This window comes from Telopea speciosissima, chromosome 3 (genome assembly GCF_018873765.1).
Source record: "Telopea speciosissima isolate NSW1024214 ecotype Mountain lineage chromosome 3, Tspe_v1, whole genome shotgun sequence".
NCBI classification, from domain to species: domain Eukaryota; kingdom Viridiplantae; phylum Streptophyta; class Magnoliopsida; order Proteales; family Proteaceae; genus Telopea; species Telopea speciosissima.
In genome coordinates this window covers 63,983,148-64,055,236 of record NC_057918.1, presented here as the reverse complement: position 1 = coordinate 64,055,236, position 72,089 = coordinate 63,983,148, and the positions used below count along the sequence as shown (strand labels likewise).

At 38.1% G+C, this 72,089-nt stretch overlaps 4 protein-coding genes across 12 annotated transcripts; 1 reads left to right on the top strand and 3 right to left on the bottom strand.

The window, feature by feature from the left end:
* Nucleotides 1-1,785: 1,785 nt before the first annotated feature.
* On the bottom strand, nucleotides 1,786-2,698 carry LOC122656580. 2 transcript variants are annotated; one of them, XM_043851167.1, is made up of 4 exons: nucleotides 2,600-2,698; nucleotides 2,169-2,472; nucleotides 1,989-2,058; nucleotides 1,786-1,877 (listed from the first exon to the last, which is right to left on the bottom strand). In XM_043851167.1, the coding sequence occupies exons 1-4, from the start codon at nucleotides 2,620-2,622 to the stop codon at nucleotides 1,816-1,818; spliced, it is 459 nt and encodes a 152-aa protein (XP_043707102.1). In that variant the 5' UTR covers nucleotides 2,623-2,698; the 3' UTR covers nucleotides 1,786-1,815. The 2 variants fall into 2 exon arrangements, with proteins under 2 accessions (XP_043707102.1, XP_043707101.1); XM_043851166.1 differs by lacking the exon at nucleotides 2,600-2,698 and having other exon boundaries at nucleotides 2,169-2,565.
* A 13,054-nt stretch (nucleotides 2,699-15,752) lies between these two features.
* LOC122656578 (putative pentatricopeptide repeat-containing protein At3g08820) lies at nucleotides 15,753-17,915 on the bottom strand. The gene has a single exon (XM_043851162.1). The coding sequence runs from the start codon at nucleotides 17,867-17,869 to the stop codon at nucleotides 15,806-15,808; it is 2,064 nt and encodes a 687-aa protein (XP_043707097.1). The 5' UTR covers nucleotides 17,870-17,915; the 3' UTR covers nucleotides 15,753-15,805.
* Nucleotides 17,916-21,025: 3,110 nt separating this feature from the next.
* On the bottom strand, nucleotides 21,026-61,712 carry LOC122656576 (protein SCAR2-like). Of its 7 annotated transcripts, XM_043851159.1 has the most exons (12): nucleotides 39,591-39,904; nucleotides 37,806-37,969; nucleotides 29,727-29,850; nucleotides 29,512-29,641; nucleotides 26,621-26,682; nucleotides 22,874-26,498; nucleotides 22,438-22,453; nucleotides 22,299-22,346; nucleotides 21,991-22,232; nucleotides 21,801-21,887; nucleotides 21,589-21,705; nucleotides 21,026-21,491 (listed from the first exon to the last, which is right to left on the bottom strand). In XM_043851159.1, exons 1-12 carry the CDS (start codon nucleotides 39,743-39,745, stop codon nucleotides 21,444-21,446), a joined length of 4,818 nt encoding a protein of 1,605 aa, XP_043707094.1. In that variant the 5' UTR covers nucleotides 39,746-39,904; the 3' UTR covers nucleotides 21,026-21,443. The 7 variants fall into 7 exon arrangements, with proteins under 7 accessions (XP_043707094.1, XP_043707091.1, XP_043707092.1 ...); XM_043851156.1 differs by lacking the exon at nucleotides 22,438-22,453 and adding an exon at nucleotides 61,693-61,712 and having other exon boundaries at nucleotides 21,991-22,316; nucleotides 22,807-26,498; nucleotides 39,591-39,752; XM_043851157.1 differs by lacking the exon at nucleotides 22,438-22,453 and having other exon boundaries at nucleotides 22,299-22,316; nucleotides 22,807-26,498; nucleotides 39,591-39,902.
* On the top strand, nucleotides 60,718-70,445 carry LOC122656579 (short-chain dehydrogenase reductase 2a-like). Of its 2 annotated transcripts, none has more exons than XM_043851165.1 (2): nucleotides 60,718-60,737; nucleotides 69,585-70,445. In XM_043851165.1, the coding sequence occupies exons 1-2, from the start codon at nucleotides 60,718-60,720 to the stop codon at nucleotides 70,417-70,419; spliced, it is 855 nt and encodes a 284-aa protein (XP_043707100.1). In that variant the 3' UTR covers nucleotides 70,420-70,445. The 2 variants fall into 2 exon arrangements, with proteins under 2 accessions (XP_043707100.1, XP_043707098.1); XM_043851163.1 differs by lacking the exon at nucleotides 60,718-60,737 and adding an exon at nucleotides 69,355-69,483.
* Nucleotides 70,446-72,089: the final 1,644 nt, after the last annotated feature.

Sequence of the window (72,089 nt, the reverse complement as noted above, 5' to 3'; positions counted from 1 at the left end):
TAGAAGCTGTCAAATAATGGTTAATTATTTACACAACACTAGTGGAGTCAAATGAAAAAAATGGGATCCATTACAAATATATTATAAAGTTTGAGATAGTTAACTATTTAAGAGCAATAACCATTCATCGTTTAGGCAGAACAAAATATAGTTGCATTAATAACTACTTCTTAGGATAAATAGTAGCACTACTAATAACTTCTAAGGATATATAGTTTCACAAATAATAACTTCCTAGGATACATGTTAGCAATTAAAATAATTTTCAGATTCATGTAAGTAATTATGAAAGGAAGAGACATTTGAAGATTGTTGTTTCCTCTTCTCTCTAAGGCAGTGAATGAGGAACTCTGTTAGGGTCTGCCAAAGCATGTAGGAATTTCCCCTTTTCTTTCCCCCACAGTTTCTTTGTCCATTCCACTCTCCCCTTCTCTCTCTTCCATCCACCAAAACACGACAGATTCTCTCTCTCTCATAAGAGGGGGCCTGCTGTATTTGAGTTGTTGGCAGATTTATCTTCTCCCCTGGAGATATGCATAAGCACTGGGTCAACTGGAACAGGAAGATTTTTTTCCAACAAAGAATAACCCAGATAAAGAATGGTAAGATGAAAAGAATTCTCTTCAGGATACGCATTCCCCGACACATGTTTCCTGCTTTTAAACAGATGCTGTCTAATATATCTTTCAGTTTATCCAAACACCCTAAGTATCAACAATGGCCCATTTTTAGCCTAAATAAATAATCACCAATTGTAATAAAATAAGGAAAGTTGAGTAAGATGAATCAGTAAAGTCCAACAAAGGCCAATAACAGCCAAAATGAAGAATTATGTAGCTCAATGCAAAACAAAAACCTGAAAGGATAAGAAAAGGCTGAAGATTGAAATTATTGTCATGGGCCCAGGTGAGAAGATACTTAATACTAATTCTTGAACATACAAGAGAACAGACTGATGAGTGGAAAAGCATTCATGCAACCGACCAAAATAGTTAGGTTAAGCTTAGGTGACAACTGTGATGATGAAAGAAATAAAATCACTGAAATCAGAAATTAAACTGGGGTTCCTTGAGCAGCAATTAAGTTTTTAAAAAGAAAAAAAAAAAAAAAAGGAATATATTTAACGGGAAAATGAATTTGAAAACCCCCATCTACCTCAAAGCAGCTTTGACTTCAGATAAACTAATTATATGGAAATACATATGGTTTTAAGTTCGTTTAATGCTATTAATTCCTCCTGAATTGTCATTTCCTACGAGGATTTCACCTAACAATTGCTGAAAATAAATTTTAAATCTTTGTTTTAATCTTCCCATTCTTCCATGAATTCCTGCATCATCACTCCTAATGGGTGATTTAACAATTGTGTACCTCATGCTTGCCATCCTTAGTCCCATTATTACAATTACCATATGTTTTAAATTCAGCCTCACTGCTTTATTAGCTTCTTTTTTCTTAATTGCTCTCGTTCCCAGTTCTTGCCAAGGTTATAAGATGATACCTCGTAAACCCTAATAGAAAATTAGTAGGTTTGAGAAGGAATCTGAGTAGCAATAAGACCCACAAACTCAAAAATAATAGTGTTTTACAGGCTCCTGAGATGAAGGGCAAAAGAGTTGGACCTTTTAAGGAATAGATTCCTGTGAGAAAACCATGTCAACTTATCAAGAATGAGGTGATATTAAAGCATAAACAGGTATTTCTGTCTCATTATTTTGTCCAAAAATGTAAAGCAGTTTAACGAATTTCAAAGCAATAACATTCTACTTACGTTTCTTTTTCTACTTTTTCAAACAAGAAGAAAAAAAAAGGATCTTATTTGGTATCCGTATCAGCCTTCAACTCATCCTCCGAATCTGAATCGCTTGCATTATAACCTGATGAAAACCAGTAAATAAATTTCTAACAGAACCATAAATGAATTGAGAGCAAAAAAGAGGAACAACCGAGCTCATACGCGCAAGAGAGAGAGAGAGAGCACAGCTCACCTGGGTGTTTATCGCTGACCTTCCAAACTGAAGATCGACTTCTTGAAGCTCTTGAAATCCAAGTTCTTCCCTGTAATCAATCAAGAAATAAAAGTTTCATTAAAAAAAAAAAATATCAAAATCAGAAAATTAGATGTAAACAGGAAAGCCCCAACAAAATCCCAAAGAATAAAAAGTTACCTTCTGGACATCTCTAGCAACTCCATAGCCACTGTAATACATCTGACCGACCAAGACCTGCATACCAGTATCCCCTGTCTTGGCTTCCTTGAGCGCGTCTTGAAACCATCTCTTCACGCAATCAGAGACCACTTCCTTCAGCGGCACACGAATCTGTCTCTCACTATTCTCCATTTTCAACTTTAATTGCTTCGATTCTACAGATTTAGCTGTTTCCGGTGAGAAGTTAATATTTTTCGATATGGGTTTTGCCTGTTTAGGATTTTTAAGCTTATCTGATGTAAGCCTCGCGAATTCTTGTAACCTCGCTGCAGAAGGGAGTGATTTTCCCATAAAACAAAGGATAGCAATATATGATCTACTCGCTTTGAAAGGAATAACCGAAGAAGGTTTATCCTTCCAAGTTCCAACAAATGAAGGAAGAGATTTACTTGGCATCCATTGTCGGTTCCATTAGGAGATTTGAAATCTGCCCAAATCCTAGGAGAGTTGTGAATCTGCCTTAGTAGGGTTTTAAAAGGAAGAACATTATACCGAACGGACACTCTTTAGAAAGAGAGAGTGGGGAAGAGAGACACTGAAAAAAGATAAACTCAAAAGTGGATTATGGGCGTGCGGCGGATGATGACGAAACTATCTCATTATGATTTTGGAATTGAGATTTTTTTTTTTTTTTTGGGTAAAGATTTTGGAATTTAGAAAGAATGATCCCTGGAAGAATCTTAGCTCGGGGTGATTCAAAATTTGTCACTGGGTCTTTGTTCGGAGGTAGGAGAGACTTGATCCTTTCTTATTTTTTAAAGTTTTTGTTTTTTTTTTTTTTTTTTGATAAAAATTTCAAAAATAAACTAAAAATAAAATAAAAGAATAGATTAGACACAGAAAAGGCTAGATGATTGCCCTATCAGCATGAAATGAAAACTCCCATCACTATTGGATGCATCAATGTATTCATTGCCTTTAACGAGTGCAGGGGTCACGTAGCCTAACAACGATCTCCCTACACTTACCAGTATATCCTTATCAAAAGGTATCATTGCGTTGAATATGTTTTTAAATACACATGTGAAATGATATGATTTTTCTTTATGACAAAAAAAAATATATATATATATATATAAAGAAAGAACACTATTCGACTGTATGGCATTTGCTAGTGCCTCTTGTATCTTATCTCCTTTTATAGGAGGCAACAAATATGTTTTTTTATAAGAAAAAGTAGAGGCATAGACACAGCGATGCATTATTATATGTTATGTAGTCTGGTAGCATTCTTTCTCCTAAAATTATATTTTATTAAAAAAGCAAAAAAGGAGGGTTATGCCTTCTTTTTCACCAACTTTCGTCACAACAAGATCTTCCCTTTGTTAATTGACTCTATTTGTTTCTCCATAAAATAGCTAAAATTGAAAATTTTACTACTTATTTTCAATTTTGTAAAATTTCTATGTAGGAAATTGGCAAAAAGCATGACTGTGTATGATACACAGCTCTTCACTCCATCCAATGGTTTAATCCATGACTGTGCATCATGCATAGTTGTGCATAAAACCTCTCCCTATAAAGAAATTTTACCAAAGAAATATACATTTTTCAGAAAAGACCTTGGCACATATTACTTCCCTTTTTTTATGAGAAAAAAAAAATAATAAACATAAGAAAACAACAAAGTGTCATTATCATTCTTTCTAAAGTCAGAGAGTTTATCTAATCTTACCCTAACTGCACATTTATGAACCTCTCCTCTAGAATTCTTTACAAAACATATAGATTCAAAATATTTCAGCAGTTGGGATATATCATACTAAAGATTAAACAAGTTCCATGGTCAACCCTTAACATTCCCATGCGTGAACCAGTCGATCATCTCTTTACAAGTCCATCCTGACTAATATTTGTGACCACCCATGTTCCTATGCTCCTTACAAACCTTGTAATACGCCTCGAAGCTTTGATTCTTACAAATTTCCTACAAAACCATTATTCATATTTGTTATAACAAAGTGAGACTGAAATAATAAAGGATAAATTACACGTTATCTCCTGGTTTTCAAACGAAACTCAGATCACCCCCTGGTTTTTTTAAAAACTCAAATCATCCCCTCTACAGTAACAGTGTTAGTATGCAGTTAGTTATTGGTGTGAAAGGACTATTTTACCCTTGTACTAAAACATCATAATTAAATTTACAATACTACCCTTCCTTCATCTTCAACATTGGTCAAGGGTAGTTTAGGGATTTAAATTTATTTAACTGACTGACATCATCACTTAACAACATAAAACTAACGGTAAGGACTAATTTGTCATATTGGGGTCTAAACCAAGGGGTGATTTGAGTATTTTCAAAAATCAGGAGGTGATCTGAGTTTCGTTTGAAAGTCAGGGGGTGACATGTAATTTACCCAATAATAAAATAGAAGCCTATCTTTTGTAGTTCTGCAAGGTGAGCCATAGCTGCCATCACAAATAACCAAATATGATACCCCGTCTAATATTCTACGGTATGAATCAAGCTCCTACACATCATCTAGTTGAGTCTGATTTGGCAATTGAAGTGAGACATGAGGAAGAAGCTGCAAATCATAAACCCCATTTGTATATATGTTGAGTTAAGGACAAAGGGTTTGGGTTATAATGGCGCTACAAAGCATTATTTTTACATATTGATTTGGATTATGTTGGTGAAACAAAGCATTATTTCGACATATCCATAGTTAATAGAAAGAAAGAACAAGTTGATGCCATGATAAATTTTGACCTTAGCCCTAGAGGTCCAACAGCCAAGATTCTCTTGGAAAAATCACATGAAAGAAAGACATGCTAATTGTATCAATTTCTTTTTTAACAATAGGGGTCAATACTAATAAAATTTACTAACTCACTCTTAACATTCATAACCATAGTTAGTAAATTCGGGTACGGCAATAATATGAGAATGGATACGTACGACAATTAATTGGCCCATATAATAATAATTCGTTTAAAAAATCTGGCGCAATAAAATGTGTACGACAATGATACAGTACTCATTTAATACGTATTTTAATATGGTTGCTCTATAAAAGTCTAGGGGTAGAAATACGAGTTTATCCTAATAAAAATCAAGGGGCAAACTGATTTTTTTGCAACTAAATTCTAATCTCTCATGCCTTCATGAATATTAAAAACCAATATGGCTTCCCAATTTGAATCATTTCTCATTCTTTTGGATCAAGAGGAGGAGCTTCAGATTAATAAAACTCCAACAGTAGTGGGAACCTAGTGCATTGGGTTTTTTTTATTTTTTGAATTGGAGATCAACAGGTATTTGATAGGGTAAGCAGGGGATTTTAGAGATCCAAAACCCTTGCCAGAGCTAAATAGGTTACATTCATTTCTGCAAGTCAAGAACCATTCCACTTCTTATTGACTATACTACATAACCAAACAATTGACTGCAAATTTATGCGACTTGGAAGAGCCAAGGTAGGTATTGGTGTCAGCTAGTAAATATCCTCCATTATTATGGATTAGGCACTAGGGTCAGAATCCAGAGGGTTTCTTGTTTTTTTCTTTTTTTTTTTCTTTTTAAGAATCCTTAAAGTTATAGCTAACACTTGAACAACCTATGCTCTCTCTCACAGATGCTCTCTCTCACGGTGAGTCTAGGTTTGGTTTGAAACTTCTAATCAGATTGCAGTAGTACCTGAGGTCAAGAGCATCGGATTATTTGTTATGTGCGGTGGTGGAAGTCCAAACCTTGTTGGACTCTCGGTATTCTCTAGTACAAATTTGGTACTAGATTGAGAAGGAAATGAAGTAGTTTGATTCACACACACACACAGAGACCTAGATTTGATGGAAATGGACTAGAACTAGAGTCTTCGAGGTTGATCAGAGAACCAGAGTGCTTTCCTTGACTATGAGAGTAGATGGTTTGCTAGAACTAGAGTCATCGGGTTTCAAGTTTGGGGGTTTTCTCACCGGCTTTTGGGCTTTTAGGTTTTAGTTTTTTATTTTATTTAATTAAAACTCATAAATCTTTATTAATACGTGATTAATATGATAATTAATATGCATATAATATGGTGTTTCTTCAAAGTCCCGTATAAAATTATACTTGATAAAATACAGTAACAATCGATTTATTGATTCATATGATCGGATACGCATATTAATACGACAATAAATACGCGAACTTACTAACTATGCTCATAACTCCAACTAAAACTTTCCCCAAAAACATATGAAATTTAGGGAGTATTTTTAAATGCCAAATAAAGTTCCAAAACTCCCTGTTTTCATATTTTTAAATGCCAAATTCAAGTTCCAAAACTCTCTATTTCCGTATTTTTAAATGCCAAATAAAGTTTCAAAACTCCCTATTTCCTAATCCTCCTAAAGACTTCGAGTTACACACCTCATTCCATCCCATCGAGCTCCATTTGTGCTTTGAACCATCTTCTCCCTTCCAAAATTTTGAATTAATGGAATCCAGTTTTGAACATACCTTATTTGGAATGCTAATAAAACAAGTCATCCAATAGGTGGGTAAGAATACTACTACCGACTGTTTTGTTTTTTTTTTTTTAAATCAGAAACTACTTTACTTAGATTATGTTATAATCATAAATACAATCATTTGTCTTCGTACAATGGGCTTTAATAGCTAAATTATGAGCAAAAAATACATCAGATCTATCTTTTTTGGAAATACAAAAAGTAAATACCTGCGTCAAAAAGACCTAAATATCCCACAAAATACTACCGACTTTATTGACACTGATCTACCAACCTACGACAATAGTAGTATCTTTCAACCACCTAACTTCTTTTCTACTCTCTACACAAGACTTTGACATATGTTAGTCTTATTCTTGGATTAAAACATTGGAGTCCCAAGATAAGTGACATTATTTTTAATTGGTTTTTTTTTTTTTTCATACTAATTCTACCATATTTCTAATCCTCTCACCCACGTGTCTCTACAAATGACCCCACTCTTTTTGAAATTAATTGTGAAAGCAGAGGCAGAAGCAATACAATACCAGATACATAACAAAAACTATCGATAACAGGATCTCAATAAACACATGTGATAATAAATCAATATCGGGTTTGATAGGTAACCTAGAATGCACAAGTGACTCATTCCTCCAAAAGAATGTAGCACGAGATCACGAACTTTGTACGATTGCATCACTCCAATGGCAAAAACCCTAACTTGAAAAAGAAGAAGATTTTCTTTTTTCTCTCAAGTTCTCTCTTTCTCTTCTCTAAGAGAATATTGTGCCAAAACAATAATAATGCAATTTAGGGTTTGTGTTAGACTTTTCTTAAATAGAAGAAATCTACTTAAGAAATTACAATCTAACGAACAAGATCGCGTCAAATGGTATGATCATAAAGAGTAGCCTATAAGTTATCCTTAATTGCACAAAAAAACATCTTTAAAAAAGACATAACTTGAAAACCCTTTGTAGTAAATATTTTTATTACACTTTTTCCCCACCACAACCAACATCCACGGTGGATTTGTAACCATGGTGCAAAAATCGTCGTCATGCGAATAGGTCCACCATAATTAATTAAAGGAGCGTCATAACCAGTGACTGGACCAAAAATAATTTGAAAACTCTTTTCAAATATATTTAATATAATATAAATATTTTTGCAAATTCTTTACGAAACAACTACCTAGGCCTAAGGTTTCAACCAGTTACAGTCCAACATCTCACTAACTTGGATGTTTTCCCTTAGCAGGCAATGGTAACCTTGTTGAGTGTCAACCTAATCATCATTCATACCATGTATGCCGAACGGCAGGTGTATAGTTAGTCTTGTCGGTAGACATCAACCATTGTCTCACCACAAGCACACATAATATAAACATAACCATTAGTGCCTCTTAGGTATAGAAAAAAGTAACTACCAGAAATTCCTATTGCCAAAAAACAATCGACGGTGAAAACATTAGGAGTTTCAAATAGATCAATGTTCAACACATCAAAGTGCCCCACATTTATATTTTCATCTAATCGCTATTGGGAAAAAAACATACAATACGGCAATCCTAGAACAAAGTGCCCAAGTTTATCCATGATTGTGACCAATAAGCAATACATTTGGACTATTGCACAAAGTATAAGTATTACCACAAGCACACAAAATAAGAAATGTCATTAATTAATTTAATCAAATTAAATTGGACTTTATGGATACATACATCAAATACAATAAATCCAATAATTTGTTGCCCTGATAGGTCTTGGAATAGATTTAAAATTGCATGCAAAGAAGAAATATCATTTTAGATTGCTCTACAAAAGATAAAAATATCGTCAGCAAAGAGATGGTGAGAGATCTCCGGGCAATACCTTCCTACTTTAATTATTCAAGATAAACCTTCAATCGCTATAATAAAAAGATAAAGACTTAATGAACATCCATGTCGAATGCCTCAAGACGGTTGGGAAACAAAAAAAAAAAAACCAAAAACTACTTCCAATAACTAAAATTCATTCAAATTGGCTCCTCGAATTAAATGATAAGAGACAGTAGAAGTTGAATCTGTAACACAGGAATCAGGAGATGCTTCTACAACTTCAGAACCAGAGGGACTATAACTTCCTTTTCCGCAACAAATTATACTCGCCATCTGATTCAATGGAATTTCCAATGGAGTGGGAGTCTGAAAACCAATATGGATGTTTCTGTTGTTCATCTTTTGTGTCAGAATCCATCCCAAGCCTCTTGATGTTGAAGAAGCCTTGATCATTATTTGGTCTACTATCAGTGTCCGTCTCCATTTCAGACTCCATGGTGGGAAGGGCATCCATGTAATTGTCCACCTCAGTAGTGATATCATCAGATTGGTATCCATCAACACTGGCTTCTTTTTGGCTTTCAACAGCAACCACTAATTCCTTTTGATCCTCCAATTTCTAAAGGCTGCAAGGAAGTTTTTCTACCTCAATATCACACATTGGTTCAAGCAACTTCTCTAAGATGCCTTCCTTGATAACATCCTCATGCAAGTCATACATGGATTGTTCTAATGTTGTTTCCTGTCTCTCGGCAGATGAATGTAGGCCTCTTTCTCTCTGCATTAATTTAGAAGCAGGAATAGCAGTACTGATTTCATGTATTTCAACACCATGTTCACATGTATTACTGGATTCCATATTCTGCTGTGGGAGAACTAAAGAATTTTCACAAGAAATTTTTCTCTCAGGTGAATTGGTCTCTACAAATCTCTCCATGTAGCTTTTCCCTGTAGTAGATTCCTAAGGAAATCCATTCAATTGTCTCTTCTTCAGTTTCACATGTTGCATAAGGGCATTATTGTCCGAATTACGCTCCTTTGAAAGCAACGATGCAATCTGCATTACTAGAATGTGATCTGAGTCATCAATTAACAATTCAAACTTCAAGGACCTTGCAATTTAACAACTTAACAAGAATATATAAATAATTCCATTGTTGGAAAGAAACTCATGCCTCACTTGGCATGTGATGTTGGGTAAACCTCTGTGTTCTCTCCATTCCTCCAGCGTGATCCTTTCTTCTGCAGGGAGAAATGAAAATGGAATCATTAAATTCTCATTAAAAATAAGACGGATAGTTAGCTAACATGTATGCAACATATTGTACAAATTTCATCAATAGTAAGACAACCATTCCCCCATTTTGGGTCATGCATTAATGATTGCAATAGATACACAAAAACAGAACTTTTAAATTGTGAATAAAGAGTGGATACAATGCACAATGTGCATTAACTATATCCACTAATGAGAAAAATCAAAAAATATGACAACATTGACAAGGAGAGACCATTTTGTCCCCAGATGCAGAGGGCCAATTTCCATAATAAAAGGGCGTACCTAGTGCACAAGGCTCCTGCCACTGTGGGGTCTGGGGAGGGTCATAATGTACACAGCCTTACCCCAGCTTTTGCAAAGAGGCTGTTTCCAGACTAGAATCCGTGACCACTTGATCACAATGGAGCAACCTTACCATTGCACCAAGGCCCACCTCTTAGATCAGGCTGTAACCTAAAATCATAGCAATGGGCAATCAACTATTTAATGACCCATTCAATAATATAACAGGGGGCCCAGAGAGGGGAAGAAAGCTAACTCCTCTAATGGCACATAAAGATGAAAGAGCCATGACATTTGGTTACTAGTAATCTCTTTTCGCATTGTGGTCTATAGCCCATGAAGTGATCTACTATGACTGGTGACAATTGGTGGCCTGGATAGCAGGCCCAGCCCAATTTTCACGGCAGGTCTGGGTATGGCTCAAGAAAGTCTGCAGGCCTTGGACCCAGCTGGGGCTGCCCTTTGAGCATTATCCCCTGTTCTAAGTCCAGGTTAATCCAACAAATTAGTGGGCATATCAAGCGTTCAGATCAAAACACAGATGGTGTGGTGAGGAATAGGTAGGATGAACCCTAGGTTCAGATTACACACCCATCTTACAAGATCCCAAGTAAACCCAAATCAGAAAAGTCAGCAAAAGTCAATCTTCTCCAATGAAGATCAAACTTCAGCGAACACTCACAAACAGTTAGAATAGGTGATCCGCAGAATACAGCAGAGATCTATGGGTTGGATTAATCACTACAAAGAATATTCAAATCTGAAACTTAAAATTGAAGAATAGGGAAGATTCAATTGCAGAAAATTCAAGACTCAGATCAGACTCCAATTCTGGTCGAAAGTCAGTCTTGGATGACTCCTCCAATCCCCAAATTATAAACTAGATCCAACAGTTAGATCTAAGATAGTAAATTAATCTTCAGGTCTGGACTCAAAATAGATTCAAGAGAAATCTTATAAAACCATATCAGTAGATCTGATCAGCACTAAACCCTGGTCGAAGGGTCTCTTTTACGGTGACCTTGAACACCCCAAAACCTGACCTAAGTCTGATGGTCAGATCTTACCCAGGTAAGGACTCGAATCTGACAGAAAATAGGCTAAAAACAGAGCATCCGCAAGGTATAACTGTGACTCCTCAGATATAGATCAACATTAACAATATCATTAGGCTAGCGAAGGGAGATTTAACTCAAATCAGTGAACCAAACACAGAACAGTAAGATCGATTGATAAGGAATTTAGAAACAGTAACTTACTTGCTGAAAACAGAGTATAAGAAAAAGATTGATAGCTAACGGCTTCCCACCAATAACTTGGACCGGAATCTTACTGTTTCGAAGGGTCTCACACCCTATACTGAATCTCACAGCAGTTCCATTGAAGAAGACAAGAAATCTCCATTAATCAAATCATGGGCAATTTATAGAAAAGCTAATAAACATTCCCAATCTGACTAGGAATGTAAATCCTACTTGCTAATAACAACATAACTCAAATAGGAAACATAATTCTAAAAGGAAAAAGCACATCCACAGGTGAGAGAGTTTAAAACTATTTAGACAACTTCAAATAAAAGACTAAATAATACTAAGCCCACGAGCTGGCTGGACTTAACCAAACTGATTCTTCTTCTTCTTCTTCTTGCAGGAGTAAGTAAGATACACCTTGCCTGCATCACGGTGTATATATACCATGATATTAGATAATTTAACAGTACTACCCAGGGTAAAAGAGCAAACCACTGATTAAAGCACTACACATCCTATACTAGTTTCACAATGAACTTTAACCATTGGGAACTTAAGAACGACCAACAGACCGGTCCCAAATTCCTCCATGAAACCTGAAGGGACAACTATAGAAAAAAAAAATTAACACATTGTAGAAGGTCTTTGAACCAATTTCCTGTCACTAAAGTGATGGTGAAAGGCAACCTGGAAAAAATCTCTGAAAAAGTACACAACAAAGTTGCAAGTAACTTTCTTCTTGGCAACTGACTAATAAGAACATTAATGAATGCTAAGGAATTGGAAAACAAGTTATGCTATAACATGAAAAAGATGTCTATAGCAATGATATCATTGTCAAGATTCAATTCTGAGGTTCCCCATATAGGACAAGAAAAGAAACAAGAGGATTACTTCATTATGAAAGAAAGAAGGGGAGAATAACTTATTCTGGAGGTCACGATGGGACGATAGGAACGAGTGCTCCTTCATGCCAGCATCAAGCGTCAAGTATTATCATTATATATTATAGTATACATCAACATCATCCATAGGATAGACACCCAACATCATTCAAAAGACCCTAACTGCTATACAGGTGTAACATATCCAATCCCAGACAGTCATCCAACGGTGTTCATATTTGAAATATAACTCTTTGGTGAGTCTATATTGTAAAACCAAATTCACAACATGCATTACAAAATCTTCTTCCAATTTGTCACAAAATTTTACACTTGTAACAAAAAAAAAACAAGGGCGGAAACACATATATAGCTCATTCAAACGTATCACAAACATAGCCTCTCCAGTTAATCCTTAGTCATGCCACACAGTAATTTGAAGAAATACCTTCATAGGACGAAAAGCATCTCAAAGGAACCCCCAAATTAGTTCTAAAAATACCTCCAGCGCCAGAATGAACCAGATTGCCAAGCAAACAACCATCAATATTGAGCTTGATACACCCAACAAATCTCTGAGATGACCTAAAGAGAAGGATTTGAAGAGGCAATCCACAATTTCTTAGAAATCAAAAGATCAACCACATATCTAATAAAAGCAGGGGCAATCAAAGAAAAATCTTGCAAATCCTTGATAATAGATTTAACAATCAGACTAGACCCTCTGCTCATTCCCTGAAATTGGCGTCGCTTTCTTTCCATCCATGGCTGATATGGAACAAAAATCCCAGCCGCCGTCTAGATATTCTTCAACGGGGAGACCGCCACTTTCCTTTTCCACCGAGAGAAGAGTTCTTGAATCGAATTGAAGCTAATCCATCTAAGATAAATAAATAAATATATATATTCAAGAACTCAGACAAACCTGAGAAGCAAACTGGCATCCCAAAAAAAATATAAGAAAAGATTCAGCATCAGAGCAGTAAAGATTACACCAAGAGACCATGGGAATCATCCTCCTTGCAACCTTCTCATCAGTTGGGAGGCATCCATGCGCCAACCTCCATCCAAAAACTGATATTCTAGGATGGAAAGCCTTATGCGATACTAAGGAGAACCAATCTACATTAGGATTTTTCACAGGCCATCCCTCCCAAGCTGATTTAACAGTAAATCTACCCGATTGAGTAAGAGACCACAAACGGCAGTCCTTTGAAGGAACCGAAGGGAGAGGAAAATCCATCATTTGATCATAGACAAAATGCATATCATCTGATTGCACAACTGGAAAACACCACTCTCCATCCACCAGAAAATTTGCCACCTTCGCAGATAACCTGTAAGACATAGATGGATCAATAGAAATTAGCTCTGAAATAGGAACATCACACAACCATCGGTCCTTCCAGAAATTGATCTTCATGGCATCGCCTACAATCCTCCTTTATTTCTCATATACAAAGTCCCAAACTTTTTTGATACCCGGAAGACTGCAGAAGAAAAGGTTGACCTCTTCGGAGACCCATCTGAAGAGAAACCTGCCTCTCATGAATGTTGCAAAGAAAAAAGTCTTCATTCTTAATAGACTACCACTAGCAGTAAATACCAAATTAATGTCTCTCACACGCCGAATCCGCAAACCATCTTCTTTCTTTGATTTACACACATCATTCCATTTAACCGTAATGGCCTTAAGTGAATCTAAGTCACCACTGCAAAAGAAATTCCTGATGCACCTTTCCATCACCGTGATTGTAGATGCCGGCCAAAGATATATATTGAGAAGTTATGAATAGGCGCACTGCACAACTGACTTCACCAACTCAATTCTACCAGCCATAGACAGCAACTTGCCTTTCCATCCAACTAGTTTGGATTTGAACTTATCAACCGAGGGCATAACAAACTCCATTTTCACCCTCCCTTTAAATTTCTCCACACCCAAATATCGAGTAGGAAACTTACATTCGGAGATGCTGAGAACCTCTTTAATTCGTCTTGATCTAGAAATAGAAATATTCCCTAAAAATATCTTGCTTTTCGCCAAACTAATTCTTTGCCCTGAATAATCTTGATACAAATCCAAAAATTCCTTCAACTTCCTCACACTTTAAATTAGCATTGACAAAAATAAAAATGTCATTTGCATATAATAGGTGAGATGGAGTAAGAACATTTATAGGACCAGACATGGCCCTAATCATCCCCTCAGACCGAAGGGCCTTAATCCCTCAATAGAGAACCTCTTCCTCAATAATAAACAAAAGAGGAGACAAAGGATCATCCTGTTGAAGGCCCAGTTCCACCCCAAAAAAAATCGACAGGCCCATCATTTATCAGAACTGAAATCCTGGTAGAAATCAAAATTTGACGCATACGATCAATCCACATCTCCGAAAATCCAAATTTATGTAATAGATCAGAAAGAAAAGACCTCTCCAAGGTATCATAAGCTTTTTGGATATCCAACTTCAAACCCATACTTCCACCATAAGATTTCATATGCATCATATTAGTGAGCTCCGACACCATACTAATTTTAGAAAAAAATAACCTTCCCTTTCTGGAAAGCACCCTGCTCCTCAGAAATCAACTTAGGAATAATAGACGATAAGCAATTTTTACTATGTGGTATGCTAGTTTAATTATCTAATGCCAACAAATTGCAGAAAGCTATATTCTGGAACAATCTGTAGTGATGTTCTATACGCAAAAAGCCATGATACATGATATCAATCAGCCATTTGTTCTACGAAAAAAATTCATATTTGTTGGCAATTCTTTCAAGATACATTTGAAATCAAGGAACAAAATTGGCTACTCTGGCAATCCTAAAAACACAAGATTCAGTATCCAAGGCAGCATGCAACTGATGACTGTGACAAATTGGTAATAAAAATATACAACTTTATGTGCGGAGGAATTTCTCCATACAGTATGGGCAAGAAACTGGAAAGAAATCCAGTGGTAATTTCTTTCGTTTGCATTTTCCTTCTCAACGCATTTTCATGACTTCAATTTTCAAGAGCTGGATCTGTTCAATATCTTCAAGCATTTTCTTCTATACCAGATTGCCCAATGAAAATTGGCAGTTTCTACATAATCAGAGCACCATGGACTCCTCTGGCCTAGCTTCTGTATGTTTTCAAATGAATAAACTGAAATCACTCTGGAGTTCTTGGATCCCACAATCAAACTGTATATTTAGCTGGTCTCAAGTAGCACAGTAGCCTAGACCCAATAAAACCAAACACACAATTCCTTCCCTTGAGCACCAGAAAAAAGTTGTTGGCTGATGATCCTCAAGAATGTCAGTGGCTTGCCAGCCTCTGAGGATCCTTATGATAATGGGTATGGTACTAGTCCAGAAATGCAACTGAGCAATATATCGAATCCACGCACAGCACTTCTTCAATACCACATTGACAAATTTGAATGTAGTAAGATGACCTTTTCTTGTCCGAAGAAAAGAAAAAGAAGTAAAAGAATGAGCTTGGATGAATATTTTTCCTTTTTCCTTCAGCCACTCTCTAAAGGGATATAGAAAAATAATTATAAGCACTTGAGAACATATGCCGATACTTAGTCAAACATATATATGTGTTCCCAATCTGGGGTTAAGTTTATAATTTGTCTCACCAGAAATCTTTACATGAGCATGAGCCATCTTTGAAAATATGGTATCGGTTAGTATCCCGGACAATTATCTCCCGATTTGTAATCTTCGAGATGATCTTTATTGCTGTATGACAATCTCCACAAACCCTAAGATTTTTTACAACTCGGATCACGTCTTTTGGCTCAGTGCAGATAAGACCAAATGCAACAGCCAACTTTTCACTGTGAAAACCAAGGGAGTGCTCCTTTTCTTCCTCTTCTATATCAAAGAGGACAAACTCTGTTGTGGGCATATAACCAGCTTCCTTTAACTGCTTAGACAACTCAACAAGCTTCATATAGATCTTATCAGACAACGGGTGGGACCTGTCTCCCACACGGAACTCATTGACTACCCCATTGAACTCTATCCAACTACACCCTGGTGTTTTTTGGATGCCCCTCTCATTCATGGTCAATCTAAGCTCAGCAGCATCACTCCATCTGCCACTTGTAGAGTAAATATTAGATAATAAAACATAATTCCCTGAGCTCCAAGGCTCCAATTCTATAAGCCGCTTCAATACATGCTCTGCCAAATGGGTATCTCGATGTATCCTACATCCACCAAGCAAGGCCCCCCAAACAACAGCATTAGCCTCAAATGGCATGTCTTTGATCAACTGATGAGCTTCCTGAAGTAAGCCTGCACGACCAAGAAGGTCAACAAGACATCCATAATGCTCAATTCTAGGAGTCAAGGAATAGATGCGACTCATACTATGAAAATACCAACGACCTTCATCCACTAGTCCAGCATGACTGCAGCCACAAAGAAGACCAATGAAAGTGTTTCCCTCAGGTCGGATTCCTGACTTCTCCATCTGGCCAAAAAGCGCAAATACAGCTTTGACATAGCCATTGAGGGCAAGCCCAGTGATTACAGCATTCCAGACCACAATGTCTCTTTCCTGCATTGCTTGAAAGACTTGCCAGGCTTGAGCAAGGCTACCACATTTGGCATACATGTCAATCAACGCAGTGCCCAAAACAGGGTTAAGGAGAAACTCCTTTTTATCAATCAAACAGCTCACTCTCTGCCCTAATTCCAGAGCTCCTAACCGAGCACAAGCTGAAAGAATCCCGACCATGGTGAAACAATCAGGCTTCACGTTTTCTCTCTGCATTTGGAAGAAGAGTTCCACAGCTTCTTTGGGAAGCCCATTCATTGCATACCCCTGAATCATGGCGCCCCAAGTGACTATATCCCTCTCAAGCATCGCATCAAACACACAGCGGGCTTTCTCCATGTTTCCACACTTGGCGTACATATCCACCATGGCAGTAGCAACAAAGACATTCATTGCAATGCCATCGTCCTCTATACATCTATGTACCCAATCTCCAGTCCTTATATCGCCTAATTGAGAACAGGCTGACAGAACCCGAACAAGGGTAAAACTATCAGGCCTCAAATTCATCTCCAACATCTTTCGAAATACTTGCAACGCCTCAGCAAAGCGGCCAACACCCATATAGCCAGAAATGATAGCAGTACAAGAAACAACATTTCTTTCAGTCATCTCATCAAACAGCTTCTGGGCCTCATCCAAGCAAGCACATTTAGCATACACACATAGCAAACTCGTTTTGACAAACACGTTGTTTTCAAAACCTCCTTTCAACACATTGGTGTGAATCTTTACACCGGAGTCAAGATCGCAGAGCCTCGCACTGGCCTTGAGCACAAAAGGTAAAGTGAAATTGTTGGGTAAAAGCCCCTCTTTTCGCATAAGACCATAGAATTCCATGGCTTCACCAAGACAATCGTTGGAAACGAAGCCTTGAATCATTGTATTCCATAAGAAGATATTGGGCTCCCTGGTTTGGTCGAATACAAGTCGGGCATGGTCTGGATTTCGAGATTCCATGCTCGCCCGCAAGACCAGGTTGAGAAGATAGCTGTGCTGATCGAGGCCAAAGCGAAGAAGGCGACCATGGACATGTTTGAGCTCTTTGAAGTCTCTGCATCCCTGTATAAGCCGGTTCTTGATCTCCAAGATCTTCGAAAGCGAGGGTGAAAACGGGTTGGTGAAGGTCATGCCCTTCTCACGCCAAAATTTCGACCGTTAACATGAGCAAATTCCGTATGAAGGTCAATGAAAGTTCGATTTGGTATTTTCCGCGAAGGTTTATTTTTGGCCTACTGGTATTTATCACCGAAACCACATCTTAACCCCTTCGTCTCTCTCCTTGGTTAAACCCATTCCAATTTCCAAGCCCCACTCACGAGTCACGAGTCACGACTCCCCTATACACCATTCCAGAAAACCCCTCCCACAAACTCCCCTCAAGTCAACCCTATTCCAAGCCTCACTCTCGACTCCACTCCACATCTTAACTCCCTTCGTCTTTCTCTACCCTCCTCCCTGCCCCATCCATTCCCAAATCCCTCACCGAGGTAAACCCCCCCCCCCCCTTTCCCTGTACTTTTACTATTTGTAAATGCACCCTTATTTTTCAAACTTTGTAATACTTTAGTCCAGTCCATTAGTCTGGACATTAGACGTTAGTTTTTTAAACTTGTTCTAAAAGATCGTACTATAAAAAATTACTAATTTTTCCCTCGTATAACTATTATTTAGTGAAGCATGATATCAGTTTAAATCCAGGTAGTTCACTTTTCCCCAACAACGATAGTCCTAATTGTTGGTGAGTGGGTCATGGGGTTCATTTCATCATTTAAAGACCGTGTATAGGCTTTGGTGCGAAGATGATGCCATTCGGCCACTACATTTCATATAAATTATTGTTTTGGGGGGCTACCCGCTTTGGACACAGTTTTAATTATGTTCCCAGTCAAATCTATTGTTGAAGTTCGCCTCATTGAATAGTACTCAAACATACATTTCAAACCAAATATAATCTACAAAAATCCGATGGTTGGATCTCCAGATATCATCCCCGGAAGTTGAGACAGTCGGCACATTTTGCTAAAATGTGTGTGCGCATTTTGCCAATGTGCGCCAGTTCATGGTGCAAAAGCACTCCACTGCATGTTAGCAATGGTGCAGTTTGCTAACATGCGCCAGTGCATGGCACTAAAATGCGTCGACGCATTTCCAAGGTTTTTTTTCACTATAAATACCCCCTCATTTGAAATTCAGAGTTCAGTATAACTTAGAAAATTCCCAAAAAAAAAAAAAAGAGAAAAAGAAATTTCGAAAGAGGGTCGAAAAAGTGGGAAAGAGATGAAAAGAGCCTTGGGCTCGAAATTTCGTCAAGATTTAAAGAGAGCATGGGAACTTTGCAAAATTAGATTGCACTCCTATTTGGGCCAAAAAGGTAATTTTCTCTCTCCTCTTATATGTGTATTTAATTTAATTTAATTAATTAATTTAAATTAGTTACATTTCATAAAATTACCCTTTTCAAAATTTTCCAAAAATACCCCTGTATGCCATTATAATTCTCAGATTTTCATAAATAGCATAGAATATTACATTTTCACGACTGTAATGACAATTTGTCTGAATAATTTGAAAATATTCAAACAAGGATACTCCCTGTTGTGCCTTACCACCTAGGAAGGCAAAGCATATCATCCTAAGTACTCTGTGTTTGATAGATTCCACTAGCCAATTTAGGACCTCAAATAGAATCTTTCTATGAGAGTACGATTGACACGCCCAATTAGTTGCATTGGACTCCCCTTAACCTAAATAGATGATTATGACCTTCAAAACTCCAAAATTCCTTCAAGATTCTGTCAATTAATTTGGGCCCTCAAAATAATATCTTTTTCTGTGGGAATCCGATTGACACTCAATCAGTTGGATTGGATTCTCCTTTACCTAAATAGGTGATTTTGACCTCCAACCCCCCCCCTAATTCCCATCTGATTCTATTAACCAATCTAAGCCCTCGAATTGGAATATAAATTTTTTTTTTCTGTGAGAGTCCGATTGATTCCCAATTAGTTTCATTTGACTCCGTTTTCCAAGAATAGATATTCAAGAGCCCAACATCAAGCTGTTAGAACTATGTTTCCTTAACGGTACATAGGAAACTTGATATTCAAGTTCGGTCCACCTTTATGCGTGCGTGCACACACACAGACAAAATATGTAGGAAAAAAGATCTCTATCCGGGAGTGTGGCCTACGCCAGCACTCTCATGAGTCTATCTCTCTCCTCCCCTATATGAAAAGACACCTCTGCCCCTTATTTTAAGGAAGAGAGAGATAGACACATGGGAGTGCTGACGTAGGCCACACTCCGGTACAAAAAACTGCTTCCCAAATATGTATTACACTCATCTGCAATTTTCTGAGCGGAGGCCGTGACAGAGGAGGTCACACCCCTTAAGTAAACTCCAATTCAAAGAACAATTGGACCGCGCCTTGCAGCAAGAGAACTACTCTGAGAGGAATCTTTAGCTTTAAGGACATGAACCCACAGAGCGTCAGGCACCAGCCTTGCTGCACAAGGAGAATCAGGTTAAGGGACTCAAAATCCATTAAAAAAAAACCCCCAAAATTTTACATCGACAAAGCCCAATCCCATTTAATCCAGAACACCCTTGAACTGAATTGTTTTTCATCTAGAACTGACAAATTAGCTTATTTAAATCATGACAAGTGCTATCACGAAGCACAAACATAGACATGACAAAAGAAGGGGCACTAGAGACCACTAACTAAATTAAAACTGCATTCCCGGCCGCAGAGAGGAGACTCCCTTTCCAGGCTTCCAGCCTAAAATGTTTAGATCAAACCTGAACGACAAAGTAAGAGAATAAACCTCTCTTGCTTCTACCAAACCTTCCCCCGTCCAAGTCTAAGAGAACTCAAAAATTGCAAGCTGCAAGTCCTTTCCTGGCAATCCGATCTATTCATGCTCAAGTTGACAAATACCTATGTTGCTTGACTGACTTGGCCGAAAAATCAGACCACTGAGCACCAATCCCGATAACGGATCACGCAACCTGCCCAATCTGATTCCGAGACTTGAAACCATGATCCACCGGGTTGGACCTTAAGATCTCATGGGTACCGCCATGCGGGACAGCTTAATGTAGAAGCCACATGAACTGCTGAACTGGTCCGTACCCTAGGATCAGATAAAATTTTATTTTTTTCGCACCCAAACAACAACTCAGTCTTATCCCATTTTTTTTATAGACAAAAATTAGACAAAACATATGCATCTTATATCAAGCATTTTGCTCTCACTTTCTCTCTCTCTCTCTCTCTCTCTCTCTCTCTCTCTACATATCTATATTTGTATAGAAAAATGATACATCACTTACACGATGAAACGCCCCACTCCAAAGTCATGCACGTATCCACCATTTGATCCCACAGGCCATTGGGATTCATTTTCTGTTTTCCTTCTCCCTTTCTTCCTGTGGGTAGAAATACAAAACATAATACATTTTTCAATAGAAAAAGAGCATTTTTCTTTTCTTCATCTCTTTCTTTTTTTGGGAGGTGGGGGTGGGATAGGGAAGAAAGAATATTATACAGGGATAGAAAGCAACATGGGATAGACAATGGAAGTAACTGAAATTTTCTCGCTTCTTTGACCATTTTAATTTGGAGGGACTAGCACCAGAAAGCAGATTGCTCTGCTCGAGGCCACAATGGTAGCCCTGAATAGCCTGAGTGCATGGCAATCAAGAATCACTCCAATTATCATCATCTTCGTCACTCCCAGCTGTTGCCTGTTTTTAATTTTTCAGAGCAAAAGTTTTAGAAGATTAGAAGAAAATTTAGGTAAATGAATGATGAAAAGATGGGATCTACTAATTGGAAGCCAACCTGGCGAATGGCATTTGCTTTCTCCAAAATAGCAGCAACCTTCAAGTTGGTTCTAGGACCCTGAATGCTGGGTCGTGTTGTGAGCATTGGTTTTCCCGCAGGTTTCAGGTTGAAGGACTGTCAATCAAATTGAAAGCTCAATAAAGGTGCATTGGAAAGGAGATTTTGTAGAAAAAGTACAACAGAAGAAAGCAAAGTTTCTCAACTCTAACCTTTGTTCTTATCTGTTCCAGCATTGAATCCCTTTCCTCCAACTTAGGTGCAATCTGAGGACGAGTCCGCTCTGTCGCCTTTCTCAACTGCAGAATGGTTAAAAGGTCAATATACGAAAGTTCTGATCCCAAGCAGACACTGCATTACATCAAAACTTAACGAGGGTGCAGTATGCAGAAACGTAGTTACCGTGCTTCTGTCATGAGAAGCAACAGCTTCAATTAGAGGATCTCTAGGCCGGGGTTGCTTCTTAGGAGGTTTTCCATTTGGAACCCCAACTTCTCTATTTTGGAATGACGTAGATGCATTTGAAGGCATTTCTCCTTCCAATGTTAATGAACTATCTGCAGGATCCCCATGCTTTATATTTGATGGTGCAATCGAGTTTAGAGGCTCCTCTTCTATAGTTGGTGGTGCAAACGAGTTCAGAGATTCCTCCTCTTTTATGATTGATGGTGCAATCGAGTTCAGAGGCTCCTTCTCTTCTACGGTTGGTGGTGCAAATGAGTTCAGAGATTCCTCCTCTTTTATGATTGGTGGTGCAATCGAGTTTAGAGATTCCTTCTCTTCTACTGTTGGTGATCTAAATGAGTTGGTGGTCAGAGATTCGACTCCTCTTTTATGATTGGTGGTGCAATGAGTTCAGAGGCTCCTTCTCTTCTACGGTTGGTGGTGCAAATGAGTCCAGAGATTCCTCCTCTTTTATGATTGTTGGTGCAATCGAGTTCAGAGGCTCCTTCTCTTCTACGGTTGGTGGTGCAAATGAGTCCAGAGATTCCTCCTCTTTTATGATTGTTGGTGCAATCGAGTTCAGAGGCTCCTTCTCTTCTATGGTTGGTGGTGCAAATGAGTCCAGAGATTCCTCCTCTTTTATGATTGTTGGTGCAATCGAGTTTAGAGGCTCCTCTTCTATGGTTGGTGGTGCAAATGAGTTTAGAGATTCCTCCTCTTCCACAATTGGTGGTGCAAACAAGTTCAGAGGCTCCTTCTCTTTTACGGTTGATGGTGCAAATGAGTTCAGATATTCCTCCTCTTTTATGATTGATGGTGCACTCAAGTTTAGAGGCTCCTCATCTTTTATAGTCCCATCATTCATATTTGATTCTGGCTCTGACAGATTTGGAAGATCACAAGATTCTCCCTGTGAAGTATCAGAAGGGGGTCTTACTTCTTCAGTAGTTGGTGAAGGGGCAAATGAATTCAAACTAGGCTTCGCTTTTTCTTCCCCTAAAGGAAGCGAATCATGTTCATGCTTCTCATCCTCAGTTGCAGGCAATGGCAAGAATGGGTTCGGATGTTGGATCTCTTGTACCTCTGAAGTTTGGGAACCCTCTATATTATTTGCATCAGCTACCACAGAAGGCAATTGTGATGAGAATGGGTTCAGGTCCAGGTGCAGTATGTCTTCCCATGACGCCTTGGAACCATGTTGACTCTTCCCTTCTCCTCTGGAATTCAGTGGTAAAAATGGGTTCAGAGGTTGTACAATTTCTCCTCCTAATGGTGTGAAACCTAGAGGTAAGAATGGGTTCAGACTTGGTTGCACCATTCCTCCCTCTGCTGTAAGCGAGCTATGTTGCAACTTTCCAACCCTCCATTGTAGAGGAGGTAGAGGTGGCAGTGGCGGTGCTTCCAGATTAGCTTGAGCAACATTCAGACCTTGTGATGGCTGTTGCTTCGATGATTGTTCATGGCCTGTTCCAGACATGTCAAAGCTAGGAAAGCTTGAAGCCAAGGGTACTATGGTTGGCTCACAAGTCAACATATTATGGCTGGTTGGTACTGATGGAAAATCTAGAGGTTGCTTGAGAGGGTCGATGCAACAAATCTCAGAAGCACCAACAGAAGAGCCATCTGGATCTGTCTGTTTAACAGGTTCTGTTTTCTCAAACCAAGAAATCTCATATGGAAAACTAGGGAAGCAATTCTGATCCCTGCCCTTCGGATATTCCGCTTGTCCATCCAAAGACTCCATAATGAGTTGACGAGATTCTACTACCAGGGCTTGTTCTGAAGGAATCCTTAGCTCTTGGTTGGATAATGAAGTACAAACGGGACCTTCTGCACTCTCGGAAGGCTGAATTTGGTGAGCAAATTGTAATTGTTTATCCATTTCCACTGAAGATTTAGGAACCTCAGTGATATCCATGAGATGCAAATGACCTTGGGGATGTTGAACTGGCAGTGAAACATGAACATCATATGGAAATTCAGAACTGGAAGGACTATGGGACTCCGAGTTATACACTTGAACATCCAAGTTCGTGGAAGTGGCTACCAGTTGATTTTTTTCTTTTTGAGCATCTTCCCCGATAAGAAACTTTGGATTGCAAGCCTCAGCTGTTTCCAGTTTACACTGTTCTGAACCTGCATCTCTAAGACATTCTTCATGCAACTTCATCTGAATCTTCGATGAAGAACCAATCCGGTTTGGACAATCAGCAGCATCAGCATCATCAGCCTCTGTGTGAGCTATATCAGTAGTCAAATTGTCCAACTTTGAATGAACTTCATTTTCTATATCACAAACATTTCCATTGCTAGCAGGACATTTATCTTCCAACTTTACATGATTTCTAGATGGGGAACCAACCAGGAGCTCACAAACAGCAGTATCTTCATCACCAGCCTCCGCATGCACTCTTACAGATTCCATATTATCCAACTGTGCATAAATCTCACTTAATAAACCGCCCCCGTCCCTGCTGCCCAGAGGGCATTCTTCTTGCTGTTTTATGTAATTCCATGAACCAATAAGCTTCCGATACATAACACTATCAGCATCAGCCTCTGCGTTAATAGTGTCACTCAAACTGTCCATTTGCAAACTATAATCAGTCACTGATGCAGTTTTTGGAGAGTCAGGTGTTAAATATAGAGAAGGAAATTCAGGAGATGAAGAAGCATCCTTTCCCACTGAACCACCGGAGTTCGATTGGACTACATCAAGTGTAGGCTCATCACTGACCCCACCATCAGGCGTATTAGATGATACTTCCAGATTATTGTACAATGTGTTCACTCCAGAACTCCCACTACCTACTTCTAAATCCATTTGAGGTGGAACCTCTTCTGTCATTTCTGAGAGGTGATTACCAGTCTTCTGAATATCTAATGCTGATGCCACATATTCTGGTTTTTCTCTGGTTTGGATTCCAGTATCTGTTTCCAAAGATCTATCAGACTTCAAATCATCCAGATCATCAGTGTTGGTAGAAGCTTGTAAACATTCAGGTAGCTTAGTACTTGAACAAACTTCGACATCCAGTCTTTCCAAGCAAGAAAGCTGCTCATCTGTGGCCAAAATAATTGAATGTGGTAAATCATTGTTTCTATTAATATTATCAGTAGGAGCAACTTCAGCACATTTGGTAGGAAAAACTGTGTCAAGGGTACCACCATCGTATTTTCTTGCGACCACAAGGCCTGAGATGTCGGATCGATGCAGCGAAGCATCAGAAGATACTTCACGGGTCAAACCATCCATTACTTCCACCAGTTGGCTTTTCCCAAATTCTTCAGCCAGAGTATCATCTTTCGTCTTGGAAGCAAAATCAGATAAATTAGTTGTGCAAGGTACATCACCGACCAGATTTTCAGTATCTTCTTCTGTATTAGAAGATGGATCTCTGTATCCAACAAAATCTGGCCCCTGTAACTGAAATTCATTCAAATTGGCTCCCCGAATTAAATGATAAGAGGCAGTAGAAGTTGAATCTGTAACACAGGAATCAGGAGATGCTTCTACAGCTTCAGAACCAGAACTTGGTATCTCTGATACTTCAATGCAAGAACCACTGGGGACAGCATACTCCAAAGATTCAGTTACCAAAGTATTATCATTTGCAGAGGGCTTTTCAGACGATGCATCCACAATTTCAGTTGGGCATGTTCCAGCAGATGTAACCACTTCAGCAACTACATCACGACCAGGAGGACCATATCTTCCTTTTTTGCACAAATTATACTCATCTGATTCAATGGAATTTCCAATGGAGTGGGAGTCTGAAAATTGATCTTGATGTTTCTGCTGTTCTTCTTTTGTGTCAGAATCCATCCCATGTCTCTTCATGTTGAAGAAGCCTTGATCATTATTTGGTCTAATATCAGTGTCCGTCTCCATTTCAGACTCCATGGTGGGAAGGGCATCCATGTAATTGTCCACCTCACTGGTGATATCATCAGATTGGTATCCATCAACACTGGTTTCTTTTTGGATTTCAACATCAACCACTAATTCCTTTTGATCCTCCAATTTATAAAGGCTGGAAGGAAGTTTTTCTACCTCAATATCACACATTGGTTCATGCAACTTCTCTAAAATGCCTTCCTTCATAACATCCTCATGCAAGTCATACATGGACTGTTCCAATGCTGTTTCCTGTCTCTCAGCAGATGAATGTAGGCCTCTTTTTCTCTGCATAAAGTTAGAAGCAGGACTAGCAGTACTGATTTCACATATTTCAAGACCAAGTTCACATGTATTGCTGGATTCCATATTCAGCGGTGGGAGAGCTAAAGAATTTTCACAAGAAATATTTTTCTCAGGTGAATTGGTCTCTACAAATCTCTCCATATAGCTTTTCCCTGTAGTTGAGTCAGAAAGAAATCCATTCAATTGTCTCTTCTTCAGTTTCACATGCTGCATAAGTGCATTATTATCCGAATTACGCTCCTTTGAAAGCAACTGATGCAATCTGCATTAGTAGAATGTGATCTGAGCCATCAATTAACAATTCAAACTTCAAGGACCTTGCAATTTAATAACTAACAAGAATATATAAATAATTCCATGATTGGAAAGAAACTCAGGCCTCACTTGGCATGTGATGTTGGGTAAACCTCTGTGTTCTCTCCATTCCTCCAGCGTGATCCTTTCTTCTGCAGGGAGAAATGAAAATGGAATCATTAAATTCTCATTAAAAATAAGACGGATAGTTAGCTAACATGTATGCAACATACTGTACAACCATTCCCCCATTTATCGGTCATGCATTAGTAATTAGAATAGATAAACAAAAACAGAACTTTTAAATTATGAATAAAGAATTGGATACAATGCACCATGTTCATTGACTGTATCCATTAATGAGAACTATCGAAAAATATGACAATTTTGACAAGGAAAGACCATTTTGTACCCAGATGCAGAGGGCCAATTTCCTTAATTTGACGCCATATATGTAGCCAAGTGATGGCCCACCTCTCAGATCAGGCTGTAGCCTAAAATCATAGCAATGGGCAATCAACTATTTAATGACTCATTCAATAATATAACAGGGGGGCAGAGAGGGGAAGAACGCTAACTCCTCTAATGGCACAGAAAGATGAAAGAGCCAAGACATATGGTTACTAGTAATCTCTTTTTGCATTGTGGTCTATAGCCCATGAAGGTGTCTACTACAACTGAGGACAATTGGTGGCCTGGACAGCAGACCCAGCCTAATTTTACAGCAGGTCTGGGTATGGCTCAAGAAAGTCTGCAGGCCTTGGGCCCTGCTGGGGCTGCCCTATGAACATTATCCCCTGTTCTAGGTCCAGGTTAATCCAACAAATTAGTGGGCATATCAAGCGTTCAGATCAAAACACAGATGGTGTGATGAGGAATAGGTAGGATGAGCCCTAGGTTCAGGTTACACACCCCTCTTGCAAGATCCCAAGTAAACCAAAATCAGAAAAGTCAGCAAAAGTCGACCTTCTGCGATGAAGATCAAACTTTAGCGAACACTCACAAACAGTTAGATTAGGAGATCCCCATAATACAGCAGAGATCTATGGGTTGGTTAATCACAATCAAAGAATATTCAAATCTGAAACTTAAAATTCAAGAATAAGAGAAATTCAATTGCAGAAAATTAGAGACTCAGATCAGACTCCAATTCTTGTCGAAGGTCAGTCTTGGATGACTCCTCCAATCCCCAAAATATAAACCAGATCCAATGGTTAGATCTAAGATAATAAATTAATCTTTGGTTCTGGACTCTAAACAGAGCAAATTCAGGAGAAATCTTATAAAATCATATCAGTAGATCTGATCAGCACTAAACCCTGGTCGAAGGTCTCTTTTAGGGTGACCTTGAACGCCCCAAAACCTGACCTAAGTCTGATGGTCAGATCTTACCCAGGTAAGGACTCGAATCTGAGAGAAAATAGGCTCAAAAACAGAGCATCCGCAAGGTATAACTGTGACTCCTCAGATATAGATCAACATCAACAGAATACTGGGAATATCAGTAGGCTAATGAAGGGAGATTTAACTCAATTCAGGGAACCAAACACACAACAGTAAGATCGATTGATAAGGAATTTAGAAACAGCAACTTACTTGCTGAAAACAGAGTATAAGAAAAAGATTGATAGCTTATGGCTTCCCACCAGTAACTTGGACCAGAATCTCACTATTTCCAAGGATCTCCCACCCTAGACAGAATTTCACAGCAGCTCCAGTGAAGAAGACAAGAAATCTCTATTAATCAAATCGTGGGGCAAGGCCCTCGCACGCTGTGTTTATATAGATTCCCAAACTGACTAGGAATGTAAATCCTACTTGATAATAGCAACAAAACTCAAATAGGAAACATAATTCTAAAAGGAAACTACACACACACAGGTGAGAGAGCTTAAAACTATTTAGACAACTTCAAATAAAAGACTAACTAATACTAAGCCCACTAACTGAGCTAGCTAGGACTTAACCAAACTGGTTCTTTTTCTTCTTCTTGCAGGAGTAAGTAAGATATTCCTTGCCTGCATCATGGTGTATACCATGATATTAGATAAATTTATTTTTTTTGCATGAATTATATTAGATAATTTAACAGTGCTACCCAAGTCACTTTTCATATTGACAACTGACTTATAGGTAGATTAGGGAACACTAATGAATTGGAAAACAAGTAATGCTGTAACATTAAAAAGGTATCTATAGCAATGACATCATCGTCAAGATTCACTTCTGAGGTTACCCACATAGAACAAGAAAAGAAACAAGAGGATTACTTCATTATGTAAAGACAGAAGGGGAGAATAACTTATTCCAGAGATCACGATGGGACGATAGGAATGAGTGCTCTTTCATGGCTGCGTCAAGTTATAGTATTATTATATATTATAGTATACATCAACATTTAGCTGAGAATCTCCTGACTTGCTGTGCTGTGCCTCTTCCCTATCAAGTTAATCTTTCTCTTTCTTTTTCTTATTTGTCCGTCTTTCATTTGTCATTTAAAATCTCATTTCCCATCTCTTCGTTTCCTTTTTTATAGACCTCAGTTCCCTTACTTTGTTTTGTTTGGATCCATGTAGCCGACCCCATTAAGTTGGGATAAGGCTGAGTTTGTTGTTGTTGTTGTATGGTATACATCAATAACATCCACAGGATAGAGACCCAACATCATTCAAAAGGCCCTAACTGCTATACATGTCTAACATATCCAATCCCAGACAGTCATCCAACATTGTTCATATTTGAAATATAGCTCTTTGGTGGGTCTATATTTTAAAAACAACTTCACTACATGCATTACAAAAGCTTCTTCCAATTCTGTCACAAAATTTTACACTTATAACAAATAAAGGGCAGAAACAAATATATAGCTCATTCAAACTTACCAGAAACATAACCTCTCCAGTTAATCCTTAATCATGCCACACACAATTAACCAATATGAATACTATTGACCAAAAAGTGATGTCTTTTCAGTGTCATACCTTGACTTTGCGAGCTTTCTTTTCCCTTTGAATATCTGCTCCCATTGTCTCAGAGGAGGTAAATTCTGCCTTAAAGAATGATGGATCAGAGTACCGCTTTAAACATGCTCCAGCACCAGCAACATCAAACCTATATGAACAGGGAAGGAATTATTAAAAAAAAATTGTATAAGTTTATATAAATGCCTGAACCAACACTAATCAAGTAAACTTACTTGTCCAGCAAGAACAACCGAGGTGGACCTCGACATTCTTCATAGGAGTCCATAACACATCGAGGCAAATCTTCCCGAGTGATCAGATTTTCATCCATTCTCAGATTAGGATGCCAGTCAACACCTGCAAGAAAGTTGTGCCCATGCAATGAAGATCCAGCCTTGAATTTTTCTCTTTCTCCAATCATGGAATATGATCTCATTAAAATACAACTAAAACTTATCCCTTTGAACAAAAAGGTCAACTGGTCTATGCAATGAAGAATTCCAACCATAGAATATACTATCACTAAAATACAAAACAAAGTGTATTTCTTTGGGTAACAAGGTCAACCAAGTACAACCATGCAATGTATAACCCACCATAGTTGTCATGGCAGAAATCCGAGCCCAGGCGGTGGCCATGCAACATGTTGCCTTTACACATAGACGGTCAAGTCGTGCCATATAAAGAGGGGGGTTTTGTTTAAAGCACTAAACTTATGTCCTATTAGTTTTAATTTTACAGGGAGACTTGGGTGTAAAATAATGTATTCTTTCCTTTTTACTTATAACTATGAGGGTCTTCTTCTTCTTCTTCTTTATGATGGCCGTGGAAGCCTGGAAGGTGGTGACAGTGGCTGCCATTGCAACCTTTCCGGCAGTAGTGCCAGCTGCTACAGCTGCTCCCCATTTTTCTTATTTTTCTGTTCTCTCAGGTTTTTTTTCCTTTTTTCCTTTTCCGTCATTCTATTCCCATTCCCTCCCCCTGTTCCTCATCTTTCCCTTTCTTTTCCCCCTATTTTCTTTCTAGGCTCCTTGAACAATATGGCGACCGGTCACAACCAGATAGCTTAAGAGTAGATGACAAGGGACTGGACTGACTTCGGCTCTTTTCGTTTCTGGGCAAAACCATGCAAAAGGAAAGATTTAAATTTTTTTTCTTTCTTATACCCATTTTTGTGTAAGATTTTCTTATTTCATCAATTTTACCTGGAAACAAATGGAGCCCTAGTTGAATGGGGAAAAAGCAACCCAAGCTGGTGAATCAATTTATGCTGGTTCCGAAGGAACACTATTGATAGAAAGTGGAAGAGTTCCTCTTTTCGTATGTCATTAAACAGTTCCACAGATAAAGCGGAATTAATGCCAGCAGAATTGAAGATTATAATAGATACTATGTTGAGACAACAAAAATTCTAATTCAAATCGACAAATATTTTTTTGCGCACAAAAAAAAAATGGATCATATTTTTATTTTGTTATACATGACAACTAAAGGCATTATTAAGGCTATTTCGATAATTACTAAACCTTAAAAATATATTATTTCATTCATATGTATGCACATTAACAGTTTTAGAAATGCATTGAACCTTGTAAAAATATCTTGTGGACAAAGAGAGGAGATTTCATTGCAATCAATATAGTGAATTGTTTGTTATTTTTGTTTTAGTGAATGAGTGTAGTAATACAAGAAGTTTGGGTTAACTGTTCACACCATTTTAGTTACCTTAAATGTTGAGTTGACATGGAAAACAAAAAATATTTTCTGGTGGTTTAAAAATTTTCTGGTTGTTTCTTAAAAAAATAAAAAGAGACAAATTAAAATTTTCTACACTCATTCACTAAAACAAAAATAACAAACAATTCACGATATTGATTGTCATGAAATCACCTCTTTGTCGACGAGATCCACACAAGAAGGATGGTTAGAGAAGAAAGGCTTCAAAACAGGCACATGGTATGAACAACTGAACCAGCTAACCAATTCGGTATTCTCCCAGTAGATTTGGTTCATATTGTTGTTTTTGAAAGGTAAAAAATAGACTAGGCTTCACAAGATCTTCCTACTATTGTTGAACTAGAGTCCACTGATTCTTTCCCATAATCAAATCTTTAGGTGCCATTGAACTCTTAATGTTCAATGCCTACTTGGATTGGCCACTCAATAGATTATAATATGTTAGAGTTCATGTAGTAAGGGTATTATGGGTACTTTGTTAAATTAGCTTGTTTTTTACCTCTCTAGGTATTCTAATGTTAGTATGGGGGTATTGGTGTAATTTTACATGTTCTTTCAAGTTAGTAAATATAGGGGAGAGAAATCAGAAATCAATTCTCCCCCAAAATCTCTATCCTTCTCGTTATTTTTCCTTCATTACTTTGAACTTGGTATCAGAGCCGGTTTGAGTCGCCCAGCATCTTGTCTCTCCATTGTGCCTCTTGGTTTGGAACCCTAGAAGAGTAGAGGTCTCCAACTGAGGCTGCATCATGTAAAAAGAGTGGTTTGAGGTGTTCTGTCATCAACTAAAAGACTTAATGGTGAAGAATTGAAGCTATGAAGACAGATTGAAGAACAAGCAGAAAAACATAGGGTATCGCCAGTTGAGACCCTCCTCTCTCATCAAACATTTGTTGGAGGTGGGACCTAGCCTATGGGAATCGCCCTAGGGCTTTCTTTCAAGCCTCCAAGGCCCCTACTGTGAAGGTGGTGCTATATGAGTTCAAAACTCGATTTTCTAAATCCCTGGTGTACTACCAGCTTCTGGTTTGCTGGTTGTTCTCTCCCTTGAAGGCTATATTTGAGGTAAACCATTGTCTCTTTCTGGTAGGTTATGCTACTTCGAGTTTGTGAGTTCTACTAGAATGGATTCATACATTGAAATGTGCATTCGATTGAAGTTTTCTCAAGTTTGTGATTTTTTGTTGGCTGGAATCGTTATTTGAGTGCTGGGAAGGATTGTTTGGGTAGAGTGTATACTCCCCATTTGGTTTATGTATCCAACCAGCTTCCCGAGTCTGCTTTCATATAATGTCAAAGGTCAGTGTGTGGGTCCCAATGTGTCACTGAGAGGGGGGTGAGTCAGTGATCCTCAAAAACTTGACCCTACTCGTTCGTTTCTCAACTCACTCGTGGGTAACTCAGGCATTCAACGAGCATTTCATCCTTCTCATACACAAATCATCCTGCAGCAGGTTATATAAAACGCAAATACAAAACCACACCACAAGACGAGAATATACATGGTTCGGCAATGTGCCTACGTCCACGGAGCAATACCCTTATTGGGCTTCGTATATTGCTCAATACTAATCACAATTCAGTAGTTACAAAGACCCAGGAGCCACTACCCCTACTCCCACCCTTACTACAACAAAGGCTAGAGCTACAACCCCAATTTACACAGCCACAACTATGAAGGTGCTACAACACCTCTCCGTCCAGCCCCTACATGACACCCAGATTAAAAGTAAGACTAAAACCTGAATAGGTCTAATCCTAGGCAGGATCAAATAGAAAACCCTCCAATAATTAAGAAATCATATGAGGGAACCAAGAGAACAATGGGAACTCAAATTATATGAGGGAACCAAGAGAACAATGTGAACTCAAATTATATGAGGGAACCAAGAGAACAATGTGAATTCAAATTATATGAGGGAACCAAGAGAACAATAGGAACAAATGAGGGAACAATTTTTTTGGTTGAAGTAACAAATAAAAGCTTGTAGCACTCTTGAGCTCGATTTGACTGAAACTAGGGTTTAGAATCAAGAACTGATGGAAGGGGATAGGGTAAGGTGGGGTTGGCTATCTAAGCCTGGGCATCTCACCCATCCTATCTCAGGATTTTCACAATGGCCAAAGCCAATATTTCATTAATCAAAAAACCGAGTTGTCTCGATAACTCGGCGAGATCTCGGCCGAGTTGGTGTATTTTTTATGTCAAATTTTGGCCCTTGGTTTCGATGGCCATATGACCTAATTAGGTCATGAAACTTCTAGGACAGCCTATTTTAGGCCCTATAAACATAGTGGAATCCTATACTGACATGACCAATTCCACAAAATCTTTAGTATTAGAACACCTTGTGTAAGATTTGGGCAAAAAATGAGGTTTTGAGGTGTTTTCCTTCAAAACTTACCGAAACCATAGAGAGCCACCAAGACTGGTCGAAATTTCGACCAGATCTCGTTGAGAAAATGTGTTTACATTAAGTGAGTTGGTACCTTTTTCGCCGAAACGAGATACTGGACCGAAATTTCGGCGACATGCCAAAATCTCAGCCAAAACCATGTACTATTTTGATATCACATGGGGTTTCAACTCGACCCTTGTTGAAATCGAGAATCACAAAGATCTCGTGAGACCTTAAACCATGGTAGACACACCCATGGAAAAACATCTCGGTCAAAATCTCAGTTTCGCCAACTACCGAGACGAGATGGCCAACGACTCCAAAAAATCCCTGGTTTCGACTCATCTCGACCTGTTTCGACCAGGTTTCGACCGAAACAGTCCATATTTCGCAAGTTTCAACTTGAACACCTATATAAAATCACTCATCCCCATTGAAACTTGAGGAAACCTAGCTCAAAACCAAGACAGACACTTATTTATGCTAATCATTTAAGCATTTACTTCAGATATTATTCATAAATAAGCAAATACCCCCTATTTGAATCCAATAAAAATAGTTAAAAAATCATCAAATTCCAAAAGGATAAAACGTAAACCCCCCCCCAGTTCAAAAACAAAAATTGGATTTTCGGTGCAATTTTCAACTTTTAAATGCTGGGGGTTTTCTCAAATCTAACAACAACAACAACAACTCAGCCTTATCCCAACTAAATGGGGTCAGCTACATGGATCCTTTCAAAACAAAGTAGGGAAAACTAAGGTCCTCACAAAGTAAAAGTAAAGTATAAAGAAAGAAGAAAAAAAATGAAGAAATGAGATAAGAAGAATGAAAAACAGAAAATGAAAACTGAAAGCAAGAGGAAAGAGGATAGCCCAAAGAAATCAGGAAAATCTCAGCTACATGGTGTCAACAATGTGGATCCTTGCCCTCCAATAGGTTCTATTTGAGGTCATACTTGGCACAAGACCCAAACTATGCATGTCGTTCTTCACAACCTCACCTAAGGTTATTTTAGGCCTACCCCAAGCTCTTTTAGCTCCTTCAACCGGAATCAGATCACTCCTTACTGGGGGGTCCCCAGGCCTCCGTTGCACATGGTCAAACCACCTCAGACGACACTCTAGGAGCCTGTCGCTGATCGGGGCAACTCCCACATCAGCTCTAATACGTTCGTTCCTCATTTTATCCTTCCCAGTTTTGCCGCACATTCATCTTAACATCCTCATCTCTGCAACACATAGCTTCGATAAATGACACTTCTTAACTGCCCAACATTCCGACCCATACATCATAGCAGATCGGACTACTTTCATGTAGAACTTTCCTTTAAGCTTTAAAGAAATGTGTCGGTCACACAGTACTCCGGTCGCACCTCTCCACTTCATCCATCCCACTTTAATTCTTTGTGAAACATCCACATCTATGTCACCTTTTTGTGTATAATAGACCCCAAATATCTTAAATGGATTTTTCTCAAATCTAAAAATTTCATAAATCTTAATATGGTAAAACATTACTAAAAACCAAAAGTGTTGTAAAATATTCATTTGTTTTTATATTTAAAAAAATATATTTTTTCATTTAGAACGATTTTGACAGCATTCACGCACACCAAATTAAGTTTGACTGATACATAACTCCTTCAATATAAATCAATTGAACTGGGGGTTGACTTTTTATCCTTTTGGAATTTTATTTTTTAACTATTTTTATTGAATTCAAATGCCTATTTATGAATAATATCTTAAGTAAATGAAAACTTTTACTTAAATAATATTCGGCATAAATAAGTGTCGCCCTTAACAACTATGATTCTTAGTACACTGTGTGTACACTAGTAAACTTGGGTCAATAACCACAAGTACCATTTTGAGTTTTTTTGTGTCAAAAAAGTTCATGTATTGTGTTTAGATTGTCAAACCTGGGCTGTATAGAAAAAACTAGAGCAAAAAACACATTTTTAGGCCTCGAAACCACCAACTTGAGTTGGCTAGGATAAAATCCCTGATTTTGACCAGGTTTCGACCAGTTTCGACCATATCTCAGTTTTTGGCTGGTCGAAATTAGTGTTGAAATCGAGTTTTAGAACCTTGGACACATCCCAATAGAACGGGGTAGCTGAGCAAAAAAATCTCCATATATTGGAAGTCGATAGGAGCCTACCACTTGGTATACATGTCCCTAAGACATTTTGGTCTGGTGTTCTCCTTACTATTGTCTTCTTAAATCGCATTTTTTCTAGTATCCATGGTTTCTGATCTCCTTTAGAAATCACGTCTCCCCATGTTTTTTCTTTCCCCTTCCTCCAAAAGTGTTTGGGTGTGTGTGCTATGTGCATATTAATAAGTCTACTCAGACTAAACTTTATCCTAAAGCTCTTAAATGGATTTCCCTTGGTTATATACCTCTTCTACGAAAGGCTATAAGTGCTATCTCCCATCCTCCAAGAAGCACCTTCTCTCAAAATGTCAACTTCTTTGAGTCTGTGCCATTTTTTACTCCCAATAATCCACCTCTTATTCTTAAGGGGGAGAGTAGTGGAAGAGAAGACGTAGCTGTTGTTGTGCACCCTTTTCAAACTATTCCTCTGTTTCTTTTTTACGTGGGCAAGCACAAGGGTGTGGATGTTGCTGATGTATTAGACCATTCAGGGGGAGCTGGTATTGAAGGGGAACCTAGCATTGAGAAGGTTGACAAGGAGAAGGAACTACGTGTATACACAAGAAGGGAAAGGAAGACATGCCAAAAATCATCATTTGATCCTTATCCTGAGCCTCACCTTTCCGAGTCAGTTAATACTCGCTCCCTTTCTTCTGAGTTATATCATCCCATTATTGTTCGGAAAGGAACATGAGCTTGTACTAATCCCATAGTCAATTTTGTTTCCTATGATGCAATCTCTCCTTCAGGTGTTACTTTCTCACCTGAGCCTCACCTTTCCGAGTCAATTAATACTCCCTCCCTTTCTTTTGAGTTAGATCATCCCAAGAATGTCACTGAGGCTATGTCTGACCCAAAGCGGAAGGAACCTATAAATGAGGAAATGATGACCTTGAGAAGAACTATACTTGGGAGCTTGTTGATCTTCCAAAGAGGAGGATTCCGGTTCGATGCATATGGGTCTACTCAATCATGTACCGATCAGATGGTACTATTAAGAGATATAAGGCCAGATTGGTGGCCAAAGAATAATAGTCAAGTGTACGGAATTAACTATCAGGAGACGTTTTCCCCTGTGGCTAAACATAATTCGATCATAGTCCTTTTATTATTAACAGCCAATTGAAAATGGCCATTGTACTAGCTAGATGTAAAGAATGAATCCTTCTATGGTTACATGGAAAAGGAAGTGTATATGCCAACCCCTACAGGCTTCAATTTTCCCTCAATTGATGGGAAAGTGGCTGCCTGGAGAAGCGAAAAAATAGTCTATTGTGGCAAGATCAAGTGCAAAGACAGAATTCAGAGTCATGGCTCAAAGAGCCTGCAAGCTTCCATGGTTGAAAATGTTAGTTCAAGAATTCGGTTTGTTATTGAGGGATCCATGTGGTTGTATTATGACAAGAAGGCTGCTATAAGTATGCTCACAATCCGGTGCAACACGACCATACAAAACACATTGAGGTTGATCGGCATTTCATTAGAGAAAAATTGACTCTGGCTGCATTTGCAATCCTTTGTGAAGACAAGAGACCAGTTGACTGATATCTTCACCAAAGGGATTACCTCTCTCCAGTTCAGTACCCTCTTGAGCAAACTGAGTGTTAGAATTCATGTAGTAAGGGTATTAATGTATTATGGGTAATTTATTAAATAAGCTTTTTTTTAACCTCTTTAGTTATTCTTACGTTAGTGTGGGGGTATTGCTGTAATGTTATATGTTCTTTCAAGTTAATAAACATAGGGGAGAGAAATCGGTTTTCTCCCCAAGTGTTTCTTGTGCATCTTCTTCTTCTTCCTCTCTCTCTTTCCCTCCTTTTTCTCTCTTGTTATTTTTCCTTCATTACTTTGAACTTAATCTCCTCCCCCCCCCCCCCCGGCAAAATAAAAGGGAAAAATTCTTTCTTTCTCTATTAAATCAATGAAGCCTTTTCTTTTTCTCCCTAATAAATCAATAAAACCGTATGTCAAACAATTATTGCAAAGAAAAGAATTCTTAAAAAGTATAATGACCTGCATTGAGAAGGAATAGTGAATGACTGGTTTGAGTGAGAAATGCCTTCTCAATTGATGGAACTTCTGCCTCGAGTTGTTGGACACGGAGCATCAGACCATGGCCTCTGGCAGCAGTAGCCATCACTTCTTCATGCAAGTCGTGGAATATCTGTGCAGCAAACCTGTTGCATCAGAAGACAGGAGAAATCAATCATAACAAGAAAAGTTCACTAGAGTCATCAGAAAATCCAAATGGGCACAGAAAAAGGTTAAATTTACCTATTGCCAAATACTCAAGTCAGGACACAGGTTTTGAAGAAGCCTTACTCCTTGTCTACTTTGCAGGAAAGACTCAGATAGAAGATCAGAACCCCACCCCCCCTCCCAAATTGGTTCTTCACAACACAATATAATCCTATATTGGTTAGAGTGAGTTCTCTGAGGATCTAACCAAAGTCCTGGATTTAGCATCCGTAGTAGACACTGCCCATTTCTTGACATTAACATACATAGGGATGGGTGCATGGATTAGTAGGTTAGGGATACTGAGTATTAAAGATCTAAACGTCATCTTACCTAAAAATAGCCCAACTGGATGATCATTGCCATCCAACCTACCACATCCTACTTCAAGCCAAATGCATTAATCTGATTGAGACAACTTTCGACTGTAATATCTCCCAGAGTGGAAACTCAAAAATCCAAATTTTCTAGTACACAACAGAATCAGGTAGAATGAATTATATCAGATGGATTTTTCCTACACTTTTCACACTTGAAGTCATGTCAATAGAAATGTAAGAAATTGACACACATTTTGGACCGTTCAGATATTCATGAAATGTTATAAAGATGTAAGAAAAATATCAGTCCATGAAGAATGCATACTCCACATCTTATTACTCTAGAAGCAACTAGCACAAATACTGTTCCTCTCCCTCAAGTGAATCCAAAAAATATTCAAAGCATAAAGAGCATGGATAGCAAATGAAATTAAAATAAGACGATAAATTCAAAATTACAAATCCCCCTAAAATTTAAGAAAATTCAATATGAGGACCGAGGGGCAATGGGGAGGCAAAACCAAAATTTTCCTCTCTGCTCACTCTCTTTGATTTCCAGTGAAGGTTCCCTCCCCACCTCCCCCTCAAAAAAAAAATCATTGATTTGTGCGATAAGTATTAAAGGGAAAAATGAAATAAAAACTAAAATCAACAACAGAAACACCCCCTCATTCTTCACACATAAAAATGGTGGAAATAACAAATTTCATCAACACCTCAATTCAAAAGGGATATTCAAATAAGACCAGAAAAACTAATTCAATTTAACAATTAACACAAAATTCCAATCCCTCAGAACTGAGACTATAAAGTAAAATAGCAGATTAGATTATAGTTAGTAAGCGATTTTTTAAACCAACTGTCCAATCACAGAAAGATCCAATTCGAACCTAGACTTTTACCAACTGTCCTTGAAACACCAACATACAAGCTGCCGAAAGACAGACTGAATAAGGACCACTCAAGCTAACCATCTTTCTATTTTTCCTGGTTCTACAGATCTAAGATTCCAGACCAAAAAATTCCTACTTCTCGTAAGGACGATAGCCGGCAAACCAGAAATACATAGCTAAATTCTAGTTCTGATGCGCAATTCAATCAGTCAAGCAGAAAATCCGTCAGTGAAAAACCTCAACTCAATGCCAAATCTTTCAACGTTCTCTTCTAAGTAGTGAAAACCAAAATTACAGAACTAAAAACAATCGAACGAGAGAAGAAAATGACTGGAAGTAAGACTCACTCAGCAAGGTCTCCCAACTGACGCAACACACCAACGAGACCTGCCAGTGCGACACCTTCAAGTATAGCTTCGGGATCATCTTTATCGGCAGCTCTGTAAAGCTCCGGATCCGCTAAGTTATACTCATTCCTTATCTGGTACCTCGTCAACGGCATTTCGTTCCCAAAGATACAAAAACCCTAATTTTTCTAAGCTTCGGTCCTCCCTTGTCTGACTTCACCGCTACATTCTCGCCATTAAAGCTGCAGAAGAAAAATCTCTCTGCAGACAGAGAGAGAGAATTTTAATTGGATTCTGGGATTTTTAATGGAATGAATATACAAAGTGGTGAAGTCGAAGCAGGGGTGAAAGAAAGGATTAGAAGGAACTATTTATCCAAATAAAAATAAAAATAAAAATTGTGAATCAGTGCCTCGATTATGTCCCCTTCCGCCTTGGCTTTCCATTCACTTCACTGAGTCCAGTAAATACATACAGAAGTTAAAATACGCCTCTGGTGTATGTGCGCGTAGTATACACTGACTACTACTTCACTTAATATCGGCGCACTCGTTGCCTCCTATTTGGACGGTTACCAAAGGTGCACCACTTTAAGAACTCATCTTGTAGTGTTTGGACTTTGGACACGCACTAGAGTCTTACCTTCGGACATCCGGTGACCAGGGGTAAATCTGGCAATTTAAGAATCCAAAGTCAACAAAGGGAATCTAATCGGACCAGGATCCTCTGCAGTACCGGCAGGACGGAGGTGCACAACCGACAGCACAGCAGAAGCCAGGTGGCACACATTGCACACATGGCCTCTGTTGTGTCGTCGGATGTGCACCGCCACCCCGCCAGTACTACAGAGGATTTTAATTCAATCTAATCACTGAACTAATCAACTCAGTAAGGGTGTCAAATAAGAATTGGAACCGAAATCGAAACTGAAACCATATTGAATAAGCCAAATTAAATCAAACAAAATATAATTCGATTAGACTTGAGTATTAGATTTCAGAATTGATTCGGTTCTCAGTTTGGTTCTAGATCACAACAACACTCTTTGGAAATCAAACCAAAACCAAACTGAATAATTGAAATCGAACCAATTGACACCCTTAGAACTAAGTGGGTCTTTAGTATTAGTGCACAATAGTACAATACACCAATACCGATACAATATAGATCATGGTTTGAGGTATCAATATCAGATCGCCTGTATTAGGTGATACATACTGGTATTGCTAGTCACTGATTTTGATATTGTATCAGTGAAAATGGTATAGAAAAGGGGGTAAAACAAATTTATTTTTTTTTGTTAAAAAAACCCATTTTTTAAGGAAACACAAGCAATTAAAGTTGTCAAATATGGCTGATCCTTACCAATACCATATTGGTATCATATCGATTTTATAGGTGATCAATACCCGATTCAATACCATGCACTAAAACCATGATATAGATATGGTCGACACGATCAATAGCAGACAAATTTGACCCTGGTTTTCTTAAAAAATCAGGTTTTCTCACTATTGTACCCTATTATTTCACCAATACAATATCGGCATGATATCGTAAACAGTAACTAATGATATTGAAACGGATTGTTTGATACCGATACCTATAAACCATGAGTGGGTCCGCTACAACTTATGGACGGCTAGCAGCTCTCTCAACCATCACAATCTCATGCCATGTGCAGCATAAGGGAATGGGACCATTACATGCACATGTTAGGTGGATCCCACATGGGACCGAAAGGTAAGATTAGAGTCACCGAATCAGATTTACTCTCCTTGACTTCGGAGGAAAGGATGAATGGTAATATGGTTGTATCGCGATGAGGCCCACTTTTAGTTGAGCTACTCAAAAAGTCAAAATCATTTTCGTTCGAGACGCTCACAAGATTACCTAAACTTGGGTTTCAATTTATAAAATTAGGGAGAAAGTTCTGTGTTCGGGAATGTGGCATGTGTCTATTTCTTTCTCCTCAAAGTCCCCTTGTTTTGAGGAGGAGAGAGATAGACACATGGGAGTATTGATGTAGACCACATTTCTAAATAGAAAACTACTTCCCATAAAATTAGGGGGAGTGTTCTCTGCATGGGATGTAGGGACCACATCACGCGCAACAGCCAATGATAACCCGCGCCCAGGCACATTGGGAGGTGGGATTTTTGCCATTTATGGGGGGTACACTAGTCATTTCCAACCCCCAAGTGTATGGGCATGGCCCTACTGTTATTGGTGAAGCCTGATTTTTTGTCCAAAATGTGCGGTTGAGATCTTTGGAAGGCCATTTCGACTTCGAAACGATCTCGGATTGCCAAAAAATAGTGAGCGTCCCTGTCAGAGGCCGGGTGTTGTGTTGGGCTCGTCAAGATTTTTCGAAACGGTATATTATGGGATATACGTTATGTTTTGGTCCGACCCTGTCCACTTTGGTAATTTTTGGGTCCAAGGGTATTCTTATACTTCTTCAGGTTAGGGCTTCTTTATATAATGTTCTTATCTCTGAGAGGACTGTAAGAGAAGTTTTGTAACATTTCCAGAGAATAGTGAAATTCGCTCTATTGCTCGACCGTGGATGTAGCTTCCCATCTTGGGGGTGAGCCACGTAAATTTCTGGTGTTGTGTGTTGTTTGTTCTTCTCTGTTTTTGTTTTTCTTCTACAAATTACCATTTTGGGCGTTGTTTTCTTAACACCTACTTCCCGCACGGAGAATATTTCTCCATATATTACCAAAAGAATTTATTTTTTAATAAAATTAACAATCTAATATTTTTTAATGTAAGAAAACCAAATGATAAAATGATGTAGCATCATTCACAGGTGGAAGAGAACCAGCTTGGTAAAATTGGATAAGGGAAAGATTGAGAGATCAGAAATCCAGTTTGAAACATTTTGCAAGATCGAATAAGGCTTAGGTTTTTTTTTTTTTTTGGGTGAATAAATAATAAGGCTTAGGTTTTGATTGGCAATAAACAACCTAATTGCTGAGTAACCAAATAAAATACATAGATTGCAAGTACAAGAAAATACTAAGTAAATAAATAAACAGTTATAATCTTACTATACAAACAAATCAGACTCCAAAAAAATAGAGAAAGAAAATTGATAGAAATTCAGTTCTCAACCAAAGTGGCCCTACAACCAATATTCTTTTAGGTTCCGTTTGTTTAGGGGAAAATATGGAATGGGATTCGGCCGATTTTGGATCAGATTGAATCAGTCAATTTTGGCCGGATCGGATCGGTATCGATTGAGACCGATTCGATCCAACTGTACGGATAGGGGTAAAAATATAAAAATATAATTTTTTTTTATAAGAAAATAAGGACAAAAGTGTCATATTTACCTGAGTTTGAACGATCCCGATCCGATCCAATCCAGCCGATACCGAGATCACGAACCATGGTTGGGACCCACATAGTGTTGGGGTAGGCTACATGAAAAGAACCGGAGTGGGAAAGTGAAGTTTCCCTTTATTTCACCATTCATAAAGTTTTTTGGTTATTTTGGGATTTAGCTCAAAGGGGAAAGGAGAAAGAGAGAGACAGAGATCCATGGCGAAAGATCAATGGGAGACAATTGCGGCATTGCGCATCGGTTACTTCTTTGTAGAGATGTAGCGGATAGTCGAAAATCTATATTCGATTCGGGTTCGTATTCGTTTATGAGGATTCGTATTCAAAAATTCACTATCCGGAAACTATCCGAATTAAGTCCAAACTAATCAAATACAAATATGGTAATCCATGTTTTCGATCGATTATTATCCGATTCGTTTAGCTATCCAATGGTATTAAAATATTCGTATCCGTCTATCTGATTAAGTTGCCTTATTGAATTTTGTATTTTATTTATATTTATAACTTAGTAGCTAGTAAGTTAGAAAATATGATTGTTTTATATATCTTACTATTTGACTATGATAGATGTTATCATATATCTATTAGAAAAACATATAAAAACAAAACAAAAAGTAGAAATACATAAAAAAAAATGTAAATAAGACCAAAAAAAGGAATTAGGCAAGCCAAAAATTTAGATGGAAAGCCAAAAGTCTCGATGGAAAGCCACAAATAAAAATGTAAATAAGACAAAAAAAGGTAGGAAAGCCAAAAGTCTCGATGGAAACTTGGAAAGCCAAAAACCTCTTTGAAAACTGAAATATCGGATTCTCGGTCTCTCAACTCTCAACTCTCAAGACTCTCAAGTATAACCCTAAAGCTCAACGTTCTCTTTGCCTTCCATTCGCTGTGACTACAAATCTACAATCCCTCTCTCTCTGGTTTCATATACATATTGTTTCATGCCCTCCTGCGCACATCTTCGTTGTTACAAGAGACATCGTTACGCATGCGCAATCACCGTAGTAACTTGTCAAAGGTAAGTCTCTCTCTCTCTCTCTCTCTCTCTCTCTCTCTCTCTCTCTCTCTCTCTCTCTCGTTGTTTCATATGCATCGTTTTCTTCTTTATAGCATTACCCCTCGATGCCATTTCTACCATTCTAATTTCTAAAATCCATCTCTTGGATCGTCCTCTAAAGTCCCAGAACTCATTGTTCGGTTGTCGATCTCAAGTCAGCCAACAGATTTACGTGAGTTTCTATCTTTCGTTTCTTTTTTTTTTTTTTTTTAACTCGTATGAATCTGGTTGTTGTATGTTGGATTTGTTATTAGTCTTATCTACACATCACCTATTGCTTTATATTTGTTGGGTTGTTCCATATTCGGATCTGCAGGTTTGGTTGGGTTTTAGATAAGGCTTTTCTTTATTATATTCCTTGCATTTTATGTATTATGTGATACATGATTTCAAATCGGTTTGAAAAACAGAGTGTAATGAAGTCATTTCTAGGAAGAAATAAAGCTCAATAAATAGAAAACAGCAAACGGACAATCGGATGGTAATCGGATAAAAACATTCGGATATTTGGTATCCGTTGCTAAATGAATCGAACCGGATAATATTCGAAATCCGTTTAACAAGTCGAATTCGAATTTGGTATTGTGTTATTATATTCGACGGATATTCGGATCAAATTCGGATAGCGGAATTGTAAACGAACTCGAATTTGGATAGTACCCAATCCGATTCGAATTCGATCCGTTTACATCTTTACTTCTTTGATCCCCTATTTTGGTTTTTTGTTGTTTTCATTCTATAAATATTTCATTGCTCTTTTTTTTTAATTCCCTCTTTTTTTCAAGTTTGAAAATGGATGATTGGGATACCTAAACAAGTTTAATCCTAGTTGGCTTACCTAATCAAATGGTATTTTACAATGTTGTCCCTTACCCCACATGAATGAATGTTCCACCTCAAATCTCGTTCTAATTCCATGCCTAAGACCAAAACTCGAAGTTTTGCAAAGAATCGCCATCACCATTGCTGGTGGAGATCAAAGCGATGGAGGAACCATTTTCTTGTTCTCACCTTTTCATGCCATTCTTTTTATCCCTCCGACTCCTCTAAGTCCTTCTGCCTGGTATTGTTTGTTGTATTATTATTTTTAAAAGTACTTTTAGAGTCAAAGTGAGTCAAAATTTCAAAAAAGTGTCTTTTGTTCATTCCCTCTTTTTTATCTTCCCTCCATTTTTTTGTTTGAATTTGTTGTGTACTTTTGTGTGCAAGAGGCAATATAAAGGAATAATCCCACATTGGTTGTGGGAAAGTAACTTGAGTGGTATATATATATGGTTGGTTTCTTAAGATGTGAGCTTTTTGGAGGGGTAGTCGCCCTTCTCTCTAGTGTGTGGGGGGTCCTTGGAGTGCTATCAAGGTCGAGGTCGGGGTGTGAACAAAACCTTCTTTTTAAATAATAGAAGTTTTGCATACACGCCTGTTCGTATACAAATAGATACAGCCTCTACCTCACACCTCCCTTGTAAGAGTTGCTCCTTGTACGTAGGTCACCTGTATTCGTATGGGTATATCCCTTCATGAAAGGGTACTCCAGCACCATAAATACCATGTCTTGCATACCATTTAAAATACACACAACATATTTCGTTTTCTGTCTCTGCAACTGTTCGTTCCAGAGATTGTTTTATCTTATTTTAGTTTCTTATAAACAGAGTGATAGTATAGCCTTTGGAATCCTATTGTACTTGTATTAGGTATTGCAAACATATACGTTGAGGAGTTGTTTCATCTTGGAGGGCTAGGTGCAAGGTCAACCCAATTTGCAGAAGTGGGGCATCTAAAACCCTAAGGAGAGTATTTGTTAGATACGATTCAACTCACCCTGATCGTGCTTGTTCCTGTTAGTGTTGTTCGGAGTTCTCCTCTCTGGTTCGTGTCTCGGTGCTACTAACAAGTATTTTTCTATTACCGTATTACAGATTAGTCTTACAGTCTTTGCCTTGTATAACACTGCTGTGCACCCTTACACACAAACGCGATGGAAAATACCGCCTTACTCCCACTCGGGCAAGGCGCTCAGGTAGGGGTAAGACGGTACATTCCACCTTGCTTGTGTGTGGGGTGCACACGATAATAGGGACAGGTGGAAGTAGAGGACTCGAATTGATCCCTATACACCCTAACAAGTAGTTAATGGCCGCACAGAGTCGGTTAAGGATGTAAATGGATATTCGTAAATCCGTATTCGATCCGCTTTCGTATCCGTTTAGGAGAATCCGAATTCATCCGAAACTAATCAGATACGAATATGATAATCCCCCTATCCGACCGATTATTATCCGATTCGTTTAGCAATCCGATGGTAATAAAATATCCGAAATATAACTTTGTGTTTGTCTATCCTTTAAGTTACCTTATTGGATTTTGTTATCTTATTTTTATAAATTTATAAGTTAAAATAATGTGATTCTTTTTTTAGATTTGTTATTGGTTTATATATATTGTTTTATGCAATGTGATACATAGAATTACATATCTATTAAAAAATCAAAAGTAAAAAACGTAAGAAAATAAAAAACTAAGAAGAGTAGAAGAAAGAGTAGTTGCAGAACTCTCAAGTCTCAACCCTAACCCTCATTATAAAACCGATAAATATGTCAACGGATGGTCGAAAATCGTATTCGATCCGTGTTCATATTCATTTAGGAGAACCTATATTCAAAAAATTACTATCCGGAAATTATCTGAATCCATCCAAAAACTAAAAAAATATTATCTAAATCCGTTCGAATATAATCGGACACAAATATGATAATGCCACTATCCGTTAGATTTCGATCTGTTTACATCCCTAGGGTCAGTGTAGAGTATAATTATTTCAAGAAAGTGAGAGAACTACTATGGGACTAAAAGTGACTCCTTGGACCCAGTTAAACAAGGAGGCTCAGACATTTCTCGCTTTCTAGATCCAAAAGTCTAGAATAGATCGGAGATTACTAACACTTCGAATATCTACATGTAGTAGTGTGACGAGATTGGACATCAAACCATAAATTGGTAGTTTATTCCAATTGTAGATGCTAAAAAGTGATTGCTTCAATTAATACCTTTGGTTGCCTCAATGGTCAAGAGCTTATAGTGTTGTACCAAGGGAACCAAGGATGAAGTATTGGTACCACAAAAGCCATCAGCATAACCCCCAAAAAAAAAAAGTGATTGCTTCACAACTTCCCATTTGCTGAAAATGGATTCTTTTTCTATTATTGTCTTTTCTTTTAAAATAAAGAGCAAGTAAATTAATAAATGATGCAAGCTATAGGAAACTATGGTGGATCGGATCCGATTCCTCTACTTCCACCTGCCTAGTATTGCCGTGTGCTCTCATACACAAGTATGACAAAAAGGGTGCACATAGCAGTAGGGGCAGGTGGAAGTAGAGGAGTCGAATTGATGGTAGGTGAGCCATCTGATAGCATTTACTCATTAGAATTAGGAAGGAGAAGACAAATGGATCCGGATCCTCTATTTCCGCCTGTCCAATACTGTCATATGCCCCACACACAGCAAGGTGGAAAATACCGTCTTACCCCAGCTCGGACAAGGGTAAGGTGGTATTTTTGCCACCCTATTTTGTCTGCGACAAACACGACAGTACAGACAAGCAAAAATAGAGGATCTCGATAGAGAAATGGTGTAGTGGATACACCTTAATGTTAATGTGGGTTGATTCTCTTTTCTCTTAAAATAAGAAGAATAAAGGATTCCTCTAGATTCCAGCAAGTTCACCGGATTATGGCAGGTTGACCGGCATATGATGTTGCTCTATTGTCGGGTGATCAGGCTCGGAGAATAATAGTTGATTTTTTTTTTGGTAAGAGAGAATAATAGTTGATGATGGTAAGGACGAGCCATCATGTGACTTAAACATAAGTCGATTTCTTCTTATGGGTAAAATTCGAAATTTTGAAATATTTTAAACTCATATGATTGAAATTAGAACAACCGGCTAGCTTTAAACTTGTTTAAGTACCCCAAACATCCATTTTCAAACAAGAGGTCTAGGTGTAGGCTTCCTACAACCGAAGCCGCGGGCTATTTGCAGCCAAGTCCACTTTTCTTCTTCTCTTCTTTCATGGACTTTGATTTCCTGCAACCGATCCTTTGTTCTCTTCTTTCATGAATTTTGTTTTCTTCAGTGTGTGAGGCAAGTTAGAAATGAACACCTTCTCCTTATGCTTCTTGTGAAAACTGATGTTGAATTAAGGTCACGCTGGTTGTGGAAAACCTTGGATTCAACTTGCCTATAAACCATTCTCCATTTGAATTGAATTCCTCAATGACAATATTCTGTTGAGAGGAGAAATGGTGGCTGATCAGTTTCTGGAGATCGAATAGACGCAGAATGCAAAATTCCTGGATTTTCGGCAAAGTTCAACCAATTTTGTGGGACTTTGGCCACGTGGGTCGACAAGAAAAGTACTTGTGTTTTCTGGTGTCATCTCACAATCCAACCCCAAGTTACCAAACGTCCAAAAATGCGATAGGGGTGGGAAAGTCGGTCCAACAATTCCACCCTATCAAAACCCCGTTAAACAAAAAGGGCCTTAGTAAACTCACAAGAGGAGCAAATGCCAATTGGACTCAATGTGCTTATGACAAAAACGAGTAAACATTTTCAATATTTAAGCATCTAGCGAAAATATCCTTAACAAGAAAACTATTATGAAGAGCTTCCCACATGAAAATTTTATATTTGGGATGAATTTTAAGCTTTCAAAACAACTTCCACCAAAACATAGTCCTATTAAGTTCCGACGATAATGAAGATAATAAAATGATCTAATTTTGTTTAGACAAAAAATTAACAGTTATCTTGGTGGATAGCTTACTAGATTTCGAAAAAAGACAAAACAACATTCTTTAGAATCCATATTAGCAATTGTTGTAATTTAATATGCTTGAGCGATAAAATAATGAGATATAAGATTTAGTTTTATGTCGAATATGTATCCACTAATGAAAGAAATACACCAAGCTTCAATCAAATTTAACCAAACTTCAAGTATATGAACCAAATTTCAAGTGACTTGCCTTTAACGACCCAATCACCAATATTTTAAGTAGATGAATTTGTCTTCAAGTGAATGAACCAATCTCCAACGAAACAATCTTCAACAAAATAACTTTAGGTAAGGTAGAGTCGTGTTTCAAGTGCCACTCTCCTTAAGGTGATAGACACCCCCTATTAATCCACATGGGGGGATCTTGTGAATCTACTTCAAGATAAAACAACTTTCAGGGAAAAGAAGTGTTGCATTCATTCTCTTGATTTTTACTAAGATGGGAGGGCTAGCTCAACTAATTCAAAACCAAAAAAAGAAAATTTTAATTTGGTTAAGAGAGAGAGAGAGAGAGAGAGAGATGGAGTGTTGTCCCAAAAAAATAAGTTTGGAGTTGATGAAAATGAAGGCAATCATCACCCCTATTTATAGTTGTGGAAGTATTCCTTCAAAGGGTCTCTACAAGAGGGTTTGTCCCCAGAATAAAACGGCTAAGATTTAATCTTCAAATGAATGGCTAGGATCCAATCTCCCTTGGAGATTCCAAATCCATGAATCTTAGCTTTCCCTACATATGGACACATCCCATATGAAAAGGTCACAACATAATTCATGTTGGGCCTAAGACTAAAAGCCCACAATTTAATAAAATTCAAAAATGAGCCCAAAAGGCTCCTTAAATCCATTGTGCAAAAATTATAGAGAACTAAAACCCAAGCTCATTTAATCACATCATACCATACCAGAGCTAGGGGGAAAAACCAAGAAGACAACAAAAACAAGACAACCAGGGAATAGTTTTAAAAGGATTTTGAAACTTCCTTTTTATTTTAAGTAAATACAACAACAATCCTCACCTTTAGAATACATGGAACAACATTTGAAGGTAAGCAACAAGTAATCCAAAATAGTTTTAATTGTCAAAATATCCTCATTAGTAGGGGTGTAAATGAATAGCCGAAATCCGTTTTCGTATCCATATTTGTATCCGTTTAGCACTATCTGAATCCGTCCGAAAGCTAAACAGATGCGGATACGGATAGGCTATAGCTATCCAAAAAGCTATATTTACATGTAAACGGATAAAATATCCGTTCCGCATCTGTTTAGCACTATCTGAATCCGTCCGAAAGCTAATCAGATGCAAATGCGGATATAGCACTATCCGAGCCAAATCCGATCCATTTACATCCCTACGTCATTAGTTGCTCGTATCACTTGCAAATAAAAGATGAGAAATCTGAGGTGCTCCCAACGACTTTAATTCCACAAAAAAGGTTCAAATCCCTAAGGAAGGACTAGAAGAAGACTATAGAGAATTTCCATTGCAGTGATGAAAATATAAGGACTTTGGGGCAACCCTCTGGAATACCTCTGAAAACCTCAATATTTTCATAAACACTGCCATCAAGCTTAATTGAGTAAGACATAGAAGATAACAAATGATCAATCATGTCACACCAATCAGTACTAAATCCCGAAAATTCAAAAACAGCTCTAAAAGAACCCCCACTTTAATCTATCATATGCACTACATAACCAATCTTCCCTTTCCTTTTGAGCCCTATAGTGAAAATTTTATAGGCAATAATAATATTATTAGAGATTTATCTCCTTGGTATGAATGCTACTTGAAATGGAGAAATATAATTATGCAATAAGACCTTAAGCTTATTAGCAAAGATTTTAGCAACAATCTTGTAAGATACATTATACAAACTTATCGGCTGAAACTCCATTGAAATGTGGAAGCACAAAGCCCGTAGATAAGAACAATAGGGAACCCTTCTCCTTTTTTCTACATAATGTATTCTATGACCTCACCACATTCAAAAACTGTAGCCTTGTGGTCTTTCCATCTTTGCAAATAAGATAGGGTAAATTACACGTCACCCATTGGTTTTCAAACGAAACTCAAATCACCCCTTGGTTTTTGAAAATACTCATCCGTCCCCCTCTATAGTAACGGTGTCAGTCTGCTGTTAGTCATTGGTGTGAAAGGACTATTTTACCCTTGTACTAAAATATTAGAATTAAATTTACAATACTACCATTCAAAATCTATGTTTGGATGTTAAGGGTAGTTTAGGGATTTAAATTTATTTAACTAGTTGACATCATCACTTAACAACATAAAACTAACAGCAAGGACTAATTTGTCCTATTAGGGTCTAATACAGGGGGTAATTTGAGTATTTTCAAAAATCAAGGGGTGATTTAAGTTTCGTTTGAAAACCAGGGGATGATGTGTAATTTACCCAATAAGATATATTAAATCAATTCGAAGAGTAAGTTTGTTAATCAATAATATCTAGGAATGTCCCATAAAATTCATCAAAAGAAAAGAAAGACGACGAAAAATAAGTTTTTCTCTGCAATTTAAGAGTAATTTGAAAGGAAAGAGCTAATATGCCAAATAATTAAGTTGTTAGGCCTTTCACTTAAGTATGCATCTTCTGCAAGTTCTTTCCACCAAAAATTCAAATTTTAAAAGAGAGAAAGATTAACAAATGAAAAATATTATTTGCCATAAGAACTTCAATTATTAAATAAATAAATAAAGACATGAAGGACAGCCCATGTCTTCAATAGCAGCAATGTCCTTAACTCATTACCTCAGAATGTGACCTTGCATTATTGTTTGGAATTGTTCAATATGAAAAATAGTAACGAGGCGCAAAAAAATAAATAAATAAATAAAGAAAAAGGGATAAATCACTTTTTGGATAAAAAATAGATTAAACAGTCCAAAAAATAGATTAAACAATCCAAAAAATATGTTTAACATTTACCAAAACAAAATAAGTTAAATCATCCACAAATACAGTCAGATTAAAATGAACATAATATATTAATCCATCCTCTATAGTAACTACATCTTCTTCTCTAATGAAAATGAATTAAAAGCTTCTCTCCATCTTGCATTTCCCGTTGTATATCTTTGTGATAGCCTTCACACAGTGATTCATACTGTAGTCACTACTCATTGATCAAGAAGATGGAGATGCCAAGGAGTTGCATCTCTCAATTTTGGCTCGAGATACATCACATATGATCCTTATGGCCATTGCAAGTTCTGAAAACCTTCTCTTCCCAAGGGAATTAGGGGTCCTATCAAGTTGGTGGGTATTAGTTGGGATATTTTCATCAACATCCCCATCTCAGGGGTAACTGTGTTTGCGTGGGAGCGTTCCTTGGCCGTTTTTGACAGCCCCAACTCAGGTTTTAGGATCTTTATCCCCTCAATTTGTCTGCTCCTCAATTTCATCTAATAGGGGGGACAAAAATGATCACCTTACCCCCTGCCCAAACACACTGCCTGGGTGGGGTCCACTTCCCTCTATTAGAGGAATTGAAGAAATTGACGAGCAAGCAAATTGAGGTGATAATTTTCCCAGATTTTAATTATCCTTTCCCTCCGAAAAAGAGAGATACATAAAGAAAAGAATGATTTAGGTAGGGTTCTTATCCCCTCACTTCTTGTTTCATTCCCTTATTTATAAGAGTTGGAGTTCTTAGTCTTTGGTTTTTTGTTTCCCCTAGAATTGAGGTTTTTTAGCCCTTGAGTTGTTTTTCCCTAGAATTTAAGTATTTTAGCCCATAGGTTGTTTTGCCCCTTGAATTGAGGTTTTTAGCCCTCGGGCCGTTTTTCACTAGAATTGAGGTTTCAGCTCTCGGGTTGTTTTTTCATAGAATTGTAGTTTTTGATCCTTGAGTTGGTTTTCCTTAAAATTGAGGTTTCAGCTCTCGGGTTGTTTTTTCATAGAATTGTGGTTTTTGATCCTTGAGTTGGTTTTCCCTAAAATTGAGGTTTTGACCCCTTGAGTTGGTTTTTCCTAAAATTGAGGTTTTTGACCCCTTGAGTGGATTTTCCCTAAAATTGGGGTTTATAGTCCTTAGATTAGTTTTCCTTAGAATTGAGGTTTTAGCCCTCAAATTGTTTTTCCCTAGATTTGATGCTTTTAGTCCTCGGGGGTTTTGTCCCTAGATGAAAGTGAGAAGACAGTTTGATTAGGGTTTTTCTTGTTCCTTGATTTCTCTCCAGTTTCCTTCTTTCACATCAGGATTCGGTATATGAATTGCAGATGGCATTAGTCCTCGTTTTAAAAGTGTAGATGGTCTCGGTCTGAAGCTCCAGTTGGCGTAAGAACCGTGAGGTTTCAATTTTACGAGGTAGTACTCTTCTCTCAAAGGTCTGATCAGATAAGTATCTAGCCTCTCATCTTGAATCAAGCAAATTTTTAGTCATTAAATTTTTGTTGGGATTTTTAACCGAGTGACCGTATGATTTTTTGCCTGTTTGGGGTTGATGGGTATCTCGTTCTACCGATCTATACTGATTTTCTTCCAGGCAATTTTGCTTGGTTTTTTTTTTTGTTTTTTTGAAACTTTTAGAATTTGTTTACCGAGGGGGCTTCTCTTTCCAAACTTTTGTTTTCACATCTACGTCCTTGAGAAAGTTGGAGATTGTATTTTTGCTCACCCGTGATAAAATGCAGAGTCATTTCTTTGACTTTCATCCACTTCGTGTCCTCACTCAAAGGGGGTATTCTATAGACATTGCATTTTGACGCCGTGGAAGAACGTCTTAGCAATGATGACCAAGGCCTAACTAAATGGTGTGGCATTCAAATGAGAAAAATTACTGTTTTATTCCTAACTTAATTGTACTCCCAACCTTCACAAATAGAGCCCAAACCCCTAGGATAGCCATATATGACCATTTTTAATTTGTGCATAACGTTTCATCCATTTTTGATACCTTTGTGAAATGACCATTTTGTTCCTAGTATTTTTCTCGATATCTGAACCCTCCTTGATCACGACCAAAATGCTTAGAACAGTCTCATTTGGATATAATAGGCTCACACATGAAATTTTGGTACTCTTTGGACCTCATTCAGTATGAAACATCATTTTTATGAATTCCTCAATTTTCATGCCACTTTTTAAAAAAATATGATCATTTCCACCATATGGTTGGAAAGTATTCGCTGAGAGCTTTGTAACAGTATATGGTCATTTTTAAGTGTTTTAATTCCAGACCCTAAAATGGGAAAAAAAAATAAAAAGTAATAAAAGTAACAAAAAATAAAATATAATAATTTAGGTCAACCTAAATCAATTCGGGTCGACCCGATTTAACTCGAGCTGACTCAATCGAGTCGAGCTAGACTAGCTTCATGATTTGGCCAAGGCCTAGCCAAGGTCAAGCTTGCCCAACCCAACCATGTTGTCACGGACCTATACAATTGGGTGTTTTTACGACACTCACTAGCACACAATGCTATGAGTCAACCTAAACAAGTCATAAGGAAAAAAGAAGAGCAAGGCAAAGACACACAAATAGTAGGAAGACAAAGCACTTTCATTAATAGAAGTGAAGTATTATAACCTAGCAATCTAAAGGGGATCACCGGACAAAGTGTGTAGTAGGACAATGGGGCCTCACACCACTAGCATCGGGGCAGGCTACCAAAGGCTACACTCCTTAACAACCTGTCACTCCTGCCTAAGGATGCTTTTATGATTTTCGTACTTTTCCAAGACATGACCTTCCCTGAAAAATCATACTCATAAAACTTAATTACAAAAATACCATTAAACATCATTCCCATGCCATAGCTGCCCCTCAAGCCCCACCTATGACACCGATCGTAGGCCATGCGAATAGCGCTGAACGAAACGATCGTGACAATGCGCCCATGCATAGGAGCCACACATGCCCCGCATTCCACACCCCAACCACCCCACCATCCCATCGCAATGAGCATTCAATGCCCAAGCATTGTGCGTGCACCACACACCTAGGCCTACTGCCGCATGTGTCACTTCGCCTACGGCCAGTCCCTACCTATGCCCCTACCCAGACCCTAGGGGCCATTCAGCCATGTCATCAAACACCCACGGAGGTTGGAAAATTCTGAAATTCATGAAGAAATTTCTTGTTGCCCTCTTTCTGATGCACCATCCCCACCTTCATGCTATGTTTCAATAGTCTTTTAAAATTCCAAGAATACCCCTTACTCATCATTTTTTTCCATTCTTTTCGTTTGTTTTTCTATTTATTTGATTTTCCCAATACAAGCATGCTGGTTTTAATAATACTTTTTGAACCTAAAAAATTCCGCAAAAAATATATATGATGTGTCTAATACCATACTAAATGTCTTGATTTGCTTGAGGTCCAAATGTTATTTTATTTCGGACAGTTTTCATAGTGAGGGCATTTTGGTAATTTACAAAAGCTTTGAATCTTGGTTTGGGCTCTGGTTTTTCACTAAGGTTGATGCGTGCTTTGGTTTTAACAGTTTTAACGTTTTGAAACATTTGCATACATTTCTTATCAAAAATAATATTTTATTCTAATTTTCTACCCCATTGGGGGTATTTTGGTAATTTAATTCCAAAATAATAAAAAAATATGCATAATCACTTTGTTTATAGTAACTGAGAATGAAATAGATATTTGTCATGTCAATGTACATATCAACCATGACAATGTAATTTTTTATGTATTTGTTTAATATATTTCCCAAATTTATGCATCAAGGGCATATGTGTCATTTTGCACATGTCATTATGCATTTAGATTAAGGAGCCATGTCACTTTTTATATATGATGTACATCGGTATGAAATGTCATTTTGTGCATTTTATAGAAGTAGCAAGTGCATGCAGGTCTCTTCAAGACTTTCAAGTCCCCATTCATGGGCAAAACAGATTTCCCGACATAAAAATTTGGGCAAATTTCACGGACACCCCCTATAACTACTCGAAATGACAAGTACACTTGAAATTTTGTCAAAATGGCACAGACTACCCTTATTTTATATTTTTATTTTAACTTAGTCCATTCCGTTAGGTCTGTGCAGTTAAGTGGCTGTTAACTCTTTTATAATGGCGAAATTACCCTTACCATAGGATGAACTTCCTATTATACCCTTAAGGTTAAATCCCCAATATCCCAAATACAAACCAGATTTTCTTCATCGTTTTCGTTGAGTACATTCTTAACTGAGAATGAGAACATTGTCTGTATACATGTTTGGTTAAATGCATTCACTGATGATATCAGTGGCGGCCGGCAACTGAAACTCTTCACCTAGCCCTTGTCCTTCAAAATGCGAAACCAAAGAGCACTGTGGTTGGAAGTTGGAACCCTAACGGCCTAGTCCCCTTCTTCTCCGGCTTCGGTCAGTTTGTTCCCAGATGATTTCAATGGCGGTTGGTGATTGAAGTTCTTGAATATTGATTCAAATACCTCGAGTTGATCCTCTGCCACCGGTGCTCCCTTTTTCTTCTTCTCCGTCTCTCGCAAATTAACGAGAATTGCTCCTGTAAGTTTTTTTTTTTTCTATAAATCTAAACTTATTTCTCTCTGTATATAGAAAAATTAAAGAGAAAAGTAATGAAGATGTGCCATTAGTAGTCTGTTTCAGATGATCGCTTTGTTCTTTTTCATTTCATTAGTGTTTGTAGCTTCTTGTCCTCTACTAGTGCTAATAGATTCTACAATGGTCCTTTCAAATCTGGTTTTCATTTTTATGGAGACTAAAAGACGGATCAAAATTGCAAACTTTTTAGTTGATGGTGTTCCTATTTGACGTATTTGATGGAGATAAACTTTGAGGTTGGCCGTGAGATCGGTTATTGTTAATCCTGCTACTGAAATTTTCTAAATCTGAGTTTCAGAACGATGTGCGCAAGCTCGTTGATTTGCTATGGCGGTTGAGAAGAGGGGAAGAAATGAAATGACAGTTTTTTGTGACTGGAATTTATTCTCTTCGATCGCAGAGAGCGTCGCCGGCAGTGCTACTGCTCACCGTGTCGTACTTTCCTGTTTATGGGCTTCTGGGTGAAATCAGTGGTGGTGATGAGGAAGTTCGATTTGGGAAGATAATGGAATCTTAGTAATTTTTATTTAAATTATTAAGATGGTAAAATTGACATTTTAATTTTTGGGGGTAACCTTGCTTAACGTCAGGGGGAAGGTTGCCATTTTGACAAAATTTAGGGTGTACTTGTCATTTCGAATAGTTATATGGGGTGTCTGTGAAATTTGACCTAAAAACTTTCACATTTCGCTATATAAATAGGGATGTGTTGCGTCAAAAAATCGCCTGGTGGTCCCTTTGAGTGTCGTAACCTGCAAAAAGACCTGAGTGACAAGGGAGAACCGGTGTGGTTCCGGCCTAGGACTCTCCGATGCCTAAGTTAGATCCTTCTGAGCAAACAGATGAATAGTTAGACTTCAAGATGGGTTAATGGGATAGAGTACCTTGGAATTTATAGTGTAGTGTGACGGTGTGGAGAGTCCCAATTGGTAACGAGTAGTCCTCATAGTAGATAGACATTCCTAGTTGGAAGGACTCATCTCTTGGTTGGTTGCTCTCCCATAGGAGGTAGGGTCCCACTAGGGAGGATGTTCTCGGTAAATAAACATGCATGCGCCCTTGTATATTGGATAAGGTCCTTGATGCATGAGTCCGTCTGGACTTGTACCTCTTGTAGGTGGTACCTTCAACTAGTGAGGTGATGTATATCTCGTCGAGGATGCTAGTAGCTTGCGTGTAGCACTTGCTCTTGGACCTTGGACGTCCTTGTTGGTTCTTTGCCTTCTCGGCCAATCAAGTGAGACATAAGGTGGCGGGGCTCGGGATGGTCTTCTCTCTTGGGCCAGGACACGTGGCTGCTCACGATTGGCCGGTATAATTTTGGTTTATCAAGATGTAAATAAATAATCGAAATCCGTTTTATATCCGTATCCGTATCTGTTTAACACTATCTGAATCTGTCCGAAAGCTAATCGGATATGGATACTGATAGGCTATAGCTATCCAAAAAGGTATATTTTTGCATGTAAACGGATAAAATATCTTATCCGTATCCGTGTCCGTATCTGTTTAGAACTATCCGAATCCATCTGAAAGCTAATCGGATGCGGATATAGCACTTTCCGAGCCGAATCCGATCCATTTACATCCCTATATATAAGGGTGTTTAACACCATTTTCAAGTTTTCTATGCTTTCAAAAAATGTATTTATTCAAATTTATCATTTTAACCCCTTGGGGCAGTTTGGTCATTTCCCACCATGCCAGGCCCTTAGAGTCAAATTTTGGTTTTAATTGTGGATTTCATGCATCTTAAGATCATCCATCATTTTACAAAATACAAGCACATGTGCACCCATTTTTTAAGAATTCAATGCATTTTCATGCACTTTTTCACAACCTAAGGCATAAGGGGTATTTTGGTCATTTTTATGATCTGCGTTTTTTCCATTACTCTGTTTTCATTTCTTTTATCAGACATAAACATGTCTTCATGTAAATTGCATCCCAATAGGTTTTTTTTCACAACCTAGGGCATATGGGGGATTTTTTTTTTTCTTTTTATTGTTTGATCCCCCTATGAACATCTCCAATAAATTTTCATATGTCAATGATGTTGTTAAGTCTTGATTTAGACATTCAAATGCAATCTCATGCACTTATTTTGTGTTGTGGCCTCCCAAGGGCAATTTCATCATTTAACATTACTATAAGCTAGGTATATCACCCTGAGGCAATTTCAAAATTTCTTAGAAAATGGAATAATTATCACTTCCAATTCCTCCAATAGGGGGAGTGGACCCCACCTTGAGCCCATGTGAAGAATTGGAGGAATTGGAGGGGGCAACGAATTGGTGGAAATAACGATTCTAGAAAATGTGATGATTTGGATAGTCATGGCATTTATGTGGGAATTGTTATCACCTCCAATTCCTGCCCGCTCCAATTCCCTCCAATCCCTCACATAGGAGCGGAAATGACCACCTTACAGTGAATTGGAGGTGAGAAAAATAAAATGGTGCCTTTTTGTTTTCTGATAGGTACCTACTACCTACTCTATAGAAAGAGGAGGAGAGGGGAGGGGGAGGAGGAAACAACCAAGAGGTTCGAACTCGAGACTTCTTGATAAGCGTGGGCTTAGCGCACCACAGCATCACCATGGTATCTTTTTGTTGTTTTGTTTTTTTTTAATTCTTTTAATTATTTATTTTATTTCCCAAAAAAGAAACAAAAATATTTGACAAATAATTAGTCTAATATGTCCAGATAAAATTATTAGAATACCTGAAGATGGATTTCATTTTTATTTTAAGTCATCTTTTTCAAACCATGCCACATTATGATTATGTATAATCAAGCATGAGCCAAACAAACTGCCAAATAACAATTATTTATTTAAAATTCCCATGATTTTCATTAATTTGTTAGCTCCTCCAGAACTTTTGGACACCCCTACTATTCCCTGGTCCAGCCATTTTGAAGATTAAACAAAGACACGAACATAATCAAAGAGGATCCAAATAAAGGAAAGGACACCCAAGTACGACAATTCATATCTTCTTGATTTTATCCATATGATCTCCTTCTCTTCCATTATTGTTTTCTTTATAAGTTACTCCCATTACTTAAATGTAGATTATAAATAGGCTGTGGTCCTACTCTATTTTTATTCTCTTATGATTATTCAAGTTCTAATTAAGTTGTTATTTAATCCTCTTCCATGTAGCAATTGACACTTCTCTCAGATCGAGACTGTTCTCCTCCACCAACTGAGGCCTGATTTTTTTTTTTGGGTGATAAAACAAGAAAATATGTATTAATATAAGGAGGTATAAACAGTTTTGTTGATTAGTGCATGACGAGCCAGATTCATAGCTACAGTTATACAAAAAGGTTCCCCCTGAGCTATAAACTTAACGTTACTATACGAGTCTGAAATATAAAGCAGATCTTTAATATGCTGCCAGGGCCAGGCTGATTTGGTTGGAGATGGAAGAACATCGGTGATCGTAGAGTGAGAACACCATACTTCTTGAATCTTCAACCCCAAAACTAAGGCCTAATTTGGTACGATTTTTATTTCAATTTCATGGGGAAATTAGAAATGTGATAGACATGATATAAACGAAATTGAATTTGAACAAAATTTTACGTGCATGTTTAAAATATCTATATGAGACTAAATAAATAGATTGGTTAAAATCGAGGTAGTTTGCAGATCGAGAAAATACCAAGGGCAACATGGTTATTTTTTGCAAAATATACCGGATTTGAGTGAAATTTTACATATGGACCTGAAATGGTTAAAAAAGACTATCCTAGAGGCATTGGCTCTATTTGGGAATGTGTTGGTATAAAAAGTTGGCTAGTGGTGAAATGATAAATTTTGCCATTTGGTTGGCATGGAAGCCAGTTGGGCCTTGATCATCATCGTCAAGACGTTCTCCCAAGGTGCCAAAATGCAATTTATACAGTGATAAGTAGTGTTCACCACTTTCTTCAGTCTCCAGGGTACATGACAAGTAGTGTTCCCCAGCCTTCTTGACAATCATTAGGATACATGATAAATATTGTTCCCCAACCTTCTCCACCGTCCTTAGGGTACATGATAAGTTGAGTTCCTGAATTTTCTTCACAGTCTCCAGGGTACATGACAAGTAGTGTTCCCCAGCCTTCTTGACAATCATTAGGATACATGATAAATAGTGTTCCCCAACCTTCTTCACCGGTCCTCAGGGTACATGATAAGTAAAGTTCCTGAACTTTCTTCACAATCTTAAGGGTACATTACAATTAGTGTTCCCCCGCCTTCTTCGTAGTTTTTAGGGTACATGATAAATAATGTTCCTCAACCTTCTTCGCAGTCCTCAGGGTACATGATAAGTAGTGTTTCTCAGCATTCTTTACAACCCTTAGGGTATATGATAAGTAATGTTCTCCAATCTTCTCCATAATCCTTTCTGGAATATGATAAGTAGTGTTCCTCGATCTTCTCCAACCATCCTTAGGGTGCACGATAAGTAATGATCCATGATCTTCTCCAACCATCATTGGGGTACATGATAATTAGTGTTCTTGACCATCTTATGATCATTCAACACGATTAATAGTGTCTACAAATATGGTGTGTGGTAAATAGCATTCCATCATTAGACATGATAACTAGTGTCTCCCCTAGGGTGTATGATAAGTTGCCTCCCATTGTTGGACATGATAAGTAGTGTCTCCCCATGGTGTATGATAAGTATCCTCTCATTATTAGACATGATAAATAGTGTCATCATAGGGTATACGATAAGTAGTATTCCCAAATTTCCCAGTGTATCAGTCAACATGATAAGTAGTATGACATTCCCTAGTGAAGTGGCCTCATGACATTGACATGATGAGTAGCATCTCAGGGCATGTGATAAGTAGCCACCTTGTGTAGGTATAAATGATAAGTAGTATCTCCCTTGGTATGTGAAAAGTAACATACCAATATTCTAGAATTAAGTTGAGTGAAATCTTCTCCTTGTGACAAAATTTAGGACATCATTTTGACTTTCGTCCATTGCGCAGACCCCCCCCCCCCCCAGTAAAGGGGGGAAATCTATAGACATTGAATTTTTTTCACCCCTTTCACCAAATTTCTTTTTTTTCACCCCACTATATCCTCTCACTTGTTGCTAGTGACTCGAGCCCATAACAATTCTTAGGGAATTTTTTACGAGAAAATGACCATGTGCACCTAAAGCCACTTAAGTGCTCAAACACTTCTATAAGGGATTGAAACTCATCGGATAGAATATTTTCATAATATTAAATGATGTACTAAAATTTAGTGCATATCTGACACTGTTTGGACATCATTTCATTAAACCCTAATTTTGTGATACCCGCCTACTTTGGGACACATATCTGACTGTGTTCCCTGCCAAATATCTGGTGGATCCGTACATTATTTATTATAAAATTCATAATTCTTTCCATTGATATGCGGATCATCAAAATTTGACAGTCGGATCTCTCAGAACTCTGTTGAAAAAACAATCACACTATGGGCCCTCCCACTTTGGACAAAGATCTGATTGTGTTCTTGGCTTAATTTGTAGTGGATAGTTACATCGTTTGAAATTGAATTTTAAAATTCTTTCCAATGATATATGGAACACAAAATCTGATGGTCAGATCTCTTGGACTCAATCTCGAAACATCGCGACAATGTGATTAGGGCCTCAGGGGGCCCATCTTTTAGCCCATGGGAAGCTACCACGTGGTAGCCTCTTTCCATGGGATTAGGCGCCGCCGCCTAAACCCTAGGCCTCTCTAATGGAAAGGCTAAACTTTATGGCCTCTCCATTGGTGAGGCTAACCTCTATGAATTTTGTTTATATAAATAGGGTCTAAGACCCTAGGTTCAAACACAACTCAGAAACCCTAGAGAGGGCTTGAAATCCAGTGGAATCCAACAAAGAGCCGATACGATACTAGAAATTCCGCAAAAAAGTTAAAAAATTCAAATATTTTCCACAGTATCTCGGAAGTGTTGAACTACTCTTAGAGTGTTGCAAAAATGCTGGCAATCTCCAGAAATCCCTAATTTGGCCAAAAAAATTAAAATCTCCCCACTTATTGGCTTGGGAAGCTCCGATTTGTTCCCGGATTGCTATAGAATTTCCAGAATTCCCTATAATTCCCCTGAAAATGAAAAAGGTATTACTCTCTCTCATTCAATTTTGTGCATGGATCATGAATATGTAATTGCTTTATGTAATTGTCTACCCAGGTTAGGGTTTAACCCAGGCTATTTTTTCGGCATGATGCAATACGCAATTTAAATATCATATATGTCGTTGCCATGCTATATTAGTGTCTGATACTTACTTAAGTACCCCCCAAACCCACGACATGTCGTTGCGATGTCAGTCTTTTGCCAAAAGATGCATATGGTATGCCGTTAGGCTGCCAAACTCTTAATTAGTAAGGATCTGGTACACACTCGAGTAGTATCATCAAGCCCAAACTTTCAAAACTAGTGGGTAGACCCATGATGTTGTTGTGAGGACAATGACCCTCGCCATGTTTCCTCCACCTTTTTGAGGAGAAGAGAGAGGTGAATTGAATGTTTGAGTCGTCACCTAGAGGAGAGTCTAGGACCTGAATGAAATGTAAATATAAATGACTTTCATATAATGCCCTCTGGGAATTGACCGGTCCATTGGTCTAGTTACAGTTCAAGTTCCAACCAGACTTGCTGGTCTTTCTATTGCTTGGCTAGGTAGTGGTATAACAAGTTTTTGGGTATGTAAAGTAATATTCAAAGGTAATGAAATTAAGATACAAAAAGAATAAATCTAAAGTGTAGGGAGAGACAGTAGATATACCTGGAAGCTTGGCTGCATGGTAGGGGTTAGTATACATAAAACTAAAGGAGATGATGACGAATATGTGAAACTTATGTACGTGGTTATGATGGTATAATACATGGATAACAGAGATGCGGGTGAAAAAGAAGAAAAGAAAGAGCCTAGTCTACATGTATGCACATGGATGAACAAGAAGGTGTGGGAACACAAAAAGACATAATATGGCATGGGGAAATTGATAAACATAGAGAACCATGCAAGAGATGATGGACTTCAAAACATGAAACAAGAAAAAAGGAGGAGATAATGTGACATGCTAGATACATAATCATGCTACAATATGGAAAAATAGAAGAAACGAAAAACGTACTGGAGATGACATGCATAAGAAAGAAAATAGGAGAGGGTCCTAGCCTATGGGGGTGAGGATCATGAGTTAAAAGATAGGTATAAGGGAAAAGAAAAGACATACAAGAGACAACAATAGGATATGTGTGTGATCATCATCTAGAAAGATGGGATCACACGCCCCTTTGCCTAGATACAAAAAAGAAAAGCGAAAGATAAGGTGAAAAATTCAGTGAAAAATAAGTGAAAGAGGCTCTTACCTGGTTGGAAGAAGTTCAAGCTAGAAGGAGTGGAGGCTTCCCTTTCATTGCAAGACTCAAAAATCACTAGGTAGAGGTGCTTCTAAGCTTTGGACTAGGAACAAAAAATCCAAGGACCTTCCTCAACGTAAAAGGGATTGTGTTTATAGATGTAGAAGGGTGTGTGTACTTTTAAATTCGTGCTATGACCTTGGGTTTGATCTTGACTGTTGATGAGGTATCAGAATGGTTGTCTTTGCATTGACGATGGGTGTTTGGTCAATGTTATGGTCAATGGGGTATGAGCAAGTGGTTTGTTGCCAAAGGAAGAGTTTCTTGGGGCCTAAGCGAGCCAAGATTCGGATCCCAATTGCCAAGTATGAGCTTTGGAGCAAAAGGAAGTGAAATTTGGGCTAAACATGGAAAGATTGGGTGTCTCGAATTTGCATAGAGTCAACAATGAACTGGGACTAAATCGACATTGCAGGAGGGGGTAGGTCGACATCGAGCTGCTGTCAATGAACAAATATTGACATCGGCGAAGGTATTTTGTAGGCTTGTAAATGGGTCGGATTCGGCTCGGATACGGATCAGATGTAATCGGATTCGGAGATTTCCTAGTCGAATACAGATACCTCTAAACGGATTCGGATGCGGATCAAATTCGGATTTTTGACCATCCGTTTACACCTCTGCCTTGTGTAACCCAAACCTTCCTCCCCCTAGTGGATACAATTCACTCTCAATCCATAGTTTTAGATCATGATTCTCTTTTCCTCATATTCTAGAACCTATTAAAAACAAAAACCCTCAAGATCGTTATTTACTTAATATTTTATAATTAAGTATTCAGATTCGGATTTTTATCGAAGTATTTGGATTTTTTTTCGGATATCTCTAATCGAATACGGATGCCCCTAAACGAATACGGATGCGGATCGAATTTTGATTTTTGGTTATCCATTTACAGCCCTAGTAATTTGGGTATCGGTGTGAATGGTCTAAGTGTCGATGGAAAATAGACATTCAAATGGTTATGCTGGACATACAAGAGAGAAGGGACAATGTCGGTGGAAGGTTGGGTCGATGTCGGCTCGGGGGCTTTTAGTGTCGGCCCTAGGTTTAATGTTGACATGAGGGATTTGGGCTATCTGGGCTGGTTCTGTACTAGACCAGGCTGGTTCCAAAGAGCACTAGGATGAGGCTATCGTTTCCAAGAGGTTTTGGAATGCTCTGGGACTCTGGTTTTGACTTCAATAGGGATTTGCAAGGTTTTCCCTCTGAGGGGTATTGTGGCTGAACAATTTGTGAATGAAGTCGGGAAGTGCACACTTGTGCTACATCTGCACATACATCGATTCTACACCTTGGAGGGTGCTCATCATCATCACGGGAAGCCTTTGGGAAGAATAACAAAATGAGATGTCTACAATTATCAAAACCTTGAGAATTCTTCCCAATCAAGTACTGGGAACTCTGGTTGACCTTATACCTACCAGGATATGTAAGTAGCCTGACTCAGTTAGGTTCAGTCATAACCATGCATTCATATAGTATAATCATGCACATCTTCCAACCACATATAATTACATGCACATAGACACTAATGCATTCAGAACATGATCCCCATCCCTCCATATGTTATCATCTTGCATGCGGGAACTATGCTTGACCTAATTCCCTAACCATTTGGGATACGTAGGTAGTCAGGCAACCTTATATTTTGGTTCGACCACTCCGTCCATATATATATATATATATATATATGGAAAAAAGATCTCTACTTGGTTGTGTTTTCCTATGCCCTCTCACAGGGTACTGTGAGATGATGCCTCTGCCCCCTGGGTAGATACTTGGGCGTGCTCACCCATTATCCCAGATGCTTCTGTAGAGACCATGCGACCAAGTAGAGATCTCTTGTCCTATATATAAATATATTCCTCCATGTACATTCTTTTCATACATTACACACATTCACTGCATATATTGCATACATACATACATTACCTAGCACCTATTATTTACATCCAAGTATATTATCATCATGCAATAAATATATAAGACTAATTAACCTAGGAGTGGTCTGCATAAAACAGAGACCAACCATTGCTTTGGTAGTTGTTGGGGTACCTATGATCTTCCTAGGCCATAACTTTGAACTTACTCATATCTCCTGGGAAGACCTTTGCATTATTTATCATTGAGTCAAACATAATCCTCCCCCTGAAAATGAGGAGATTTTTATAAGTTCTAGACTCTGATCTAAATGGCAACTTCAACATAACACCTCAACACAAAAAACAATACCCCTTTCTCCCCAATAGAGAGATAAGAGGAGAGCCCATAGGGACCAAGAGGGTGTGTGCGGGGATCTGATCTCACTCGTCACCCCGTGCATGTGTCTTTTTACATCCTCTATAGGGTCAATATGATGCTAGTATATAAGATTCCAACCCCCCCCCCCCCCCCCCCACCCAAAAAAAAAAATGTATTTGCAGCCCATTGGTAGAATATTTTTTTTTTTGGGGGGATTGATAGCCCATAGGTAAATTATTCAACAAAAAATTAGACTAAAATTAGACTAATATGTCAGGATAAAAATATGGGAATATCTGAAGATGGATTTGATTTTGATCTCTAGAAAGAAAACGCCAGCTGTTTAAGCCATATTTTTCAAATAATACCACAATAAATATAATTAAGTCTAATCAATCATGATCTAAATAAATTTTAAGATTCCCATGCTTTCCATTAATTTTTGCACCAATTTACATTGTTAGTTCCTCCAGAACTTTTGGACATTCCCGTACTATTCCCCGGTCTGGCCATTAAGAAAAAGATTAAATGAAGACATGACCATAATGAAGGAGGATCCATAGCAAGGAAAGGACACCCAAATACGACAATTCATATCTTCTCGATTTTATCCATTTGATCTCCATCTCATCCATTATTGGTTTTTTACATATATAGATTCCAAAGAGGTTGTGGTCCTCTTCTATTTTTATTCTCTTATGATTTATTTAAGTTGGAATTAAGCTGTCATTTAATCCTCTTCTATACTTAGCACTTGATACTTCTTTCAGAGATCGAGACACTCTATTCTCCTCCAACAACTACCAGCAGGCTTAGTAGCGTACGCTAGCCCCACCCTTTGTCTATCTCTCTCCTCTCTCTTATGAAATACCATATTTGCTCTCATTGTGAGAGGAGAGAAATAGACACAGAGAGGTGCTATCGTATGCTACAAAGCTAGATAGGGAACTCAATCCCATAATAGAAAAAGGAAAGCCGCCCGGCTCCTGCGCCCAAATATAAGAAGGATGAAATGATCCCTATTGGATGCCCTTGAGCATGTTCTCATTGGCCCCCACTCTGTTGTAGGGGCCCCACAGCCTGGAAGTAATCCCCGACCTCCCATGAGTAGTTTATGGAATTGAGATCCTTGTTTGGTTGTGTAGCGTAAGGGCATCCAATAAGGGTTTCATTTCATATGGTGGGGTCGTCATTTCACTCTCCCTATGTTTGGGTGCAGGGTCCACATAGCCTAGAAGTGATCCTCCTCCCATAAATAGTTTATGGGGGTTGAGTTCTATGTCCAGCTGTGTAACGCATGCCTAATAGGGAATGAGTTTTTCATTTTATAGGGGCAAGGTGGTCATTTCATCCTTCCTATGTTTGGATGCAGGAACCATGCAGCCTATCATCCTTCTTTCCATTACTCATTGTTGCTGTTGTTTCTTATTATTTTGAAATGGTCGGTCATAGGATTAGAGGTGAATCGTTATCTTCTTCTGTTATAGCATGGTGCTGTAATGCATCATGCGATATTACAAAAGCCCTATCGCACAATGGATCCCACATGATGCATATGATCTCTGTAGCCGTCGCACGATGCGTTATAGCAGCCTGCTATAACAAGAGATGATAAAAATTAATTATATAGGTTGGCTCATACTTTAAGGAGGACTGAATCATTATAGGTTGGCTCATACTTTAAGAAGGACTGAGTCGTAATCTTTTATAATATTACTTGAATTCTAAATGTAGGTTTGGAGCACATCACTATCAATCAAGTTATAAATAACAAAGACACGAAACAGGTCACTCGCTCCCTAGCTCTCAAAAAGTCCAAGATCTTTTACACATTTTGAGTAGATGCTAGATAGGATACTTGCTGGCATAACAAATCACGCTTCTTTGATTCTTCTTTCTCTATTATTTAATGACTTTTCCCATTCAACTAATTAATAATTTACAAGACAAGACTGAGACTTTGTTGAGTTTTTTATCATTCTCAGAGAGAGAGAGAGAGAGGGATGGCTTTGTTGGGTTTTGACTCAGTTTCCTCGTGACTTGCGTGTACGGAATTCCAAGCTTTCAGCTACCAGCCTACAACCTAATTAGGGATGTACATAGGTAATTGAAAATCCGAATTTGATTTGCATCTTGTTTAGGGTATCTAAATTTTTATTTGAATAATTTAAAAATAAATTATTCAATTCGAATAGATATCCAATTAATTATATAGATGGTTTTTGAAGATTCAAGGGGCTCTAAAAAAATGAGGAAATAAGAATTATTAGACTAAAACATGGATTGAGAGTGAATCGTATTTGTGGGAGGGAGGAAGGTTTGAGTTATACAAGTCAGAGATTTAAATGAATAGGCAAAAATTCGAATTTGATTCGCATCCATATCCCTAAAGGGATATTCATATCCGGGTAGAGAATATCCATTCGATCCGCCGCCGTTCCGTTTACATCCCTACTACCACCAAAACCAATGGGTGCATATACTTGTCTTCATTTATATATTTTAGTTATCAACTTCCTACTATGGTTGGATTCCAATATGTATTTCCAGTATCTCGCAATTAATAAAGAGGCTTCTAAGAACCAAAATACCAGACTATAACCGATTTACGGCAATCAATTGCCCTCATTGGCATCAAATACAGACTAATTTGCCGGAAGGTTCGACACTTGGTGGTTGGTTGGGACTTGAGTGTAACTCATCCTTAAAAGCTTCCCTATATTGGGTTATTCATCGGAATTGCCAAACTTTTGTTATGTTATCACTTGTTGGGATTTAGATAAAAATCATCCTCAAAAGTTAACCATTATAGAGACTGTGCTCAAGTCCTTATATGCCTCCACATTAGCTATTCACATTCAATGTAAGATAATTGCTTTGGTGTGAAACCCCAACAATAATCTCTTTGTAGATGGGTCAAAGTCTTCATTTCTAATGAGATACCATATTAGTATTTTTCAACAAGTGATTGTTCACACATTTGATTGAATAAATTACTTTCTACCAAAATATATAAACATAAATACAACTTGTCTTCCAAGTAAAACAAGAGTACTTGGAGGGTAATTTGATAAATAACAATAAAGCTACATTACTTTATTTTTGTTTGGTAGAAATAATGGTCCATCTTCTTACCCCCAAAAAATTAAAAAAATCTTCAGAGTTAGGGGAGGGGATACTGCTAAGAAAGTTCTCTCATCCACTATGGGATCTCCTATAAATTCCTTCTCTCCCTCTACTACACATCCACTGATTCCTTCACATCCTCTCTCTCTCTCTCTCTCTCTCCTTTCTTGTTCTGATCAACTATGTCTACTCCAGTGATGTCTGAATTAACCCATCAAGGAATCCATCATCTGGGTTGGGATAACAACCATTCCTTCCCTAGAAGGTACCATTTCTATCTCTCTCTCCTTATCTGTGGTTACTACATGAATGTAGTACTAAGAATAAATTAATTGATCTATTTTCTTTTCACTTGTTTTCATTTAGGTTGGAAGGAAAAGTTGCAATTGTCACCGGAGGTGCCGGAGGGATCGGAGAAGCCACCGTAAGGCTCTTCACTAAACATGGTGCCAAAGTAGTGATTGCTGATGTTGAAGATTCATTAGGAACTACACTTGCAAATTCATTATCACCATCAGTTACTTTTGTTCATTGTGATGTTAGCATTGAAGAAGAAATCGAAAACTTAATCAATTCGACGATTTCGCGATACGGCCGTCTCGACATCCTTTTCAACAATGCCGGAGTTCTTGGTAACCAATCAAAACATAAAAGTATTCTTAATTTTGATGCTGATGAATTTGATCTTATAATGAGAGTGAATGTTAAAGGTGTTGCATTAGGCATGAAACATGCTGCAAGAGTAATGGTACCCAGAAGAACTGGTTGTATTATCTCCACCGCCAGTGTCGCCGCCGTCATGGGTGGTCTTGGTCCTCATGCTTATACAGCTTCAAAACATGCCATTGTAGGGTTAACAAAGAATGCAGCTTGTGAACTTGGAAGGTATGGAATTAGGGTTAATTGTATTTCCCCATTTGGGGTAGCTACCTCTATGCTTGTTAATGCATGGAGGATTAAAGGTTTAGATGAGGAGGAAGAAGAGGATTCTATGGACATTAGGGTTCCTTGTGAGGAAGAAGTGGTGAAGACAGAAGAGTTTGTGAGAAGCTTGGCTAACCTTATGGGTCCAACCTTAAGACCTAAAGATATAGCTGAAGCTGCTCTTTATCTTGCAAGTGATGAATCCAAGTATGTAAGTGGACACAACCTTGTTGTAGATGGTGGGGTTACTACCTCAAGAAATTGTGTAGGCTTATGAAGGTGAAATACAAATAGAATTTAAGCTGTAAATTTTTTTTTTTAATTATTTTTTCTCAATGGAAAATTTAGGATTGATATTTTAATTCATCTACCACAAGATCCTATTCTAGTCTTCATCTTGATATTACTTTTATGGGAGAATGCTCTCTCTGTCGTAGTGCAACCTATGCAGGGGGCAGGGTGGTTATTGCACCGACCCCATGTGCCTGGGTGCAAGTTGTACTATAGCATAGAGAACAGCGCCCTTACCTTTATTTTAATATTTTTTTTGGAAAAAAACCTTTGAAAAGCAATGTAGTCCCTATCCTAGGCATATAGGGACTTGAAAGATGAAAATTTCACTCCTATTGATGCTTCTACGAATGTTCCTATTGGGCCATGCTGCTTTCCAAGGAAACCTCTTTTATTTTTCTTTTATATAGTACCCAATAGAAATTTGGGTTATAAGTTGATTAATTTAATTAAGGTTGTCATATAGAAAGAATAAAGAATTAAAATGTGACACCATGCATAGACCAGTCAAAAGAGTTTGGTTCGGCACTCTTATTAAGTAAATGTGAAAACATAGACTAGTCAAATGAGACGCAATCTTATTATCTGTCTTGAATCATTGAAGGGTTTTTTAAATGTTTTAAAGTGCTTTTTGCTTAACACTACAAACAAAGTTGGCAGCTGTCACACATCAATTCGAGGTGGTATTATTTAGTAATGACATACCTTTTTGGTTTTCGGCTAAAGGTCAGCAAGAAATGTATTGAAAACTAAAAAAATAATACAAGAGAAAGGATGGCAAACTCAGTTAGATAGAGCAACAAAGAACGGACCGAATCCTCACACACAACTCAACTAACACCAGTCAAACCGGTTAGCAAAATCTGAATTTTTGCCTCTCTAGAGCAGCATCTAACAAAAGACCATTTAAAGAAGAGGGGAGAGCTGCATTCCAAAAAGCTGTACAAACACCTTTAGCTGAATATTTCGCAAAGAAATCAGCCACATGATTTGTTTCACGGAAATAATGATTAATCTTTCAATTGATGGAGTTCAAGAAAGGCCAAATAGTAAGCCATAGCTGTCGCACCTGCCAGGGAATGGACCTCCCTTGAAAAGCCATCCAAATAGCCGTCAAATCACATTCGATCCACAAGCGGGTGACGCCCTTCTCCTTGGCTAGTTGGATCCCATGGAGAACAGCCGAGAACTCAGCCAAGTAATTAGTCGAAATCCCCATAAAAATACCAAAGGCCCCAATAGGAACCGCTTGGTCGTCACGCAAAATCCCCCCTACCCCTGCCCTGCCTGGGTTTCCAAGAGAACACCTATCCAAATTCAGCTTGACCCAGCCAACTGGAGGTCTACTCCACCACACCTCTTGAACAACCTGCCTCGGACGAGGAAGAATAGGGATATGGAGGAGACGGACACACAGAAGATCAGCTTGATTATTCACCGGCCAATTGAAGGAGAAAGAAATCTCCTTGAAGAGAAATTTGATACTAGATTTTCTTTCAGCAAATTGGACGTGAAATTACATGAAATTCAAGTTTTATAATGGTGGGAAGTGTGATCAAGTGGGTATTGTTCCAAGCATGATATTGTTACTTATAACTTTGGTGCAATGGTAAGGTTGTTCCATTGTGATCAAGTGGTTATAGATTCAAGTCTTTG

Excerpts from the sequence above, each read along its gene's own strand:
- LOC122656580 (XM_043851166.1), bottom strand. The coding sequence starts at position 2,501 with ATGGGAAAATCACTCCCTTCTGCAGCGAGGTTACAAGAATTCGCGAGG. Across the intron at positions 2,059-2,168 it reads TTGCTAGAGATGTCCAGAAG|GGAAGAACTTGGATTTCAAG; the intron begins GTAACTTTTTAT and ends GATTGATTACAG. Across the intron at positions 1,878-1,988 it reads GGTCAGCGATAAACACCCAG|GTTATAATGCAAGCGATTCA; the intron begins GTGAGCTGTGCT and ends GGTTTTCATCAG.
- LOC122656578 (XM_043851162.1), bottom strand. The coding sequence starts at position 17,869 with ATGACCTTCACCAACCCGTTTTCACCCTCGCTTTCGAAGATCTTGGAG.
- LOC122656576 (XM_043851156.1), bottom strand. The coding sequence starts at position 39,745 with ATGCCGTTGACGAGGTACCAGATAAGGAATGAGTATAACTTAGCGGAT. Across the intron at positions 29,851-37,805 it reads ACTATTCCTTCTCAATGCAG|GTGTTGACTGGCATCCTAAT; the intron begins GTCATTATACTT and ends ACTTTCTTGCAG. Across the intron at positions 21,888-21,990 it reads CTTCTCATGACAGAAGCACG|TTGAGAAAGGCGACAGAGCG; the intron begins GTAACTACGTTT and ends ACCATTCTGCAG.
- LOC122656579 (XM_043851163.1), top strand. The coding sequence starts at position 69,401 with ATGTCTACTCCAGTGATGTCTGAATTAACCCATCAAGGAATCCATCAT. Across the intron at positions 69,484-69,584 it reads AACCATTCCTTCCCTAGAAG|GTTGGAAGGAAAAGTTGCAA; the intron begins GTACCATTTCTA and ends GTTTTCATTTAG.